This window comes from Chenopodium quinoa, unplaced genomic scaffold, assembly GCF_001683475.1.
Source record: "Chenopodium quinoa cultivar QQ74 unplaced genomic scaffold, ASM168347v1, whole genome shotgun sequence".
NCBI classification, from domain to species: domain Eukaryota; kingdom Viridiplantae; phylum Streptophyta; class Magnoliopsida; order Caryophyllales; family Amaranthaceae; genus Chenopodium; species Chenopodium quinoa.
In genome coordinates, this window is record NW_018742204.1 from 3,840,447 (window position 1) to 3,912,535 (window position 72,089).

General features: G+C 35.0%; 3 protein-coding genes, 1 long non-coding RNA gene and 1 pseudogene across 4 annotated transcripts; 4 read left to right on the top strand and 1 right to left on the bottom strand.

The window, feature by feature from the left end:
* The first annotated feature begins 4,101 nt into the window (after nucleotides 1-4,101).
* LOC110702519 (CBL-interacting serine/threonine-protein kinase 23-like) lies at nucleotides 4,102-12,277 on the top strand. Its single transcript, XM_021880271.1, has 15 exons — nucleotides 4,102-4,816; nucleotides 5,956-6,018; nucleotides 6,272-6,343; nucleotides 6,469-6,576; nucleotides 6,719-6,799; nucleotides 6,917-6,970; nucleotides 7,130-7,255; nucleotides 8,436-8,525; nucleotides 8,612-8,731; nucleotides 8,827-8,961; nucleotides 9,335-9,451; nucleotides 9,702-9,758; nucleotides 10,110-10,184; nucleotides 11,686-11,782; nucleotides 11,949-12,277. Exons 1-14 carry the CDS (start codon nucleotides 4,607-4,609, stop codon nucleotides 11,767-11,769), a joined length of 1,392 nt encoding a protein of 463 aa, XP_021735963.1. The 5' UTR covers nucleotides 4,102-4,606; the 3' UTR covers nucleotides 11,770-11,782; nucleotides 11,949-12,277.
* A 2,734-nt stretch (nucleotides 12,278-15,011) lies between these two features.
* Nucleotides 15,012-16,053, top strand: LOC110702607. Its single transcript, XR_002507514.1, has 2 exons — nucleotides 15,012-15,430; nucleotides 15,832-16,053. It is a non-coding gene; the product is annotated as an uncharacterized LOC110702607 (long non-coding RNA).
* A 1,166-nt stretch (nucleotides 16,054-17,219) lies between these two features.
* LOC110685771 lies at nucleotides 17,220-18,029 on the bottom strand. The gene has a single exon (XM_021862642.1). The coding sequence runs from the start codon at nucleotides 18,027-18,029 to the stop codon at nucleotides 17,220-17,222; it is 810 nt and encodes a 269-aa protein (XP_021718334.1).
* A 2,424-nt stretch (nucleotides 18,030-20,453) lies between these two features.
* Nucleotides 20,454-22,170, top strand: LOC110702656 (transcription termination factor MTEF1, chloroplastic-like). Its single transcript, XM_021880439.1, has one exon. It carries the CDS (start codon nucleotides 20,940-20,942, stop codon nucleotides 21,858-21,860), a length of 921 nt encoding a protein of 306 aa, XP_021736131.1. The 5' UTR covers nucleotides 20,454-20,939; the 3' UTR covers nucleotides 21,861-22,170.
* Nucleotides 22,171-38,726: 16,556 nt separating this feature from the next.
* Nucleotides 38,727-56,231, top strand: LOC110702743 (annotated as a pseudogene).
* Nucleotides 56,232-72,089: the final 15,858 nt, after the last annotated feature.

Here is a 72,089-nt window from a genome sequence, read left to right on the forward strand (position 1 = left end):
AAAAAATCATTAAATCGGGGTCATTTTTTTTTTAGGGGGAAGATTAAAAATCATTAATAATAAGCCATACGGCACTTACATAAGAAATCGTAATCGAACATTAATAAGACAATTGAACCAATTACAAATTTGAAATAAAATAAACTACAATTGCACGCGCAAATCGACTTCTTGAAATACCCTTGTCTCATATAACGTTGTCCTATGCAGCTTCTTGCAAGGGGGTTGGCAATAAGATGTAGTTTCTGACGTGAACCTTAATTGACTCAGAAGCCTGTACTCCTCGACATGAATTCAAATTTGGTGTCGTACAATTTATCATTGACAAAACAATCTCCGATTCAAACACGGCTTTCGGCTTGGAAGCATAACCCTTCAGCCCAAACCAAAAGAAGATCAAACCAAAACCCCATGACCAAAAAACCCGGCTCAAATCCTGCACCAAAAGATCGGCACACCGATCTGCACTCCCCATAGCACACAAACGCACCACACAAAAAGAAAAAATAATAAACCCGAATAAACCACACACACAAACAAAGAAAAAAGAGACCCAAAAACCACACACACCACTAATAGAAAAAACAGAAGGAAACCTAAAGAAGAAAACTAAGAACGTAAACATAACAACCGACCCCGCAGCCCATCCGAGCACCACCACCAATTCTCCGAGACTCACCAACCCAAACCACACACCGCCGGACAGTAAGGCTCGAACCGCAGAGACCCGCCCGAGAGGCCCAAACCCCACAAATCCCTGAACCGCGGTAGCGACGGCTGGAAGCACCAGACTGAGAACGGCCCTACGCGAGAGACTCAGAGGGAGATAATCTCCCTCTCCATTCTCATACAAACTAGGTGTAATACTACGTATATACTTTTAAAATACTTAATTGGCTAATAAAAAGAAAATAATACCCATATATCATTGGATTTTTTAAGCACTTACATAAGCTAAGATATAGTTAATATACTCCCTCGGTTTCATAATGATATTCTTATTTACTTAAACTGATACAAGTTTTTATCCATCATTGTGGAACGGAGGGAGTATTCATTAGTCTAATCGACTCTTTCATTATATTTAATGTTTAATTTCACTATATATGCGAAATAAGAGAAAAAATACAAAATATGTTATGGATGTATTTTGTCCATATTGTATATATTAAAAAAAAAAAAAGTTTAATGTAGTGAAATCATCGTGCCTGAGATAGGACCTAACCTAATTTGGATTGTGTTTCATAATCTGTTACTATTACATAATATAGTATATTTTACATTACTCGAGTTGTTCTTTCTGTTTAAAAAAAGTAGGATCCACCTCCATCCATGATTCATCCATTCCCATTTTCATCTGTGAACCTATGTGACTACCATGATATCCACTTCCATTTTCATTTATGAACCTATGTGCCTACGTTTACCAAAACAAGAAAAAAGTAAACCCTAAAAATTATTCGAGTACGTATTCAGTAATATTTCTTCTATTTTCCCAATATCGTAATATGGGGATATTTCACCAATTTAAGGTGAGAAAAGATATAGAGGGACATAAAAAGACTCGGTGATGAGAGAGTTATTAGAGAGAAAATATGCACATATAAAAAATGTTGTAATATTTGTTAAACTTTCTAAACTAGCATGAGAAATTGTTACAATATTAGAGGAACGAAGAAAGTAATACAAAGTTATTAAAAAAAAAAAAAAAAAAAAAAAAAAAAAAAAAAAAAAAGCGGTCCACAGGTGAGAATTGAACATGGTGGGGACAGAAGAAGGTGAGACCTACGAACTACAACATTGGAAAAAAAATAGCAAGAATAAAAGGGAATATTTTTACAAGTCAACTTCAACTTAGAATGAATAACACCTTCCTCGGACACTACCGGAGCAAAATCTACCAACGTCACTACCGAAAACAGTCATCGACAGGAGAGTTTGGATGTCAAAATTTCCTAAACATATATGTACTTCTTCCTCTGATCTTCAGTTGAGTAATGTTTTTTGAGTTCCCTTTTGGGGCTTTGTTCAAAAAAAAAAAAAAACAGTCATCGATGTCCAAATGTAATAAATTTTAAATTATTAAATTGAATCAAATATGATGACTCTAGAAAAATTACATTTATTTAAAATATATTTTAAAAAATAACACGTAATAAAATAACAGATTATTTGACGGAGTTCCATTACTTATTTATTCCGGTTTTTTAAAATACATAAACCTTTTTTTTTTTGGGTGTGTGTTATAATAAATACTTTTAATTTTGTGGTGTTAAAATCTCTTTTTTTTTTTTTTTGACAGTTTGTGGTGTTATAAGTCAAAAAATCCTTTTTAATATCTCTCTTTCTTTCTTCACATCATTACTATACAATAAGCTATAACCTCACTATCTATTTTTACAATTTTTTTAATACTTCAACTACCCTACTCACCTCTTATTTTATACAAGTATAAGTTAATTAAATTGATTAAAACTATGTGTCGATCAAAGTATTAATGTATTGTTTGGTTGATAAATAAATTCATGAAAAGTTTGATATCTTAGGAAATGAATATATGCATACTTGTTTGGTTGACAATAATGCAGGAATTAAGACTTTTTAGGAGTTTTACATCCCACAAAATGGAGGAATTAATTTACCTAGTCCCCTCTAGGTAAGTAGAACTTTGAAAGAGAAGTAGAAATTCCTACTTCTAGCCAAACAAGTTTTGAAAATTACTAAAAAGTATAATTTCATAAGAATTGAGATTTTATAGAAATTTCTACTTCCTACATCCAACCAAACAATTTATCTTCTAATCTCGGTTTGCCAAACTCCTTTTACCACCAATTAGGCATTAAGCCTTTATCTCACACGATTAGTATTTATGCATTTTTAATTACTCTTTCTTTCTTTCATTTTTTTTTTTTACTTAAATAGTTACATATCTTTTTACACTTTTTTTTTTTTTACTTTATCCACTTCTTTTTTTATTTTATTATTTTTTTTTCACCCAATTATCAAGTCAACATTCTCTTGTCAATGGCCTAATTTATGTGCATATAAAAATTGTTATGAACATTCCAAAAATGGTGATATTATTCTATAATTTAAGTCCACATTAATATAATAAACTGACAAAGTTATACTATAATATACCCACTATTTTCTAAAAAAAATTAACCATTAGAATGGTATATCTCATTTTCAATTCCTACCTTTTTAACAGTATGACTAAACTCTTATGAATAGTGTTGAGACGATTATGCCCCTAAAAATGTTTATTTATATATTTTACCCTTTTTAAAAGTATGACTACACTTTTATGAATAGTATTACACGATTATGCCCCTAAAATATTAATTTACATATTTTCCCTTATTAATGTTAAATATATATTTTTTAATTTTTAAAAACAACGTATAGACATCTATACCCCTAAAAATATTTATTTACATATTTTTGTCTCATTAGCGCTACGAATAATGAGCTAAAACTGTAACATAAAGCCAAACCGAAAAAACTTCCCGAACATAGCTAGTGACGCTCGCATTAGCCAACCTACCCTATTAATATCAAAATATGCTTTCCATCTTTACTTTATTATATGATGATTTTATTTGATGTACTCATTTACTATTTCCATTTTCCATTCTTATTTTTTAGCAACTATATATGTGATGATTTATTGATTTACACTCATCTGATACCATCACTATTATATAAAAACTAAAATGATTCAATTGAGAATACACAGTTTTTTTGTCCTATACATATCAAAATTTTTAATCTCTCAAATCAAACGAGATATCTCAAATAATCTATATCTATATTAATCATTACGGAGTAATTAAATCTTTTATTCTTCAATCGAGATATTTCAAATGCATACTAATCTACATCAATTAATATTAAAATTTTTATCACTAAACCAGAATTTTATACTTGTATATATTTAAATTTAGGTAAAATTTTAATAAATGAAAATATGTTGACCCAGGGCAATGAGCCAATGACTAGCCTAAAAACTACAGTAGTGAATACGTCAAAAGAAAACGTAAGAGAGTATATCCCATTCCTTTCCAAAAACCCAACCAAACAGAAACAAAGAGAGAGTTCTATTATAAAAACCCAGAAAATTGTTGCCATATTCATCAATTTCACAAAAAATAATTTTTATCCAATTTAAGCTAAAATAAAGCTTAGTGAATATTGATCAACTTATTTATAACAATTGCCGACATATCCTGATATTTGTCCTTGTTTAGTGAAATTTTATTTCTTAATTTTAACCCAAATATCAATTACACCAAAAAAAACTCACATGGGTTTTAATTATTTCTTTACTTCATTATTCCATTTCCTTTTCTTTTCCTCTGAATCATAAACTCCATGAAATTATCTCTTGCAAACTTTTAATCATTGTAATCCCAAATTAATAACTTTGTCTTGATTGGAACTTTTTTGGTTAATTTTTGTGGGTAAGATGAGGGTATCAAAGAGTCAGATTTGGCAGCCTTGTAAAAAGAAGAGGTTTTTGCTGTAAAATTTACCTCAATTATAATTATATTGAATAAATAAATAATTAATAATTGTAAGAGAGAGAAAGAAGAAGGTGGTGAAAATGGCGTCGAAAGTGGCAAAGGGATCAGGGAGCGTTGGAGGGAGTAGTAATGGAGGAAGAACAAGAGTTGGGAAATATGAACTTGGAAGAACTTTAGGTGAAGGAACTTTTGCTAAGGTCAAATTTGCTAAAAATATTGAAAGTGGTGAAAATGTTGCAATCAAGATTCTTGACAAGGAGAAGGTTCTGAAGCATAAAATGATCGGTCAGGTAGTTTTTATTGCTTGTCTTTTAATCTATTTTTGATAAATTTATAGAAATAGTTGACTTTGTTGTTGGGTTGATTTGGGTTTTTGATTTATTTCTGGGTTTTTTTGGTTTTGCTGATTTTTTGAAGTATTTAATTGATTGGTTATTTCTGTGTTATTTTATGAAATGGAATTCTGTTTATTCAATCGTAAAAGTATTTGGTATGACTTATGCTTTGTATGACTATCAATTATGATTGACTGATGAATTCTTGTAGCTTCTTTCAAAAAAAAAAAAAAAAAAAGATGAATTCTTGTAGCTAACCATTTTCATGATTGAATGTTTTTTGAGGAATTTTTTTTTTTGTGAAATGACTTATTCTGGTTGAATCTATTTGATATGTAGTTCCTCATTAGTGTTGAACTTTAGTGACTTTTTGGGATTGCAATGTTGCTGAAAAGGCAACTGCTGCATCACTTTCTGGTTTCCAAGTAAAAAAAAAAAGGGGGGGGGGGGGGGGTTGGTTTGGGAGGAGGGGTTATGTTTTTAGGTTGATGGTGCCTGGTGGCGGGTTTTAAACCAGTGTTGAAATTAGCTCTCTTTAGGGTTGTAATGGCTAGGAAAGAAATCTGTTTTAGTGAAAGGGTGTGCGTCTGTTGTGAGGGGTATTGAAAGAGGGGGGGGGGGTCTTGAGTTCATAACTTTCTAGTGCTTTACTAGCATTGAAGTTCTGAGACATTTTGGGGTTGTAATGTCGTTAAAATTGCTCTGTTGTATGACATTCTGGTTTTATGTGAATGTTTTTGTACAAGATTGCTGGAAATTATTGGTTGGAGCAATGATGCTGCTGAGATAGCAACTTTGTATGGGCTGGTTTATTTGATGGCCTAAGCACATCCAAAACTATTTTCTGGAGAACTTGTTTTCCCTTTGAAGCTTTGACCCATTTATTTACAAGCTGAGAGCTTTTATACTTTTACTTGTTATAATTTGCTGGTTATACTTTGCAATTCTTGTTGATATAAGATAACTTCCCCCCTCCCCTGAAGGCTTTGTGGTTGCACCCTTGTTACTGTATTGCATAATTGAACGCTACAGAGTTTGAATCCCTCCTCTTTAGCTTTATATGTTCATGACTCATCATTGAATGTTCTTTGCAGATAAAGCGTGAGATCTCGACCATGAAGTTAATTCATCACCCAAATGTTATCCGTTTGTTTGAGGTTGGAAGCAAATTAATACCATACCATATCGTTGAGTTTTTTTTTTTTCAAATTATCTTTCAAGGGTTTTTGGTCTTATTCGCTGTAGATTCTTCAAAAGTGCTTATTGAAGAACTAGTTAATGATTGTTTAGATGTAGACTGTTTAGATTTTGCCTATAGCTTATCCTAGCTGCGATTCTTGTATACTAATGACCAATTTTTCATTTTTCTTCTCTATTTGCGATCGATTTATTTTCTAGTGGTACTTGTAGGTGATGGCTAGCAGGACAAAGATTTACATTGTTTTGGAATTTATCACTGGTGGAGAACTTTTTGACAAAATTGTAAGATGTCTATGCCTTTTACTTATTTAATGACACACTACTGGCAATTATTGTGCTCTGTCAGTCTGATTATTGAATAACTGCTTCTGTCTTTTGATTTTTAAAATTCTCATTCTTTTAATTAGGCAAGCAAGGGAAGATTGAAAGAGGATGAAGCAAGAAAATATTTCCAACAGCTGATAAATGCTGTTGATTATTGCCATAGCAGAGGCGTCTTCCACAGAGACTTGAAGGTGAGTAAATTATCTGTAATGGTGGTAGGATGCAGAGCTGTTAGCAGCTATTACTCTGTATGTGGGAACTTAGTTACAATAGTGACAACTCTACTATGTAACAACTTTGAATTTATTCTATTATTGTTCCACTTGTAAACAGCCAGAGAACCTGCTGCTGGATACAATGGGCAGTCTTAAAGTCTCGGATTTTGGTTTGAGTGCTTTAGCTCAGCAAGTTCGTGTAAGTGTGTAGTCTATTACTGTCTCCATTAGGATTATGAGAAGTGTTCCCTGCTTGTGCTTCTATATGCTTTATCAGAAGTGGACTTATGTGACTCTTTCACCATGCTTCTTTTAGGAAGATGGATTACTTCACACAACTTGTGGTACGCCAAATTATGTAGCTCCTGAGGTATGATGCTTTCTCGCAATACATATATTTTGCTAATTCTCCTCAGTCTGCAAACCAGTTCTGTCAGGATTGGTTGTAGTGTCATTATTAATGTAACTATTTGTTCCGGACTGAGGGAATATTATTTTACTGCTATTTTTATGTCTTAATCTTTTGTAGGTTATCAACAACAAAGGCTACGATGGAGCTAAGGCTGATTTGTGGTCGTGTGGAGTCATTCTCTTTGTTCTTATGGCAGGTTATCTGCCTTTTGAAGATGCTAACCTCATGGCATTGTATAAAAAGGTATGCTTTTGATGGACAATTTTTCAACTTTACTTTTTTATTTGATGCTCAAATAATTTAATTTCTGAATCCAGTATACTGCACGACAAAAAAAACGTTTCTTGTCCTGAAGTGATTAGAATACAACTCCCTCCAATTTTCAAGTTTTCCCATATTGAATCGGCATGTTTGCCATTGTGCAATTTTGAGTCTTAACATTTTTTATCGTGTAATTGTAAAATTATAGAATAAAAAAAAAAATTATTTTGAAAAATATAGTGAGACTGATGTAATGGGATCCTACATAACTGTGTTTTTATCATTTATAAATAGCAAATAATGCTCAAAATGAAGATAAATAGTATCAAAAGTCAAAATCAAAATGGAATAATTTTTTTTAAAAAAAAATTATTATTATTTTTTTAATAATAAAGTATTAAAGTGTCCTACTAATTGCTATAAAACGTGCTTATTTTAACCTATTTTAAATCATTGTTAATGCTACAAACCCTACAATAATTTTAATTATCAAATTTATACAACTTATATTGCTGGAAAATCATATGAAAATTGGGTTCCTATTAATTAGTGTGCCTGGTGTCAAATAAATGTGTAGTAGCTATCATATTTACTGATCAATTTACAGATTTGGGAGATATGCAGTAAATAAAGGAGCATATGGATGCTGATTATTTCTGATTGAGCTATATGTCTCAATGTTTTTGTATATAAATTGGTTTATATTTATTTTTAATCTGAATTTTTTATCATGGAACTTATTTTGGTTATATAATTTTAAATGTTTTGGTTAATTGCAACTAGTCTACATTAATACGTAGTATTGTCTGTTGAAAAAAAAAAAGATTTGTTTTTTGGTCAAGGTTTGGTTATTGTTTTCATATTTCATGTTTTAGAGTAAAGCTGGATTTGGTTTTGAAGTAGTTTTTTTCTGTAGATTTTTACAAGTGTTTCTGTGAAATTTATTTTTGTTCATATGAATTAGTGGTGAAAAATACCTCGGTAATCATTTTAGGTCTGTAGACTGTAATAGTTCATACTCTTCTTAAGTTCTTAACCATGTCAGTACATCTTGGATGTTTAACGAATTCGCTGAGAAAAATTCTCTCTTCTGTTTTCATTTTATTTATTTATGGGTTTTTCAGCTTATGCCTGTTCTATGTGCTATGTCTCATGTTTGCAGATATACAAAGCTGACTTTGCCTGTCCACCTTGGTTTTCCTCGAGTGTGAAGAAATTGATCCAACGAATTCTAGATCCTAATCCTTCAACGGTTAGTTTAACTAATTATTTTTGCTTTTATTTACTTGCTACATCTGTTGCTATTCTGATTCTTTGGTGTTTGATGGTGTCAACCAGCGAATTACAATTGCTGAAGTGATTGAACATGAGTGGTTTAAGAAAGGTTACAAACCCCCTGTTTTCGAGGAGCCTGATATTTCAGTTGATGATATTGATGCTATTTTTGACCAGTCGATGGTTAGCCTCTTGTTTCTTTCATGTTGCTCTTTAATCTTTTTGACTTTTGTATGGCTCTTCTTATGTACCTATCATTCCATGGGCTCTGTCTGCAGCTCTCTGGAAACCTTGTGGTTGAGAGACGGGAGGAACGAACTGTGGTCCCTCAACCTCCTACTGCCATGAATGCATTTGAGCTCATCTCCACATCTCAAGGTCTAAACCTAGGCTCACTCTTTGAAAAACAGATGGTAAGTCTTCCTTTTTTTAAATATATATATATATATATATATATATATATATATACATATATATATATATATATATATATATATAGAGAGAGAGAGAGAGAGAGAGAGAGAGAGCAGCTGTTGCGATACTGAGAAAATGAGGAACATATACTCGTAACAAGTGTGCATAACTTTATGTATTTGGGTGTTGATTCTTCAATAATATCCTGGTTGATGCTTTTCGTTGACTTCCCATTGCATATTGCCACCCTTAGCACTCACTTTCATTCTATATATCTTATGGAAAATGATGTTGTAGTAAGCAGTAACTTGCTGAATGGTATACTGAGTAGTAAATAAAGTTGATCTTAAATATATATGTTTTTGGTTGTAGGGGCTCGTGAAACGTGAAACAAGATTTACATCTAAAATGCCAGCTAGTGAGATTATCTCAAAGATTGAGGAGACAGCTGTGCCTTTGGGTTTCGGTGTGAAAAAGAATAACTACAAGGTAGAATGGCTTCCTCTCTCATTTTCACTCTGCAATCTGAATACACTGTTTTAATTTCCTGAATATTTGTGTACTGCCATTAGTTGCTACGTTTATTTTCTCTCGCTGTTTAATCCTTTACTTCATAGAAGCTTAGGAGTTCATCTAATGCTTAGTTCACAGTTTATTTGAGCTGTAGCTTTGACTCTTTATATCCCTCTTGTTGATTCCAAGTCACTTATGACAAAACCCCCCTTATGATGATTCTCAGATGAAACTTCAAGGAGAGAAAAGTGGACGCAAGGGTCAGCTAGCTGTTGCGACTGAGGTATCACTCTGATAGTCTCTTTGTTTTGGAAATTATAAATATTAATGTCCTTATTTTATAAATGGCATGTTCCATGCTAAATTGCTAATAAAAAAAAATTAAGTGGTTTTTAGTCCTTTGAGGAACATTTTAATTTGTTTAAAATAACACGCTTGTTCTTTGGAATATTTAATTATCCATTAAGCATTTTTAATTTAACAATTTTCCTTAATCGTTATGCTTTATGGGAACTGTTATTCAGAGTTTTAATGTTGGAACAGTAGAAGTGCCATGTTTTTTTAGAGTTATAGAACATTAATATCTAGCTATGTGTTATCACTGCATCTTAGCACTTTTATTGTCTTTGTTCAGATTTTGGAAGTGGCTCCTTCTCTATATATGGTGGAACTTCGTAAGTCTCGTGGGGACACGCTGGAGTTTCACAAGGTATGTCTGTTAAAGTATTTTTACTTTTAACTGTACTGTTAAATTGTAAGAAATTTAAATCTTTGGAAATATGAGCCTTTTTTCCCCTGATAATAAGCATGAGTCTTTTCTTATACCAACACAAATAGCAGCAACTCATAGGCGATAGCTCTATGTTCTTGGGCAGATCTCAAGTAATTGTGCACTTTTGTTGTTGACTTAGAGCAATTCTAGCAAATTGTGTGAATTGTAAGTGCTTGTTTGATAGCATTGGTAATTAATAATAATGTTTGAGTTTACATTGGAAAATGTTTGAGTGACCCTAAGGGTTGCCAACCCTTAATAATAATATATGTGCAATAAATTAGAATGAGAATTAGCGTAATATTAACGTTTCAATGTATTCTTGACCAATGAAAAATCAGCTGATCAATAGCATCACTGTATGATCAAATAGTACCATTGAACATTCAACTTGTACTATGTATGTATGTAGTGATACTATATATTCATTAAGTGGTACTTAGGGCATGTTCTCGTCAGCTTAATTTCATTTCAGCTCAGCTTAGCTGCAATCAATTCAGTTCAATTAGTTTTTAATTTTCTAATCTCATAAAATATTCATTTAAGCTCTATTCAGTTTACTTTAGTTTAGTTCAACTCCAATCTGTTTAAATTGTATCACTACATAGTCAATGGTATTATATAAGCTTTCAGTGGTATATTTAAAAGTGGTCTCACTTAATCATCTCTCTCTTCCTTTTTTTCACCCCCATGTGTTTTTCAATATTTTAGTACTACCTCTGTTTCATATTATTTGCAACAATTAAACATTTTTACTCTCTACTTTATGTTAAATCGTTGCAAATAATATGAAACAGATGCAGTATTTGTTATGCATTTGCAAATGCATATCAAACCTACTTTAGTATTTCCTCATGTAGCCTTTACCCATATATTATTATTATTTTTTTCTATTGTGTCTAGGAGGGTTTGCAACCCTTAGGGTCGCCCAAACATTTTCCGTTTACATTTATAGGAATTAACATCTTATATTACCTAGGAATTTGTTATACTTGTTTGGTTGACATAAGGGAAAGGGAATTTGCATTTCGTGTGAATTTATGTAACCAAGGGAGAGTTAGGTAATTAACTGCTCATAATATATGGAAACTCAAAATTCTTAGGAGTTAGGAAGTTGCAATTCTTCCATTTTGCAATTATCATGTTAACCAAACAAGGGATGTAGGTAATTCTTATAAATTTTATTGCCTATGTCAAAGAAGAGCAACAAAACTAGCACTAAGAATCCATATGGCACTACTATGAAAAGGACTTGACCTTATCTTCAGCATTATTAACCAACTCACAGTAGTTGCAACCATTTTTTGTTTGCTACAGTTATGTGTTTCTTCATAGTTGTGTGTGTGTGTGTGTGTGTTTTCTTTGTTTTTTTTTTTGTTTTTGGGTTTGATTTCATGCCTCGGTATCATTTGCATTGACTCTAATCTAATAATTCTAGTTTTACAAGAGCCTTTCTACTGGGCTGAAAGACATTATCTGGAAGACGGGAGAACAGATCAAGGAGGAGGAGGAAAAAAGCTAATTCCTACTTCGTGGTATTATTTTAATTATAATTATTATTTAATGTATATTAGAGTAATTTGTAGCCCTGTAGGGAATGTTAAGTCAGGGAAAACATAATTTAGCCGTTTTCCATCTTCCACAATATACTGTGGCCTTGCTTTGTCCAAATTCTGATGCCTTTTTCTTATTTTTTGACAGGCGCCGACCGCCATTCTAAATTTCATACTAAGTGAAAAGGATTATGATGTTGATGCTGGTATGAGCACAGATGATCTCATTGCTTCATTGCCTTGTAGACATAAGGGGGTAGGCTTTCTTGGGATTTTTTTTTTTTTTTTTTTTAATATATATATATATATTTTTCTGGTGTGTGGGTGGGCTAAAGTGAGTGAAGGTTGTTGTACAACAATAGAGTTGTGGAACTTGAATGTTTGAGATTGCTAACATTGCCTATAGGATCTGTATAATTTGCACATTCTCTCTTACCATAGAAAAATGAGGCCTCACAATCAAGGCATTTGACATCATTGAGTGTACATCATCCTTTCCTACTAAATTCTCTCTGCTCCTAAAAAGAATGCCTTACTTCCATTTTTCACTTGGGTTGGGTTAATGTAGAAAACAGATACTTCGTATTTCGTAAGGACATTATTATATTACTCAACATTTTTACAATGCACACGAACTAGCTCATATGAGTCCGTGATCTGTAGGTAGACGTCTTTGGGTGTCGGATTTTTCAGCTTGCATTCTACCTCTTCTGAATTTTGATAGTCCTATGAATGAACGGTAGTTGCCCTGTGGGAGTTTGCAAAAAAAAAAATAAATAAATAAATAAATAAATTACCTTTGAAGTTATGCATGGACAAATGTAAAAAATAGTGAGAGTGAAGGATAGCTCAAGTAGTTAGAGCTTCCCTCCCGGTTCCATGATATCCTAGGATCAATTCTCACCCCCCGTCCTTGTGGATCTCTAAACATAAAAAAATAAAAAATAAATAAAAAATTGTAAAAAACAGTTCGAATTAAAAAAAAATGGATGAAGTATGTACTATATATTACGGACCTTAGGGTCTTGGTGAATGTGTATAGTGTATGTGTATAATCGTCTATGAGTATAATAATTTTGTATATGAATTTTTAATCATACAACATGTCATTAATGATTAATGGACGTTAACACTGCTAGTCATTAAGGCTAATAAGGTTACGTGGCAATAGGGGTGAGCAAGATCGGGTACCCAGTCAAATATCTCGGACCTGGAACTGGATCCAATCACAACCGGGTCCTGAAATTTGGAACTGGTCCCGGTTCCAATTATATCAAGTCCTATTTTTCTAGAACTGGTGGGTAACAATTCCTAACCAGATACTCGATTTCAGCGAAAATAAATTAGGAAAAAAAATTGCACCGAACACTTGTCTGAGTTGTCTCATCGCACTACCCACCACCACTTCTTCCCCCCGATTCAACTTCACCATGCCAGGCTACATCATAATGAATCCATACCAAATGAAAAAATACCCCAAAATTCTCAAAATTTCAAATCAACTCAAGTTTATCAGTGACTCATAAAAAACTCTCGCTCCCTAACCACCGACGCATAAACCGCGATGCCCAAACCCCTCCCTCGTGCCGGCAAACCCAATTTGCCCCTCACCCTATCATCTCCACCCTCTTTCCCCCTAGAACCACCATCTTAAAACCCTAAAACCCCAAAATCAAAATATTTGATTTTGGGGTTTTAAGTTTTCGATTTTCAGGTTGTTGGTGTGGGAATTCGTGGTTGTTTTCGACAATTTGGGGGGCAGTGATGAGGTTTTGGGGTGGTGCCTAGGTTCTTGGGTAAGGTGGAAAGGCAAGGAGGGGTTTTTGGGTTCGAGGCGGAGGGAGGAGGGAATTCGGCTAAGGTGGTGATGGGGGAATTTGGCTATGGTGGTGGTTGGGTTTTCGGTAAGGTGGTTGTTGGTCGGGGTTGCCGCAAGAAGGGGAGGGGTGTATGGTCGCTAGCTAGCCGAGAAGTAGACTAGGCACTGGCAGCCAAGGTGGGGGTTGGGGTTGGGCTGGCGGTGGCTAAGTTGGTGGTGTTATTTTTAAAATAATTTTTCTAAAGTTAATTAATTAAATAAATAATATTAATAAGAACTAATTACAAGTTGCCATGTGGCACAATTAACGTTAATGACTATCTCAGTTAACAAAAATGGCATGTTGTGACATTTTCATAAAACTGAATGGTATTCCATCTATAATATATTACTTCCTCTACTTTCCTTTGTATTGTACTTCCTCCGTTTTATTAATATTGCAACAATGAACTTTTTGCATTATTCATCACTCTTGTTTGACCATATAATATGAGTTATACGTTAAGCAAAATATAGTCAAGTGGGATCTTGTTGGATTCGTCTCATAAAATACTTTCACAATATCAACTTTTTATAATTTTTACTCTTACACAATTATAGATATTTAGCATATAAAAGGTGTTTCGGGATGAGTAATTTCCTCCTTGTTGCAATATTAATAGAACGGAGGAAGTATTACTTGTTCTATTTTTTTAAGAAAATTTTAACAATATTTTACTATTTTAGTATTTTCCCCATTAATTTAACTCTTATATTATATTTTAATATATTTATTTTTTTATATTCTCTTTTCTCCCCTTGTACTCACCTTTACTTTTTAAGATTTTTTTTTATTCTTCAACCGAACTCACTTCCATCATAAAATTATACTTTTTCCTATTATCTTAAAACTTCGTGTTCGGGGAAATGGAACAAGTAATAACATATTTAGCTAGTTTAGGTCTCATGCCATGTGTGCACTATAATTTTCATAATTATCCTCGTTACTAAATTTTATGAAGTATATAGTGACAAAATTGCATTACAAATTCAACAATAATCGTACACCATTATTTTTATACTTATACCAATGGCAAGGTTAAAATGATAATAATATTTTAGGTAAGAGTATTAATTCAGTATTTACTAATCTTTGTTCATTTTTGCAAAGAAAATAAATAAAATAAAATATTTGAAGATGTGTAAAAATATTCCAGTTTGTTAAGTGTATATGGAAAAAAAATATTACTGTCCAATTGGAAAGAATATATTATATGTTCTAAATTATTTTCTTCATATTTTACAAAAAAGATAATGGAGAAAAACTTTTTAATCATAAAATGACACATGTAAATCCTAGTTTCACTTTTAATACACTAGGTGAATAAAGAAGAATGACACCGCCTTAAGGCCACCAATTCTTTAAAACCGGTGGGGAAAATATGGGGAAAAATGGGCGGGTTTTTAAGGAGAGGTTTTTTCCACCGGTTCAAACTGAACCGGTGGAGAAAACCATTATTCCCACCGGTTTGAACCGAATCGGTGACATTTCCTATTTAAAAAAAAAACCCTCATATACTCCTAATCTCCTCTCCTCTCTCTCCTTCTCTCTCTAGATCTACTGCCCTTTCATCTCACCACCACCAAGTCTACCACCGCCGTCTCTGTCCTCTCTCCCCTCGCTTTGCTCTTCTCTCTCTTTCTCTTTTGTCTTCCCGATTCTCGTCCCCCTCCCTTTCGTTTCCACCACTTCGAACACCACCGAAGATCACCACCAAGACCAACATCCAAGACCACCATGAAGACCACGAACAACACCGACTTTAATCGAGGTGGGTTTAATTTTTCTGGGTTTGATTTTGGGTTTAATTAATTGATTTTTCTGGGTACATGCATGTGTTTTTTGGGGGTTATTTTATTTTGAGTTTTCAGGGTTTTTTTCTGGGTTTAGTTAACCAAGTTTTGGGTTTAATTAATTGATTTAAATCGGTTTTTGGATTTTAATTTAATTTTTCTGGGTTTCATTAATCGATTTAAATTGATTTTCGGATTTTAATTTGATTTTTCTGGGTTAATTTTCGGTTAAAATAATCGTTTTTTTTTTTCGGTTAATGCATGCGTTTTTGGGGTTTCTTTTAAAAAAATTTATTTTCATTTTTCTGGTTTTTTAGGTTTTTTTTTGGGGATTTCTAGGTTCGTCAGTTTTATTAATTTTTTGTTTTAATTGATGCAGGTATATTTCAAGAACAGGAATATGAATCGAAGAATCAAGATGTTGTATGGGGTTTTTTCATTTTGATATTGTAATTTTTTTTTTTGATTTATATTGTATTTTTTTTTATTATACCGTTGTAATTGTTCGATTATATTGATTTGTAATGTAATTTTATTTTTGATTAATGTTGTAATTAATCGATTATAATGATTGAAATAGTTTGATTTATATTTTGATGTTGAAATTTTTTTTTGGTTAATTGCATGGTCGATTATATTTAAAGTGAAAAGACAAAACAAAAAAAAAAAATTGTATACATGTTATTGCCACCGGTTAACCGGTGGCATTTATGTTACATATTTTTAAAAAAATTGGCGGTTTGCAACATTGCCACCGGTTAACCGGTGACAATACTTGTTTTTGCCACCGGTTTTAAACTGATGGCTTTTTTAGTGGAGTATTGTCCCCCCCCCCCCAAACTCAGCGGTTCAAAACCGGTGGGTTATGGGGAGTTTGAACCGATGCCTATTAATAAAAGGGTATTTAATTGTGAAACATAAAAATTTCTTAGTCATAACTAAAAAGACACGGAGGCAATATAATAATTATTGATTTGAAAATATAATATAGAAAAAATTATGTTAAGGAATAATATTTTGGTGATATATTTAGATATTTGCTATAATATAAATGGCGTGAATCATTTTTATTGTTTGAAAAATATATGGCGTTCAAATAGGAAGATTTAATTATAATTATACATGGTAAATATATTTTGAAGGAGATTTGATGAATAGAAAAAAAAAAAAAAAAAAAAAAAAAAAAAAAAAAAGGGTGATTTTGGAGGGAAAACACAAAACCAGGAAGTGACACGTGTCACTCTTAATGTTTGTTTTAGTATTAGAGCATAAGCATTGGTGAGGTTACTCACCATTATCCACCTCACTTTCAACTATCTTTTTTATATATTTTTTTTCCAAATCATCTTCCACCTCACCTTCCACTATCATAAGCTACTAGTGTGAGTCACCTTATTTATTTATCTACAATGGTGAGGTTACTCACCATTCTCTCTCCTAACTACCCCATCATTTTCTCTTTCTCACTCTTGTTTTATTTTATATTTTTTAAAACATGTTTTAATCTCTATTATTTATTTGTAATTTTTGAACTTACATAATTAATTAAAAAAAGTTAGACATTCTTTAGTGCAATATTAATAGTCATTATAAATAGTACAATATTAATAATCACTTATGTATGTAAATTGAAACAATTTTTTTTTCTAATTTTTGAAATAAAAAGTACAAAAATAATACAATATATAAATAACATAGTTTATTTAGCAAAGACATCCATTAAAATTTAAAATACAATATTCATTAACAGCGACTTTTGTCATCTCTTCATTCGTTGCCGAAACGTCCCCATATATGTTCAACCAAGTCATTCTTTAGTGCAATATGGGTCTCCCTATCACGAACATTATTTCTATTTTCCATATAACCATTTAGATTGAGCCTATCCAATCGTCCACTTCTCACAGTAAATGGTTGGTTGTTGTTACTAGTTGATGATTCAGCTACATTTTGGGGTTGGTCATTGATAAATTCAGTTGCATCATAATGCAAATATCCATCTCGCTCATCTTCAACAATCATATTGTGCATGATAATACAAGCCATTACAATTTTCCATAAAATTTCGGTCGACCATGCTAGACTTGGTTGACATATTATTGCAAATCGAGCTTGTAACACTCCAAAGGCACGTTCAACGTCCTTTCGATAACTCTCTTGCTTCTTGGTAAATAATTTGTGCTTACCAGTTTGTGGATGTTTGATTGCTGGGATAAATGTTGCCCATTTCGGATAGATACCGTCTGTAAGATAGTAACCCATATTGTATGTATTTCCGTTGACATTGAAGGTAACCTCTGGAGCTTTTCCCTCACATATATCAGAGAACACCGGTGACCGTTGGAGGACATTTATATCATTACAAGAACCCGGGGTTCCAAAAAAAGCGTGCCATATCCACAAGTCTTGCGAAGCAACAACCTCCAAGATCACCGTTGCTATTTTACTTCTACCTTGATACATTCCTTTCCATGCACGCGGACAATTTTTCCACTCCCAATGCATGCAATCAATGCTGCCCATCATACCAGGAAATCCACGAGCATAACTTTCACGGAGGAGCCGTTCAGTATCCATAATTAGGATTATTTTTGGATTATTTTGAGAGGAACCACTTCCGTAATTAGGATTATTAAGATCCATAATCACAGATTATTTTTATAATGAAAAAAAGAAGAGTGAAATTTTAAGGGTGAGAAACTATATCAATATTAGGCTCTATTTATAGATAAAATTATAATTATACCGTTGGTGAAATTATTTTTTGGAAATATGTTTAAATGAAGTGAGAAACTACCGTTGGAGCATTATAGCAATACTAACTGTTAAAAATAAAAATAGTCGTTGCATTCTATAGCAAACATCAAACACAAATAGCAAACATCAAACACAACTTGCAATATTCATGACAAGTGTCATGTGATAATTGGACCTAAAAAAAATCAGATTCTTTGGTTTAGAAAGTCAGCAACTCACGCTCATACTCAGTGCCGCTTCAGATGTTGCTACCTCATACTGTGAGTAAGTAATGAGTCAGATATTTCAATGGTAAGCTAACTCAAAAAAAGTGAGAGATAGTTCTGAGGAGGGTACTGACTCACCGTTGTACATGTTCTTATGTTATTAATGATTAGTTTATAATTTTTTTAGGAAAAATTGATTCTAATAATCCCACCTTTTGCTAGTTGACTATTAATAATCTTACCTTTGGATTATTATTTAATAATCCCACCTTTGTAGGGGATCTTCTTCTATTGGTCCCTTATTACATTAGGTAAAAAAGAAATTAAAAAAAATTCAGTAACACATGTCACTAAATAATTGGTAAAAAAATAAAAAAAACATTTTAAATAAAATTCTAATCAAAATGATTAAAAAAAAGAAAAAAGAATGTTCAGCCAAACCCCAACGACTACCTTGACCACCAAACTCCGACAGCCCCTCCTCCCCATCCCCATCGCTGGAACACCCAACCCCACCGCCGGAACCCACAACCCCACCGCCTGAACACCGGAACCCCTATTCCCACCCCCACGTAGCAAACCTAACCCTTAATTTCAATGAATTAAGAAAATTAAAAAAAAAAAAAATCTTCAAGATCGAGCAGAAGGGATGGCTTAGGTAGGAGTTTCGGCGGTTAGTCTCGACGGTTTTTGGCGGTGTTAGAGGACGTATTCGGCGGCTTTTGGCGTTTTTCAAGGTGGTGGTTATAGTGGTTTCGGGGTTGGGATTTAATTTGGATTGGGGTGATTTCGGAGGTGCCTTATAGCCGACTGGATGGGATTGAGGGGTTCTGGCCGGCCGTTTTCAAGGGTTTAGGGTGGCGGCTAGGGTGAGAGTTGGGGTTTCACGGTGGGTGGGGTGGCTGGTGGGTATTTTTCTTTTTTTTTTTTTTAGTTTTTTTATTTTTTTTTTATTTTCAACCAATTATAAAATGACACGTGGCATGGGATTATTAAATAATAAACCAAAGGTAGGATTATTAAATAATAAACCAAATGTGGGATTATTAGATAATAAACCGTCAAAAGGTGAGAATATTAGAATCAATTTTTGCTTTTTTTTAAAGAAAAACTTTTGTATATACCTGTTTTACACAAATATTAGTGTACATCGAGTAGTATAAAGGTAACTTTTAGCTAATTTTAGGATAATTTTTTGCCTTTTTTTGGGTAACTTTAAACATAAAACAATTTTTATATACATAGACAACAAGAAAAGTTTATAAAGATAATTTAATTACGTTCAACCACTAATAATTGATTTTTAATCATTTAAAATGTGATTCTTTACTAATAAAGCGTAGATAAATTTTATTTGTATTGAGTTACTTTTATGCATATTGAGGTAACTTTTATTCATTTCGGGGGTAACGTTTGCTCATTTTAGGGTAACTTTATAACGGATGTACAATATATTATTGTACATCTGATTTTTTAAAGTTTGTCATATTTAAATATAAAAATATACATCTAATTACAAAATAAGATGAAAGTATTGCATAGTTTTAAATAGAAGAATAATATTTTTGTTGAATATGTAAAAATGAAATATAATGACCAAATAGAAAGTGAAATGCTATGCATAATATTTAATATTCACTAAAAAGCTTATAAAAAAAACTTTCGGCATTAATATTTTTAATCAGAAGATGACATGTGATTAATTTATCCATTTATAATTTTTAATCACTGTATATGTGTCATGAGACTTTGTTGCAACTCTTGCAAGTAAAAGAAATAGAGAGAAAGTAGTAAACCAAAAAAAAAAAAAAAAGAGAAGACAAATATTATAAAACTTTATATTAAAAGCTACTTTGTGTCTAATAACAGTTTGCTAATACATTACAACACATGGTTTCAATAATTCACTTAAATTTACTGTCGAACTTCTTATGTTTCGAAATAATCGCATCGCTTTTCTTTTAGACATCCGTTTAAGGACTCACTATTCTTTTTTTTTTCTACTTTCGTTTCAACCCCACTTACCATACTTTTTTTTTTATTATAATTATTATTTATCTTTTCTATAAATAATCAAATATCCCTATTAACTATACTTCATATTATGAAATTTTCTCTTTGGTCCATATGCTATAAATCCTAAAACTGTAACAACCAGTTACAATTATTATAAATTAAAAAGAGTATATAAAAAGTGAAAAAAGTTAAATGATGTCAATTTCTATGAAACAAAGGAGAGAATAAAAAAAATAATAATAATAAAAAAAAAAAAACCGAACTAAATGGTTTACTAAAATGCAAAGTTTATAAATATGCCCCACTTAGCCACATACACTTGATCTTAAAATGATCTTCCACCAACCAATAACACATCCACAAAAAAGCCATGTCACCATTTCTAAATGAAACTCAAAGATAAGAAACAACAACCACCAATGACCACCATTGTTTATTTTACATCCATTTCTTCATTCTTCGCTCCATTTTTCATCCAACCAACTTTCTTCTTCCAAATTCTATCATAATGAAAGCAATTGCATCTGCCCTTCATTCTTCTCTTTGTTTATCACCTCCATTGATCCCACCTTCAAATCCAAATTTTGATCAATTAACCCCAAAATCCAAAAGCATTCTTGTTAATAACCCACTTTACACCCAAACTCATCCCAATATCTCCCTCCAATTCAAAGAAAAAATCCTCTGCCTTGAAATCCTCGGTATCGATTCCGGTAAGGCGCTCGCTCTTAACCCGTCCCTCCACTCGACTTCTCTCGACTCGATTCATGCCATTATATTATACCTTCAATCTAAAGGGATCCAACAAAAGGACTTGCCCAAAATTTTTGGGATGTGCCCTTTGATTCTTACCTCCAACATAAAAACAGATCTCAACCCTGTTTTCAATTTTCTATCTTTTGATCTTGGAGTTCCTGATCATAACTTTCGAAAAGTGATCAATAAATGTCCAAGACTATTAGTTTCAAGTGTTAATGATCAACTGAAACCTGCTCTTTCTTATCTTAGAAGACTTGGGTTTAAAAATTTTGAGGGGTTAGCTTATAATGATCCAATCTTGTTGGTATCAAATGTTGAGAATACATTGATACCGAAACTCGAGTATTTGATTGAGTTGGGTTTTAGTAGAAAAGAAGCTGTTAGTATGGTTTTAAGGTGTCCTGCTTTGTTTACTTTTAGTATTGAGAATAATTATAATCCTAAGATTGAGTATTTTCTTGAAGAAATGAAGGATAATTTGGAGGAATTGAAGGAATTTCCGCAATATTTTGCTTTTAGTTTGGAGAAGAGGATTAAGCCGAGACATTTGGAGGTTTTAGAGAGTGGATTAAAGATTCCTTTATCAACTATGCTCAAGGCTACTGATGAAGAATTCAATGAGTTGATAGCACATGGAAAAAAGACAGAATTTTGCTCGATAGTTGGTTAAGGATTTGGGGTGGTGCTAAAGACTTCCGATTAAAACCCGTCTTTATCACAACCCTTTATGGTTCCCATACGGCCATACATCAAAAGCCTATATTTGTCACGATTTTTTTTCTTGATGTGCAAACTAGGTTAATTCTTCTTGGCCTTCCTAAATTCAAAGACCAGTGTTCGGATATTGTTATAGTTGTAATTTATTCCTTAGAAATTTACAATGTAACTTTAGATGATTGTACATAGATCATAATCCTATCTCCATTAGAAAAAAGCAACACTTAATGTTTCACCTTGTTCTTTTGTCGTTTGGGCGAAAAGTATTTTAGTTGGCAACTTGGCATGTAACATATACTACATCCGTTTCATATTATTTGCAAGAATTTAACATAAAATAGAGGGGAAAAAATATCTAATCGTTGCAAATAATATGAAATGGAGATGTGTCTACCTGACTACGACCTACCCATATGGTTTGCATTTTTTTTTTGTTTTTTAGAAAAATATGGTTTGCATTCTTTGCAACCACATTCATTTCACTAATCTCCAGGCGAGAATCTTCCCATTTCTCGTCTCATTCAATTCCCTACATAGAGAGAGCATAGTTTATAAACCTTTTAGCCAAACACCTAATAAATCATGCTAAACACTAGCAAGCAGCATAAGATTAATTTTGGTCTATTTTAAATATTTCTGAAGTTTCTGATTTGACTTAACATTCACCGAATTTTCACTTTTTTAGGGAAATTCTCTTTGGTGAACTCCAAGTTTATAAATTTTTAAGTGGTAAACATTCTTAAAATTTATTATCAATGGTAAACCCTAGTTATCTTTAATAAATCATTGGTAACACTAATGATATAATTAATTGATTCCTTAACCATGGTTAGCTCAAATAAGTTATTATTTTTTTAAAAAAAATAAAAACCCAAGCTCCTCCCAGACCCCCTAACCACCGGCGACAGCCCACTCCTTGACCGGCGTCCAGGCGCCCACCTCCCGGTCGGAGACGCCCTCCCTTCCCCACCCCGACTAACGACATAGCCTCCCCCTCCCCTACCTAAAACCACCAGAAAACCCAAACCAAAACCCCACAAATCCCCAACCCGAAACCCGTAAAAAAAACCCTCCCCCAACCACTTTGAACTTCGAATCAGGCCCTCCCCCACCCTCAAAACTTCGTCGCCTAGGGTTTTGAGGGTGGGAAAGGGGTCGGATTTGGGTTTTAACCACCAGAAACCCACCCAATTCCACCAGAAAATCGAAACCCGTTTGGGTCTGGTTTCGAAACCCAAACGGGTTTGGGTATATCTTGGTGTTTTGGGGTGGTTTTAAGGGATTGCAAACTAGGGAAGAGGGTCGACGGGGAGGTTCGCTGGTTTTTCGGGGTGGTTTGGGGTGGGTTCGTGGTCGGTAGTGGGGCGGTGAGGGAAATTGGATGTGGTGGGGTTCAATATTGAGAGTAAGAGAGGAGGTGGAGGATCGAAGGCCGGTGCACCGACGAAGGTGGAGCGGGCACTAGCGTTGGTGGGGGAGAAGTGGCTGGTGGCCACTAGCAGGAGGGGCTGGTGGTCGCCGGAGGGGCTGTTGGGCTGGTGGTAAGTTGGGTGGGGGAGGAGTTTGGTTTTTTTTTTTTTAATAAAAATATTTTTATAATAATTTAATTATTAAAAAATAAAAAAAAAACTAACTATAGTTAAGGATTTTTTTTAGTGAAATCACACTTATCCATGGTTATCGAAACGTGAGGTTTACCATTGATATTAAAATTTAAAAATGTTGACCACTTAGAAAAGTAGAAAGTTGGAGTTCACCAAAGAGAATTTCCCTTTTTATTTTTATGTTTTTTTGAACAAACACCGAATTTATACTTTGTTTAGTGGGATATTGTTAAATTTGTCTGATAAATGTGTATTTTAAAACATCAAATTTTCTTGCCTTCAAAAAAAAAATGTCTTCAAAAAATAATAGTACATCATATTTTCATACTGTATGGTCTTGAATTCACAACACTTGACTATGTGGTTGTTATTAGCGGGACTTTATTTTACTGGTATTATATTTAGTGGACCATCTGGTTTTTTGTGGGGGGCATGAGAAAGGTTTTTTTTTTTGGTAAAATAATTAAACTGATCCCTAAATACTCAAATTCGTTGATTATTATGTACAACTTTGGAGCATTATTTGTGAAATATAAAAAATTCAAAATTATATATAATAATTAACGGAGGTAATAATTAAAAAAATATACAAAATATATTTTGAAGAAGATATACGATATTGTCGATATATATACAATATAATATTATAGCGTACTTAGAATGACTTTATAACATAAATGATACGAGTAATTTAGGCAAGATGAAATAATATTTAGTGGTTTTCTTTGGGAGGGTTTTTTGGTTCCCTCTATGGTTTTCCTTTAGGAGGGTTTTTCTAGCCCCCATTGTTTTATATATATATATATAATGACAGGCAAGGGGGCCTTTCCCTTTTGATCCTTACCGACCCCAGGACTGCGACTTTCAGATGGAGCGGGTCGGGGGTTCTCACTAGGTTCGGCAATCACTATGCCTATCCTAGGTCGAGCCGATCTAGGAGCTTGAGAAAAAGGGGGAGCAAGAGGAAGACATGCGGCCGTAGAAGGGCCAGCGACCGTGTAAGATGGTGGCCGACTTCGGCCAAATTGAGCAACAGTCGCAAGAGGAGACTGTAGCTGACATTGCAAAGACGGAGATGTCCTTGCTCCAGAGGAAGGCGGGGGCAGTGAAGAAGGGAGCTCGTCCGCTCCAAGGACCGAGCTAGTAAAAAGGGCTCGGGTCACGTTCGGCTCCCGTCTAGAAGTAGAGGTGCCCCTCTGGTTTTGGCGCTCCTCAAAAGAAGTGGTCACCTCGACCACAGAACAAGCACTGCCACTTTCTGTGGCCAAGGTATTAATGGTGGTGTTTATGGCGGTGTTTGTGGTAGGGTTCTCAAGATCCGTGCTGTTCGGATCATAGGGGACCAAAGGAGTCACCAAACTGCCGTCTGGGTTACGCAGTATGTTTGTCATGCGTTTGCCTCGTACGCGCCATGTCCGCCTGGAAAGACAAAGAAGGATACACTAGTAGAAAATATCAAAAAGGCACCCCCTAATTGGCACCGGTTTAGTCCGAACCGGTGCAGAAAATGGCCTACAAAATTGGTGGGAAGGTAAACCGGAGTAAAAGGCACCGGTTCACTTCAAACCGGTGCCAAAATCATAAAGGCCACCGGTTTGAACCGGTGCCTTTGTGAACCGACCTTTTATTATTAAAAAAAACCGGCCTTATCTCTCCTTAAAACCCTAACAGCTTACCTTGCTCCTTCTCTCTCCTCTCAGTCCGCCTCTTTCACTCTCTCCTCTGCTCTCCCTTCTCGATCTCTCCTCTGCTCTCCCTTAATCTCTTCTCTTTCTCTTCGAACACCACCGCAACAACACCTTCTCGATCTCTCTGAAAGGAATAGTGTCCTTCGAACAAGTGTATTATTCAGATAGCGGGTTCAGAATTATTAGAAAGCTAATATATTCAGTAAGGTCAAGTGATCAGAATGCCTGGGTGGAGGCCGCTTCCGATCAGTAATATTAATATAATTAATATTACAGCTTAATCTTGACTGAACCCTTCGGGTCACACCCAAGCAAAATATACGAACCAACTCGACGAATTAATTCGGAAGAAATTAATTCGTCGCCCGAGTGTTAAACATTTAGACGTCGGAAATTCGAGCTTGGAGCGTCGAAACCGAGCGTATGAGAATCTCAAATGTCGAGCTAAAATTTAGGATTTGGCGAGACGGAAAAATGCATCAAGTAACAAGTAAGGCTAGGAATGCATGCCCAATAGGAGCATGCCACGTGGCAGCACACATGGCAAAATGCCACATGGCAGCACACGTTGGCAGCCGCCAAGTGGCAGCAGCCACGTTGGCAGTCGCCACATTGGCAGCCACCTAGTGGCAGCCACCAAGTGGAAGCGTGCCACGTGGCAGCGCCACGGTGGCGGCGCGCCACGGTGGCGACACATGTGGAAATGGCCGTGGACCTGGGTTGATGGGTCATGGACACGGGCCAAAATAAAATGGGCCAACCGAACCCAACTTGGGGCTCAAGGTTGGGTGACACATGGTTATTTCACATTGCATGTGAAATGCCTTGGGGACCAAGTGAGAAAGTGGTCCACACCTAACCATGTGACACTTGTTACTTGTTCCTTTGTTTATTTAACTAAGGGTTGAATTCACCAATCTTTCCATGTGAGATCCTTTTGTGAAAAGTCCCACATTGAAAGATGAGTGAAATTCACAACGCATACTTCCTTATAAATAGTCATGGAATGGCTTGAGAATTCTTTGCTTGAGTGGGAGTTAAAAAGAGCATTCCATAATTTTTGGGAAAACTCTTAAACTCATATAACACTCGGGTTTTGGTCGAACCTTGCTAACCCCAAGGTAGCGGACCTTAAAGTTGTGTTCGCCTTTTGTGGGTGGATACCGTCGGAGGCGCGACGCTTGACGTGCTCGTAGCTTTCAAATAAGAGCCCCGGCTTTTGGGCGAAGCTCGCTTCGAGGGTAAGATTCGTTATCTTTTCTTTGTGATTATTTATTTATGCTTTATGATTTTAATTATTGCGAGTGGTTCCACAGGTCGGGGTTTGTTTCCGCGGTGAGTCGGACTCACCAAACCCCAACAGCGGTATCGGAGCCCCGCTCGTTTATTTTTATAATCATGTTTTTCAAGGTTTATTTTGGCTTAATTTTCTGGTTTAAGTTGCTAATTAGATTAGTAGCTCGATTTTATTATTTTAATCCCGTTTTAATGTCGATTTTGGCCCAAAACCCAGATTTTCACCCAAGACTAGTGAATTTTGGGTGGAAAACGTGTTCTAGAAAGGTTTTTATCCCCAAGGGGTCTGTGATTTTAGCCAAATTCTGACCAGAAATGCCTTTTTCGAGGGGTTTTTCATTTTTTGACGAAAATTTTTAAGTCTTTTCTAACCTTGAAATTAATGGCATAAATTGTTGAATATATGGTTGATTATTTGCATTATTGTCTGCATTTTTATGTCCCCTTAAAGCACACTTACTTGGTAGTATTTGATGCTTAAAGGTTGATTTATTTTCACATAATTGCAAACTAATTGCTTTTTAGTGTGAAAGTTTTATTTTTGAGGCTTCCTAAGTGTTAAAGATTCAATCTTTATTTGTGATAAGTGATTGAAACTTTAAAAACCACTAAATTCCATGTTATTTTGTGTTAAACTTTGATGTTTTAATCATTTTGAGTTGATTGGAAACATAAAGTTTTGATTTTGTGATAGAAATTTGGTTATCTTCATGTTGGAAGATATAATTTTCAAGGATTCACAAAATTTAGATGTTGGAATTTTCATTTGAACATTAAATTTCATATTTTTCCAACTTCCCTTTACTTTGTCAAATTCTCAAGTTTAATTTAAATTGATTAAATTGAAAGTGAGAAATTGACTCAATTTTATGTTGCATCAAGCTAAACCAATTTAATTAAGAATGGTTCTTGGAATTATTTTGGTTATTTGCACTTTGAAAATTTTATTAAGTTAGACTTGTTTAAAATTTTATTTTGCTCTCTAAATTAGTTCTAAAATTAATTTAGAATTAATTATTGTTGTCTCGCGAAAAGGGATCAAATCCCGAGGCCGTGGCACGCAAAATGAGGCATTGCATCACCTTGGCGAGCCGGGCTGCATAGCAGCCCATATGTGGCTGCCAAGGTGGCAGCGCCGCCTTGCTTGCGGCCACACGCGCGGCAACAGCCACGCACAGCAGCAGCACACGGGCTGCAGCAGCCACGTGCGGCTGTGCCGTGGCAGCAGCTCGCGGGCGTGTGTCGTGGGTCGTGTGTTCGTGTTTTTTGGCATGTGCGTATGCTTGGTGCGGTGTGGTGACTAGCCGTAATATTGCTTTTTTTGCCGTTTTATTTATTTTAATTAATTTTGTTTATTTTTAATTAAAATTTTGGGAGGCTAGGCCTCGGTTTTGAGCGGCATTGGCAAAATTTCATTTTGACAAGTTTGGGTGCTACCGACTTAATTAATTAGATTAATTAAGGAAATGCGGAATTTAGTGGGAGCTTCAATTATTAATGACGTAAATTATATAATCGGTTAAACAACTTTGAATAGTTTTAATTAGGCGTGTTAATCGGATTAACCACCTAGATTAGTTACTAGTGCGCGCGTTGTTTAAATGCATTTTATTTTGTTGGAGTAAGATCAACATAATAAAAGGGCTTTGAAAGCGCCTTAAAACTCAGTGTTTGATGCCCCGTATAGGTATAGAATTCACCAAAGGCTTGGATTGAATCCTATAAATTTTCTATTAAGTTAGAAACAAACCTAAGACTTACAAGCATACTATTTACTATTAGATAGTAAAGGAATAATGTCTTGTAAGATAGCTACGACAAATCCAAATTCCGAATAATGGTTAAAAGCCATGAAAATCCGAAATAGACTCCATGTTTGAAAATCATGTTTGAAACTTGATTAATTTGCATGAAAGGTGAAAGACCATCGATTGCAAATAAGTTTTCAAGGAGAAAACTAACAAATGTGGAAATGTATATGCATACATAGCTAGATTGGTTGTAAAGGATATAATTAATTTCAAGGAGTTGATTTTAATAAAATCCCATTCACCAATCGGAATGCTCAAGTCTTTTCGTGATTGATCTAGCAAAATTGCGCATATTAAATATGGAAAAATAGATACCAAAACCACCTTCCCAAAATGGAATTTTGGGAGTGACTATGGAATAGTCTAAGGGTTTTGAAAATCTAAATAATGCTAGATTTGAAAGCAAGCACATGGAATCCGTCATGGGATTAAAGGAAGCATTGCATGAAGGAATTGGAACGTGTTTTCTCATAAAGTTAATAAGAGGATTGACTTATGGAGAAACATAAAAAATTCTGATGAACAAGAAGTTTAGTGGGAGCAAAAGTAATGGTCCAACAAGAAGCTTACGAACTCTATTGTGAAACAACCATCAAATGCTTAGATTTGAAAGTATTTTCGACAATGGACCGAGCTAAAGACGATACTTAGTACATGTTGGGAATTAAGTTCTATGGTATAGACTTAATTAAATGTTTAAATGAGTAAAAGAAATTACCATGTTAAACATGAAAGACTTTGAAAGGCTTTCGACCCATATGTATGAAGCTAAGTAAATGTTTGAACTAAGTATAAGCTAGGCTAAGTACTAAATCAAACAAGAAAGACTCTAGTAAGAGACTTTCAATCACATCATACAGCGAACAATTTGGCAAGACTCAGTGTAACTGTATGAGCTAAATGTCACATGGATGGAATAAAATTGAGAATCATTCTAGAATTAAATCCATCATGTAAGGCTATGATATGGAATCGTCAGATGACTTACATGTTTAGAGCATGTGAAGTACGTATATAATACCAATCGACATTAATCTAAGTATTAGATCATTAGATTATAGTCAAGAACATCCAAAGAACTTAGATAAGTAGTTGGATGAGTTCTTGACGCATGGAAACAAATATAATTTGAGTTTTGATTTTGCAAGCACAAACCTTAACAAGGATTAGATCCTTAGCAAGGAAGCCATTTATAAGCACGAGACAAGAAGTGTCGTGGCTTGAGAATGGTAACATGGATGTGCATTCATGTATAATGTGCGGGAATTTAAGGAAAATTTCCATGATCACAAGTGATTAGGGTATCCCAAATCGTTGTGAGTCGCTTGGAGTAAAACCCAAGTAAGGCATCATCGGGGAGTCTACTAAAATATATGTTGAGAATATTGTTGCCTTAAAGGCAATAATAAGATAGATGTTAAATGGAAAGGTTCGTTGTTGAACATTAATGATTGTAGGTTGTCAAGTAGAAGGTCTCAAATCATGGAAATGAGTGGGAGCCATTGCTTGGACAATAAATCCTGAATCACATGTAATCCATTAACACTCTCAAAATTTTATCATCTTATTATGGAAATGGTGGATAATGAAGATGCTAAGGTTTGCAAAGTAATTTTAACTAAACCTTTGCAAAAAGTGAACGACAACATTCATAATTGCATGAAAGAAATCAAGCATATCAAATATGGGTGTGATTTCTATGAATGTTTTATGAAGAGTATTACTCTTTAAACATTTGGGAAAAACCATTTATCATAAGATGAAACATTGTGAAGTTTCATAGTGGAATAAAATATTTCTAAATATTCCACAAAACTATTTAATTGTGGTTTAGAATTAAATAATGAGTCCATTCGATTTTAATAAATATTCAAAATAGGGTATCAAGTCAATGGCTTGGATAAAGAAACACCTATTAAGTGAACATTGAATATTTTAATCGAAAATTATCCCTAATCAATGTCATATTTTGTGGACGATTGATGACCATCAGAGATTAGTGTGTAGTATGATTTGTAGCACCGTTTCTTGTGCTATGAGGATATAAATCATTTGCACAGGTATTGGTTTAGAACCATACTGGATCGACCTATGAGGATACTTTAAGAGATTTAAAAATCGTCATAAGTATTTTCTCATTATTACTATCGAAACTATTTCCTTTGACCATGAGTAGTGGGAGATCTCTTGTTTGAGTACTGGTCCGCTTTGGTATCCGCCAAACGTCTGCCGTAACTGGGGATTATAAAGACAGATATCGGGCGGGTGAGTCCTCTTAGTAAGAGAAGCTACATTACAAGACTGGAAATGTCCCCCTTCTAACAATAGGGAACATGTCTTGTTGTTTACAAGGCCTCTCGAAGAGCGAGACTGTGAAAAATGCATGGCCGTGCTCAGATGGATTTTAGAAATCATCTGCTTATTGACAGTCAAACTCGAATTTCGAGAAACACTTCTGGACGTAACAAAGATGACTAGTAATCTTACTCTGTAGTTCATGAAGAGACATGAAGAGACATAGGATAAGGGGTATACACTAAATGCACACTTGTCTGGAAGGACAAGTGGGAGATTGAAAGGAATAGTGTCCTTCGAACAAGTGTATTATTCAGATAGCGGGTTCAGAATTATTAGAAAGCTAATATATTCAGTAAGGTCAAGTGATCAGAATGCCTGGGTGGAGGCCGCTTCCGATCAGTAATATTAATATAATTAATATTACAGCTTAATCTTGACTGAACCCTTCGGGTCACACCCAAGCAAAATATACGAACCAACTCGACGAATTAATTCGGAAGAAATTAATTCGTCGCCCGAGTGTTAAACATTTAGACGTCGGAAATTCGAGCTTGGAGCGTCGAAACCGAGCGTCTGAGAATCTCAAATGTCGAGCCAAAATTTAGGATTTGGCGAGACGGGAAAATGCATCAAGTAACAAGTAAAATCCTAGCCACGCAAAAGGCTAGGAATGCATTCCCAATAGGAGCATGCCACGTGGCAGCACACATGGCAAAACGCCATGTGGCAGCAACCACGTTGGCAGCCGCCACATTGGCAGCCACCTAGTGGAAGCCACCAAGTGGCAGCGTGCCACGTGGCAGCGCCATGGTGGCGGCGCACCACGGTGGCGACACATGTGGCAATGGCCGTGGACCCGGGTTGATGGGTCATGGACACGGGCCAAAATAAAATGGGCCAACCGAACCTAACTTGGGGCTCAAGGTTGGGTGACACATGGTTAGTTCACATTGCATGTGAAATGCCTTGGGGACCAAGTGAGAAAGTGGTCCACACCTAACCATGTGACACTTGTTATTTGTTCCTTTGTTTATTTAACTAAGGGTTGAATTCACCAATCTTTCCATGTGGGATCTTTTTGTGAAAAGTCCTACATTGAAAGATGAGTGAAATTCACAAGGCATACTTCCTTATAAATAGTCATGGAATGGCTTGAGAATTCTTTGCTTGAGTGGGAGTTAAAAAGAGCATTCCATAATTTTTGGGAAAACTCTTAAACTCATATAACACTCGGGTTTTGGTCGGACCTTGCTAACCCCAAGGTAGCGGAACTTAAAGTTGTGTTCGCCTTTTGTGGGTGGATACCGTCGGAGGCGCGGCGCTTGACGTGCTCGTAGCTTTCAAGTAAGAGCCCCGGTTTTGGGCGAAGCTCGCTTCGAGGGTAAGATTTGATATCTTTTCTTTGTGATTATTTATTTATGCTTTATGATTTTAATTATTGCGAGTGGTTCCTCGGGTCAGGGTTTGTTTCCGCGGTGAGTCGGACTCACTAAACCCCAACACTCTCCTCTGCTCTCCCTTAAACCGCAACAACAACAACATGCAATGATAAACCGCAACAACAACAACATGAAATAACAACACCGCAAAGTCGCCGCCACCACCGTAACATCAAGTTGATTTGGGTTTGTTCGAAGTTGATTTTGGGTTTAATTAATTGATTTGATGAGTGTCTTCGAAATTTTTTATGGGTTTCTTTAAAAAAAATTTGTTTAATCCACCACGAATTAAATTTGTTTTATTGATTTATTTTTTATTTTAATCGATTTAAATTTGTTTTTTTAAAGTGATTTTCGATTTTCTAGTTTGGTTAATCAATTTTTAAACTTATTTTAATTCGAATTTTTTTTTAATTTCTGGGTTTTTTTGTCGAATTTTTTTATTTTTTATTTTCTGGGTTTTAATTGATGTTCTGGGTTTTAATTGATTTTCGAGGTTTTATTTTCTGGGTTGTAATTGATGTTCTGCGTTTTTGAACTGATTTTTTTTTTCCGATTTTCTGGGTTTTTTTTGGATTTTTGAACTGTTTTTTTTTTTCGATTTTCTGGGGTTTTTTTTTTTTTTTTTTTCGATTCATTTTCTTTTTTGAACTGATTTTCATTTTCATTTTCATTTTCTGGGTTATTCTTTTCTTTTTTTCGATTTTCTTTTTTTTTCGATTTTCTGGGTTTTTGAATTGATTCATGTTAATCGATTCATTTTGGTTGTTTTAATTGGTGTAGGTATATGGATTTAGTTCTTAAATTGAAGAATCAACATGCAAGTATATTGATTTTAAATCGAAGAATCAACTGATTTATTTTTTTGTATTGTAATTTTTTTTATTTATATGTTGTAATTTTTTTATTTTGATTTAGCTGTTGTAATTTATTTTTCTCTATACTGTAATTTTTTTTATTATATATATAATGAACAGATTTGATTATATTAATATTTTGGCACTTTTGGTTATTATTAAGATTTGATTATACTATAATTTATAATCAACAGATTTGATTATATTAATATTAATACAGATTTAATTTTTAAGTAAAAAAAAAAAATTAATTAATATGTTGGCACTTTTGGCACCGGTTAACCGGTGCCAAAAAATGAATCATAAAATTTTTTGGTACTTTTTGGCACCGGTTAACCGGTGCCAATTTCAAGTTTTGGCACCGGTTTGAACCAGTGCCTTTTTAAACCCCTTTTTGCACCCCCCACATTGGCACCGGTTCAAACCGGTGCCTTAGGCCGGGTTTGAATCGGTGCCAAATTTGTTTTTTCACGTAATGATAGGTGGGGGTGAGATGTTACGCACTAGAAATGGAACCACTCCACAAAGACGAAGACTCGTCCCCGTGCACTCTAGATTCCTCAGTCCTAGGCGAACGTACGCCCTCATGAGGAGAAACGGACGAGTCTGAGTGCTGAGCCAGTGTGTTCGAAAAAGAAAATAAATCAAGAATGAAGAGGAGAGTATTCGGTTACCTGTGTACGAGTAGAAGGTTGAAAAACTTCAAAGATCTTGGATGAAGAAGGGCCGGAAAACTCTACAACCTTGATCGGAAACTTCCACTGACGACGGAGTTCTTGAAGAATTAGGGCGGCAGTAACTTTCTCTCTCTGGAAGCTCTGACTTCTCTCTAGAACGGTGAAAATGTAAAGTGAAATTGTGAAGTCAAATGCCTTCTATTTATGGGAAAAGGATGGGGGGTTAAAATGGTAAAAAACCTATTCCCGCCTAAAGAAGAAGAAACGATTAGTCTTCAAAAATGAGCCTAACCGTAAATTCGAACGGTTTTTACCCGTTCCGCCTCTTTTGACGGAACTCGTGCCAACGTTCAAGCATTTATGACGGAAGTCAAACGGGCGTCATAATTATCCATCAAGTTCGAGATTAACCTCGAAAATTGAACCATTTCCTTGAGAAATGGAAAACAGCTAGTTACCAACCAAAGGCCTCTCGGCCCAATTCGTCCAATCAATCAGGCTAAAAATACCCTGAAGATATCGGACGAATCAGTAAAGGCTCTTAGCCCAATTGTAAAGCCATTCGGCCAAAGCACGTCCGACTGATGATACGGCTGATGTTCGCCAACAAGCATCAGGACATTCGGACGAGGCGCCTAGCCCAATACAACAGTCGGACGATCCTGTCGGAACATGCCAGCAATACAGAAATGCTCCAAATAAGCCCAGGCTGCTCGATTGAGTAAAGATTAGAGGAGGCGGCCCAGTTGGGACGAGCCACTCCCTTTGAGGGGCAAATGTTTAGGGTAAAAATTACCCCTAATACGTGGTCCAATCCCGTGATGACACGTGGCCCAATAAAGGGGCGACACGTGTCACCACAGGAAGATGACACGTAGAATGAGCAAGAGAGCACCTGAAAATGTGGGTTATGTCATAAAGGCCTCCTTACATCAGGAGGCCCAAACTCCTAGGAAAGCCGCAAAATGGCGCCCCTTAAGGACACCTGTCCTAATCTGATTGCGCAGCCAATCAGAGCCCAAATTCATAGGTCACTTACCCTAAGAGGCACAAATTCCAACCCCTATATATACCCCAATCATTGATGATGGGAAGGGGGATAGAGACATATCATTACACAAGAGCACTAAAAGCTCCAACTTCTCTCTACTTTCTCTCTCTAAATTTATTCCGTTTCCGGTCACTAACTTGATCGTCGGAGGCGAATCTCCGATCACCGGAGATTCGTTGTTTTGCAGGTGTCCGAGTTCCGTTGCCAAGTAGAGCGTGACCAGTATCCCGTGGGATTCCAACCCGACATGTCATACTTCCAAATCGGGTCTGGGGGGCAAGTTGTTTGGGTCCAATTTAGCCTAATTGGGCCTAGTCCATAAATGATTCAATTCTAAGCCTAAGGTCAAAGGTTCAACTCTCCAATCCATGCCAAGTCAAAGTCAAGTCAAGGTCAGTCAACATGGCAAGCCCATTTGGCTTTAGGCCCACTTCTCCATTTATGCAAAGGTATAAAAGCCATCAATTGTACCATTTTACATTCATTCACATATAGCCTCAAGCAATTAGTTCTCTTGCATAGCTATTTCTCTCTACACATTGTATTGACTTCGACATTGGAGGGGCCTTCCTCGGCACAATCCCCGAGGCTATTTTACGTGTGTTGCTCTGCAGGAAATCCTCGGCCCAACATCACTTGGACCGAGCCCAGTCTTCACCCACTTCACAGGACCTTCGGCAAGGTCCCATTGTTTTATCCAAAACAATTATTATATATCATAACAATTTTGAGATTTCTTCAATTATTGAAGTTTTGATGAAAGAGAAAATGTAGAGAGAAAATGAAAAAGGCAAATAATAATGTACATTTGTTTTTTTTTTTTTGTAGGGTAATTGTAGTAAATGTGGTTAGTAGGAAAAGTAAAGGGCTATATGGTAATTTCGCACGGAGGGGGGAGGGGGTGTAGGTAGTTCTGGCTAAAAGGGGGTGTAGCCATTAATAATTACTTCCTACGTTCTTTATTACTTGACCTGTATTCCTTTTTGGGAAATTTCTTTTTACTTGACCTGTTTCTTTTTATGGCAAATATAACAATACACTTTTACTTATTTACCCTCATTTCTATTTCAATATAACACTATACTATACCCTTTAATCTTTCCCTCTTCCTCACCTTAGTCAGACCCATAGTTTATTGTTTGCCAGCAACCACCACATCCTCCCTCTTTCCTCCACTTCAACCATGGCAGCCACCACATCCAACACCTCACTTTTTTTTTAAACATCATCACCACCCTATCTCTCCTCTTCACTGACAATGGCCTCCACCCTTCTCCCACCACACTCTCTCTCATCACCTCCGACCGTTTTCACCACCGTCGAAGTACTCCAAGAGTCCAAGTTTACCAAACGCACGATCTACAACACCCACTACCAAATTCAAGCTTCAATTTTTCAATTTCTATAAAAATGCTCATGTATGCGACAAAAAAAATTCACCAAAATCGAGGCTATGGTGGTCGAATTTGGCCTACTATTTTAGATCTAAAACACCATAGCCAAATTCGACCACTATATGCTTAGGGACGGTGGTTAGTGGAGTGTGGGTATTTAATTCAGCGGTGGTATGAGACTATGGACGGTGGTCATGGGTATTGAATAAGGTGATAAAATTATGATTGCATATAGGAGTAGTAGTTTTGATGTGATTGTTGTTGACGATATTTATGGGGTGGTCGAATTTGGTGATGAAATATTGTTTGAGGGGGTCGGTTATCGCCGTAGAGGAGAGATCAGACAAGAGTTAGCCGGTGGTAAAGGGGTTGTATTTGTGGTGGAGGTTGTAGAGTTGCAGGTGGTTGTAGTGGTGAGGAGGGTCACAGTGATGGAGAAGGGTATGGGGTTTGGAACTTTGGGTCAGTGAGCAGGGGGAGGTAGTGGGTAAGGACAATATGGTCTTTTAATTTTCTTTGTAGCTTTTTCTTAATATTTGTGCCTAAAAGAAGTAGCTTTTAATAGGGCTCAAGGCCTCCAACCTAACGAGGCATGATGGACCATTACCAGGTATGGACTCCTTTGGTCCATACCTAGGGGCAAAAATGTACTTTCAAGTAGATATTTAGACAATAATTATTTTGTTACCCGCTGTAAAAAAATACTCTCTCTCCTCTTTCCCTTTCTCTCTCCTCTTTCCCCCCCTCTCTCCTTTTTCTCCACCGAAATTCTCACTGGAAACCTTTTTTTTCTTAAAAAAAAATCTCTCCTCTTTTCCTTTGTAATTCTAAGACCTCAAGGCTAGTTTGTTAACCAAAATTTTCACCGGAAAATCAATTATCTTCGTCTTCATCAACAATCTTTAAGTGAGAGGAGAGAATAATCACCATCATCATCTTCGTCTTCATCAACAACAATGTCGGTGGGTTACTACATCGTCCTCACCACCACCACTATCGAATATGTAATAATAATATCCAGAGCTACAATAACTGTATAAAATCATATGATAACAGTATATAAATCAACCATAGTAGTTTAAAAATCAATAACAACAATATAGTCAAACCCACAATAATCATATACCCAAAAAGTATACAAAAAAATTTAACAATAACGGTATACAAATAAAAATTAATAGTATACAAAATAAAATAACAGTATACACGTTAATGATAATGGAGCGCAGACAAACAATTAATGTCGTCATTTTCAACTCCTTCACATCCAAATTGTTTCGAACTTCGACAACACCAAACAAAGAACTCACCGTTTTTCATGGAGAAAGTCGTAAATTTGCACACCGGTGGTGAATTCATCGTCTCTCGTGACCAAATTAATAAGATGTTTGAAGACCTTGAAAATCCTTTGCCGCCCTCCAATTATACTACCTTTTATCAACCACAAAATTTGCTGCTCCGATTCGCCGTCGGCCATTTTTTCATGGAAAACAACAGCAAAGAGGGGAAAGTAACTTCTCTCTCCTCCTTTTTCTTTTTTACCCACCCCTTGTTCTCATTTTACCCCCTATTTTATTTTGCCTTTTTTTAATTCACAAATATTATTTTTTTATTCAGGTATTGGATAGGGGGTCCAATACCGGGTAACGGACAATACTTTCTCCCAACCCAACCTCACCCAAAGGGCCAAATTAAAGTATTTCCGGGTTGCCTCAAAAAAAAAAAAAAAAAAAAAAACCCTCACTCTCAGTTATATATTGAAGCGCAGTTCACTCCTCCATTGAAGCGCAGTTCACGTTCTCCGTTGAATCTAACACTTGTATCCCCCATTGAAACAGCTACTGAGGTAACTTGTTTGTTTTTGTTATCATCATATCAATTTCACAATCTAGGGTTTATCTTTGATCTAATCGACTTGAATTGTCTGTGCATTAAGTGTAGGGTTCGAAAATCTGAACTGTTGGTTCTAAATTCTAAGATTATGAAACTTCATAACCAGCAAATTTACCAGAAAAGAAAATTATGAGCCTAATTTGATTATTGAATCAAATATCCCTAAAATTTTGTAATTTTTGGAATCAAATTTGGTTGCTAATGTATTGCACAACCCTTTAGTGTTAGGATTGTATTTGGTTATAAATTAGATAGAACTCAATGTGAATAACTGTAATGCTTTACATGTAAATTAGATTTCATTTAGAACTTTCATGACTTTTCGAATTCAATATTATATTAATTTATTATTATTACTTTTTAAAATTTATTTATTTATTTATATATTTTTTTTTTTTTTTGTGTTCAAACCCCTTTTTCCCCCTCCAAAATTCTGGACTCGTCACCGTGGCCCCCCTCAATTTACTAGGGATAATTTAATTATATTAGTGTGGTTTTGCACTTATTCATATTCAGGGTTTGAATTAATGTTTCGGAGCGTGTCATACTTGTCACGATATGCGCGTGGCCCGCGTGCAAGGTAATCATTATCTATTACCCTGTCAAGCATTTGTAAATACTAGTTCTTTGATATTCACAGGAAAAAAAAATTATATTTGTTAATTATTATAAGTTTGTATTTGTTTATAGATTGTGTATATATTTAATATTTTATTTATTTAAATTTGTTGTTATTGTTCTATTATTTAGGCTATATATTCATTTTTTTTTTGAAAAAAGGTTGTTTATTTTAATTTTTTTTCATCAATTATCTTCTTATTTTCTAAGGAAAATAATTAAAATAAATAAAAAGTTTTTGGAGGAAATTTTTTTAATGTAAACGTGACACGTGTAATTCTAGATTATTCCCGGTGATTACTTTAGTATATAGTATTGATTGATTGTGGCATACATGTTAAATTATGTTGTATTTGATGGTGTTGTGGTTTGGTCTGATTTTTTATTTAAATATATTGCCATGCTGATGAAATAAATAGTATACTTGGTGATTGCAATCAGGCAAATCGAATTTGTGAATGGCAGCTAGAAATCCATGCCATGAATGGTTATTCAAACATTATGAATTATCTCACTAGCATGCAGTCGAATAGCCTAAAGTAGATGCACTTAGGTCTGAAAAAAGCAGTATTTTTCAACTTATTACGGTGATATTCAAAGTTTCAAATCCTAGAGAGGGAATTGTTTTTATTTGTCCTACATGTGGACATTGTGTTTAGGAAAGTGTTTGGTTGGGTGAAAAACAATGGTTATATTTGAACCCTATTAGTGAATTGCTAACTAGTTTTCCTTTGTTTGTGTTTGTAAAGGGTGTAAAACACTATACTAAATGGTGATAAATAGATCATACCCAGTACTGTTTATTTGGGTTTTCATAATATAACCCGACTATGAGTGTAGAATGGAAACAAGAGATGCTTGATAGTTTTGATGTTCATTAGCTTAAGATGGGTGAATTTGAATTCTTAAGTTGTTTCTTGCATAAATTTGTGGTTGATGTTTATTATATACTTAGTTATTCAATGGATGCTTGTAACCGCTGACTGATGTATGTTATGTGTTTCGTGTTCTTGTTTTTCTTTCTTTGGGGCTCAACCTATGACACTCTAATGGGAACTAATCTCAACAAGGAGCAGTGGGTGTCATTTACTTGCAGAAAAGGTATGGCGTTCTAAGAACTTGATTTCAGTTTTGCATTTGGAAGTATAGTTATTTTTGAAGAAACAGATCATTACTCATTAGTTGCTTTTTACATGGGAATTATTAGGATAGTTGTTGTAACCGCTGTCTAGTGTGGGAGTAATATTTCTAATGTGATATTGTATTTAGCTTCTGCCGCATTTTCTAAAAGGATTTAGCAGGCTGTAAAATCAGGGATGTCTAGCATATAGCACAAATTGAAAAGAGCCACTGTCTTGTTTTACACATGGTTGTCACAAAACTTAATGCACCTCAAATAATTTAAACTTACCTATAATTAATGTAGGCTAATAAGTTGGGATTTGTTTTGTAAATGTAAGTAGGGTTTTCGGTCTTTTTCACATGAAAATGATAAGGCCTTGTAAATTGTTATCTTGATACTCTAATGAAGTATTTTACTTTCATTGTTATGCTGGACTATCTAGTGTCTAGTTGCCTACTGTGGTGGTTTCTCTGTCCTTAAATTCTTTGTGCAGAATTTCTCTGATAGTGTAGAAGTTATTCATTTACCAGTTCTATTCTTTATCACTGAAGTGGTACCCTTGTCATAGATGTAGCTTACTGGCTTTAGATTAGGGGAAAAAAAAAATCAAACAACAAAAACTTTATTCATTAGTAAAGCTCTCAAATTGGGAGACACTAAAGCAACCATCAACCCGCTGTAAAAAAGCATGGCTCTAAGGTCTAAGACTCTAAGGTGATCGAGTCAAGTTCTTTTCTTTTTTTTTTCTATCTTTTTTTTTTTTTTTTTTTGGGGGAACAGGTGAGGTGAAAGAGGCGCACTTAAGGCGCAAAAGTGTAGATGCACACAATTTTTTTAGAAGAAACTCTTGAGTTGCGGTGCACTAAGGCCCTATTGCTTCAAATCCTCACATATGAAGTGTACTATTCGTATAAGAAATATAATGGGAATGAGAGCAATATATTTTAAAGTACTGTAAATTATAATGGAAAACTGAAGGTTATTGGAGAATGGAGATTATCTTTGACTAAAAGCTGATGGGAAAATAGTCTACTCTTTACCTTCAGTTATGGAGGATATGGGTTTGGGGAAATAGAAAGTTGTTAGAATTTCATGGTCATATTACTATACTGTGTGGGGCTGTGACCAATGTACAAAAAAGCTCAAGGCGTGCTGAGGCGATAAGGGCTATGCAGCGCCTAGGTGCGCTTAAGGCGCGCCTCCTTGAAGTGAGGCGCACTACATAAACAGTTGGCAGAATTTTGCTTCAGGTGCGCCTCAAGTGCGCCTTGGGTGCGCCTCGGGCGCCTCAAGTGCGCCTTATTAAAATCGCCTCGTCTAGACCCAAAAAGGCGCTTACCCCCTATTGCCTTGCGCCTCAGCGCCTAAGGCGCGCTTTTTTAAACACTGGCTGGGATTTTAGTTTTTTGTATTGAAAATTTTAGACTATTTGCAAGAAAATACATATTTGGATAACTAGGCATGTACCTAAATGCAACCCCATGTCGTGCTTAGGTGCGTCAACTCCTGTAAAAACCAAGTTTGTCATACGATTTCACTTAAAAAAGGTTAGCCGTACTACTCGAGGACACTTCAATCAAGGGAAGGTGTGGGTGTTAACTGTTAAAGACTATAGAGCTATTCAATTTAGTTAAGAATTTGCCAAGAAATCTTAAATCAACAATCAAAGTGGCTAACCCTTGCTTTTATGAATTCGTTTTTTTTATTTAAGAAACAAAAAAATAAATTTTTATAGGGTCACTGCCATAGTGCCATTTATAGTTGTATCGCTAAGAGAAAGACCCTAATGATCTCCCAGCTCGACTACAAGTCTACAAGTGCTAATAAGGGAATACAAGTTTGGCTGAAAAGTTACTTTTCCCTTCCATAAGACGAGCATATTTCTGCTATAGCAATGGGTTTAGTTAGCCGGTTATCCATAGCCAGGTTACCCATTAGCTCCTTGAAGTCGTGGCTTAATTTCTTAATGATGCACACTTATCATCTCCTTCACTAACTTTAGAAATTAATATATGCATATGAGTGTTTGCAAGCAGATTGATATTCTTTATTGTATACTTAGGTGTGATTGATGAATGTCTACTGTCTTTGGTGCAAGATAATTGATGACTAGTTTTTTTAGATATAAAATTTAACTTTTTTTTTTTTACTAGGAAGTTTTGTTTTTTCCAGCCTTGAGGCCTCTCTACGAGCCATTAGCTAAGACAGTGAAAGGTACCAAAATGATTTCATTACTTGTATTGTGTTCCCTCATTCCTATTTTCTAGATGACTCTTTTTTTTTATTTGTTTGCTTATTTTATTTATTTATTATTAATATTGTTATTGTTATTATTGTTGTTATTGTATATAATTTGTTTGCTATGAGGTCCCATGTCACAGTATTGTATCATGTTCAAAATGGAGGTAAAATACTAGATGTTACTGCGTTGTGCTCAAAATGGGATTCCATTCTTTTCTATTCCTTTCTCTTTCTAACTAAATTAATCCTGAGAAATCTGGTTTCAGTTCTTAATTTAAAGATATTCTTCTAACTAATAATCTTGGAAGTTTGGCTGAATGCAACTATGCTTACAGACTTTGACATGCATCTTAAGACAGTTCAAATCTCATAGAACTAAAATTATAAAATATTAGATTTCTGTGCTTTTCTTCTGGATGCATTTACAAAGAAAATCATAAAATCTAAAAATAAGTGAGGTTAATGCGATAATGTACTGTCAAATTGCTTGTAGTTGTAGCATATTACCTATCACATAGAGATACTAGTTAATATTTAATCGGTGATGGAAAATTCTTTGTTAATTACTCAATACTCCATTATTTTGAATTGAAAAGATGAGCTTCAAACTTAGGATCTCTATGTTGAAGAGCCAATTCTGTAGACCGGTAATTGGAATCAAATTAACTATGTCCCATTCAATAAATTTTGATGAATTTTATTAGCATTTGGAGGTTAATTGGCCTTTTGTCCAACCCAAATAATTGTAAGTTTTATGTGAATTTCCTTTTCACTTTTATTTAAAAGTTGCAGAATGCCAATTTAAAGGAGCTTGTCCTACAAGCCTTTTGTTTTAGCTATGAAGTGTTATTTTGTTAGGAAATGATAGCTCTTTCCATACATTAGTGCAAGTTACAAATGATACCATTATTAAATACTCCCATCAGTTGTTCATGTTTTGCATATTTTAATGACCAATGACTACTTTAGCTTCTCATATGCTTGCAATTGGAAGTCACTTGATAGTTAATATTAGGGTTGAGCAAGAAAATCGGGTGCCGGGTCCAATTCCAATAATAAGAACCCTTTTTGAACTGGTTCTTGTTTCGGGTCCTATATCAACCAAGTACTCGGTTGATAGCATTTTTTTTAATTTTTTTTCCCGACCATGCTAGTTGTCTTGATGCCTTTATGGAAAGTTGCTATGTCACCTTTATTTATGGGAAGTTCTTCCGTAGCTTTTTTTATCAATTTACCAGCCACACAACACTCTTTTTTTATGGACAGTTGAATTAACTCTATTCATTTTACTCCCTAGAAACTTCTGCCCAACTCCTAACTTTTTTTTTTTTTTATTTTTTTTTTATTTTTTTTTTTACTACCACACAATTCTCCATATATCATGGGAAGTTAAAATATCCATTCATTTCTCCCTAAAACATTCGCCAAAACCTCCTCCTTCATTTTTTGTAAATTTTTTTTTGATATTCCTATTTACCCATTAATTACTTCTTTATAAAATATTCAAATTGAACCCTTCTCCATTTTACAGTTTAATATTACTCTTACTAATTTTATCAAAGATGAGATAAGCAAAGTCAAGCTGTGATCCATGTTCATCGTCGTTGTTGAGATTAAAGTGAAGAATTGTAATATTTAGAAGAGATTATCAGGGAGTTTGAAGGGGGTAAAGGGAAAAATGTTTGAGAGGGAAATTTTATAAAAATTAAAGGTTTAATTTGATTAATTGAGATTTTTATTTTTCCTTTTTTACTGCATAATTTTTGTTTTAATGTTTGTGTTGCAATGTTTTTTTTTTTCTTTGTTTTTTGCATAAAATAAATACGAGTAAATAAAATTCTTCCACAGATGACCCGGTTTCAGGACAAGTTCCAAATCTCCAAACCCGATTTTGGTGTATTTGACCCTATGAAAACTTCTTGCCAAATAAGATCATAAGGACTTGGAATTCGAACTTTACAAGGGGGAGTCTTTAAGCATCAAAATTTAATAGGCGTGTTGCATACCTAATAAAAATAACCAAAATAATTCTACTATGTAGCTGTGGAAGCAAAGTTTAAAAAAGCCCAAGGCGCATTGAAGCTTGCAGCGCCTAAGTTGCGCCTTAGTGTGCCTCTTTGAAGTGAGCGCGCACTGTGTGGCCAGTTAAAAAAATTGGCTTAAGTTTGGTTCAGGTGCGCCTAAACAAAATTGCCTCACCTAGATCATATTAAGCGCATACCCCTCATTGTCACACACTGTGAGGAAGTAAAGGTTGAATCCCAAGAGACTAATGGATTAACTAATTAAAACGACCCAAATTAATATTAAGCATTAACAAAAAAAGTGCAGAAATCTGTACTAAAATTATTAGAGAATTGAAATAGTTATATCATGCATTAATCATATTCGAATTTTGTTGAATCTCGTTTTGGGGAACTAAGAAATTAAGGAGATGAGAAATATATAAAATCTTGAAGAGAAATTAAGGATAATCAAAAGCATATAATCAGGCCAGCCCGGTCCTTAGCCGGTGCAGTGCACCTGCCAACCCAAAAGCTGAAAGGGGCCCAATCTATGCAATATATTTATAATGTTGCAGCAATAGGTGAGAATGTTAGATATGTTTGAGTGGCTCAATAAATTAGTGCATTAATTAGTGATAAGCCAGTGTAGCCGTGCAGGGTTCGAATTTTGTCACCGACATTCTTCATTTTTTTTTCTATACATGGTAAGGAGGGCATTACACACTTTTTGTATTCATATTATTGTATTATGTATTTTTTTTAATAACCTTATTTTCTTATAAACCATAACAGTAATTATTGTCACCAACATTCTTCAATTTTTTTTCTATACTTGGTAAGGAGGGCATTACACTCTTTTTGTAATCATGTTATTGTATTACATTTTTTTTTAATAACCTTATTTTCTCATAACCCATAACACTATTTATTGTCAACATTATATATTCTCATTATGACAACATAAAAGAGTTTTAAGTATTCTGATTTTTTTATGAACATGAAGTATACAAAACTAATTTCTGGTTTTTATATCATTGATGATTGTTGGTTTGCGTTTACTTTTAAAAATACATACTTCCTCCGTTTTATTAATATTGCAACAATGTACTTTTTGCACTGTTCATCACTCTTGTTTGACCATATAATATGATTTATACGTTAAGCAAAATATAGTCATGTGGGATCTTGTTAGATTTGTCTCATAAAATACTTTCACAATATCAACTTTTTATAATTTTTACTCTTACACAATTATAGATATTTAACGTATAAAATGTGCTTTGGGATGCGTAGTTTCATCCTTGTTGCAATATTATTGGAACGGAGGAAGTATAATAAAGGGCCTAATTTTATCTTAGTTGCACACCTCCATAATGATTGTGTCGGCCCTGCATATAATCTAAAAGGCAAAATCAAAACTAAGTGGAAAAATGTAACTAGGGTCTAATGCTGAATAAATAAATTAAGGATGCAAAAGAGTCTTTATAGTAGTTCTAAAAGATAAGGTTAATTAAGGAAACATGACTGCTGAAACTAGTGTCATGCAGTGCCTTCTTCAAAGACTCTTTTTGAGGCACTAGTTTCAGCTTGTAATTACTTCAGCAAGGTTGTCATCTCCTGTTCGCTATGGCACGTACGTGCCAATACAGCGAGCCAATATACCACCTTGCCTTCACCTTATTAGGCAGCCAGGCAGGTTTGTTATAGGTAAATGAGCAATGGATCAAGGCTAGGATATGGGATATGTAGTTGTTGCTACTAGCTTCGATGTTGATTTTTTGTGCTAAATGAATGGATAATGTTGATTTATGCAGTGAAGGATGACAAATGTGCACTGAACAAGCCTTGGTTTAAACGTCCCTATCCTTCTTCCCGAAGTCATTCTTTGCCGTCCTCCATGCATTCATCTTTTCGTATCGTGGTTGTTGGGGACATTGTAAGCTCTCTTATACCTATTATCATAATCTATGCACAATCTCTCACTTTCTCATCTCATATTTTGTAAATTTTTTAGTCCAGGAGTCCTTTTATCAAAGCTTTCTCTCGTAGTGCTTTATTTATTTTTTATGTTTTGGTGAAGTCATGTCCTCTTTCTTTTTTAACACCTTTCTCACACACTACCCCCTGTATTCTTATATGAAGCATGAGGATTGGGAACTAGAGCATGATTATAAGGCGCTCAAATGTTAGCAGGTAAAAACACCCCGTCTATCTATTCATCAATGTCTCACCTTCTCTCTCTCTCTCTCTCTCTCTCTCTCTCTCTCTCTCTCTCTCTCTCTTTCTCTCTCTCTTTTCTTTTTTTGTGTGTGTAGGTGTTGGAGAGGAAGAAGAGAGGGGGGGGGGGGGGTTGGGCTTAATTACAACATATGGTTTTTGTAGTGGTGGGAATCCAGACAAGTATAAACTATAAAAAAAACACAAATTCAATGAATCCATATGCTTGTTTCATCTTGATTACATTATTTAGCAGCTTTTTAGGCTCATGAATTCAAATGAGATTGACTTAGTTTTAAAAAGCGCACCTAAGGCATGCTTAGGCTCATGGCATAGTATGAGCTGGCACCTTAGCTCTACAAGGCTCAAAGACCTACAAAAGGCGCGTGCCTTTGCATTTTTTTCTAGGCTGTTTCTTGCGCTTCATTTTGCGCCTTATGTTGTAAAGCATCAATAGCTATTAGTCTATTATATAAGTTGTTTTTTTTGCTAAAAAACACCATGGGACTTTGTGATGGGCAGGTTTAAATTAATTCTAGAGGAGAGAAAAATCCCCTTTCCCCCAATTTGATTTGAAGAATCCTAGCTATTGATCACATGGCCCTTTCACCTTTTCTCATGATTCCAATTTTACACTTATTATTTTTTTTTTCTATATGAATAAAGTACGCCTCACATACAAAAGGCGCGCGCCTTCGCCTTGTGCCTTACGCCTAAGCTCCAAGGACTTTTGCACCTTGCACACTTTAAAACTAGAGGGATGAAGTAGAGAACAAAGGGAAGAGCTGCAGTAAGTGAGATTAGCTTTCAATTGTATAGTGACGTCAAAGGATTGGGGAGGACGTGGAAGGCCTGTAGACTGGATTTATTTATTTTTTCTTGAAAATTTAAATGTGGACCTTTAAACATAAAGGAAGAACATAGGTTGGAGTGGAGAGGCTGCAAAGATGCAAAAACTCCCTTTTCCAAACCCTTTTATTTTTATTTTTTTGGGGAACAAAGGTTTTTGCAAAGGTATAGGCATGGTTGGGCCGGCAAATCGCGATCTAGTTTGTGTACACTGGAGTGCGGAACTGACGCGACTCATATCGCTGGAGGTTGCGATCTAGATTGTGAATATGGTGACCCAATTTCAAAGCTCGAGTTTATGCTTTTGTGATTTTAGGGTTAAAGATTGTTGGCCGCTTCAAGCCCTTGAAGCTTTAAAAATGGTGAAGAAGAAGGGTTGAAGATGGGTCAAACCTTCAAAGGCTGATGAACAATCTAGAGGAGAGAGAAATCAAAAAATTGAGTGGCTGTTGGACACTTGGACCCCACCTCAATTACTTTCGTTTCCTTTTTTAATTGTGTATTTTGGACCCACACTCCATTATCTGTTTTTTCTTTGTAAATTTTTAATGTATAATAGTAAGGTTTTTTTTTTTTTTTTCCCCTTATTTTTTTCCATCATTAGATTAGGTAGTACTGTAGTACATCTTCTACTCCTATTATATTAGACCGGATTCACCCAAGGCAGCGTTCCATGGTTTTTGTACCGCGTTTTGAACTGAGCACCATACCTTTTAACTATAGGCTGGATCCCTCCCTCCCTCTTGTTTCTAGGTGTTAATTTAGTTTGCATTGTTTATCCATCTTGATAAATGATAATCATCTAGCGTATCATAACCATTAGAAATGGATGAATGGAAGTAGGAGCTGTGTTGCTTGGATATGTAAGAAGAATCTAATATGAATATGAGGTCTGTCTGAATTTTAAAACTTAAAAAATGCCTGGACAAAGTCATTTTTTTTTTTTAAAAAAATTTTGGACTCAATTGAACAAAATCTCCCTTTGAATGGGATATTATTAAGTGGATAATTTTCCAATAGCCACCTTGCCACAGCAGATTTTAGCCACTAAAATTATTTTCCATGGGCATTGATTCTTGGTATTAAATCAAAACCATTCATTTGATTGACTACATAATTAAAATAAGAAATCAGTTACCATTTAAAAAAAAAAACTGTTTTAAATTAAAAATGAGTAATCAGTTACCATTCCCCCCCCCCCCCCCCAAAAAAAAAAAAAATCAGGTTTTTTCATCCCCTACCTGACTACCCTTTTAACTCAGATGGATGTGGAAAAACAGTTGGATGATTTCAAATTGATCTTTTTGCCTTTGAAGATGATGATAATACGATTATTAGATTGTTAAAAGATGTGATCTGATAACAAATTGTTCAATAACTTAGAAATTTGTTAATAACACAACTATGTGCTTGTTGAATTTACAAAAGTATCATTCAATTCGATATCAAGTATGCGTAAATTAATGAAGATTGTTTGAGTTTTAATGTGGAAGAAATGCATGATATATACTATAAGTTTTCTAATAAAATTTAAAAAAAAACATTTTTTTTTATTTACTTGTGAATTAATTTTCTAATTTTATTTACTTTATAAAATTTTGTAGTCAAACACATGAATGGGCAAGATTGGTCCTCAAAAAATAAAGGGTAGAGATTGAAAACAATTACAATAGCTACATTTTTTATGTAGCCATTGAATAGTCATCCATTATTAAGTTTAGGCTCAGTACTTTTCAACTTTTTATATAGCCGAACTAAACTTGTTGTGTTATGTATGTGGTGCAAGTCTAACAACTAATTATGTTTACTGCAGCCAGAGTTGGTGCTTTTTACAGGCAAGACTTTGTTCTTTACTTGCTATTTTATTTAAATCTATAATAACTATCCTTCGTTGTCCTTGAGGTATAGTCTCTTCTATCTCGTGTGATGGCTGGTAAGATATGTTTGCGATTCCAGGTTTTAGTTTGTTGTCAATGTATTTGTCTTTTTGTCTACCCATCTAAAGGGGGATCCTCCTTCATGTTGATTATTAGGCGACTTTGGCAATGAGAATGTTGAACTTGTTAGGAGCATTGCAAATGTAGACATGCCTAAAGCAGCAATACTTGGAAATCATGATTCCTGGTCTACTTATAATTTCTCCAAGAAGTAAGTTCAGCTTCCGCACTGACTATGACAACCGATATTTTTGATGGTATGATTAGGCCTCAGATAAATATCATATTAGATTACTTGTATGGAAGTTAATAATAATCCCTATTAATTTTGACTTCCCTTCTCCATCTGTTAATACTCTTTGGTGATACATAATGTATTAATCATTTTACGAGTAGTCATATTTTTACCAACTATTGACTTTCTTTTTACATGCTAGGACGAAAGATGGAGTTCAACTACAGCTGGAATCGTAAGTTTATGCGCTGTTTGAAACTTTCTACCTTCAATATTTTGTCTTGTATTCCTGCCTGAAAATTGAAACCCACCACCTACGACCCTAGAAAGAATTCAATGTTTGATCTCTATGTTTCTACAGAAAGATGTTATGGTAACCGGCCACTATTTTAAAATCTTCTGTAATGGTTTTTAAGTGCTTCCTTATCTTCTATTACCATAAATGATGGGAGAATCAAAGAGGACAGAAAAGGCTACCATAGTATCCTTCAGTCTGTAATCAAGCATTAAATTGGTGTCTTGTTTGTGAGTTTTTCTACTTTTATCCTGAATTGGAAGATCACATCGTCCCCTCTACTGCCATTATAATGACTGTTGTCTTAGGGAGGTTCATTCTTTATAGTTTACAATATGAACCTTAGAAGATGAATGTAAATACAGAAGGACATAGATGAGTGAAATAAAAATTTGGTAACCTTATAATTTTCCAATGTAGAGTTTGGAAAATTGGATGGTTTAAAATTTCTTCTTATGATGTATTGTGAAAAACAAATGGAAAAGTAAAATGGATATACAGCAAGGTGGAATGTATTGTTGGGGAAAGGAAGAAAATTCTTCTAGCTAAGGCTCTTTGTTGAGTTGGTCTAAAGGTTTAAAATGCATTTTGTAACTGTTAATCTGCCCATGTGCTGCATTGGTTGATCACCTTGATTTTATGGAAAGAGATCGCTTATTGAGGCGATAGATGTTGTCGTCTATGAAGTATCTCACACACTCATTATTATTTTTTAATTAGCTATTTTTCAATAAAATAGATGTTTGGAGCAATTTTTTTGATTAGGTGAAATGATTTCTTTTACCCTTTGTCAACATTTAGATTAGGTGAAGAGCATGTTGGATATGGACGCTTGGACTTCCCCAAATTAAAGCTTAGTGTTGTAGGTGGGAGACCATTTTCTTTAGGAGGTGATAAGTTATTCAGAAAACAGCTTCTAAAAGCAAGGTATGATATGAAAGCAAGTTCTAGATTGGCCGTCCTATATTTTGATGCATTTCATGCTGGTTGTGGTATTGCTATATGTTGTTATATGGTTAATTATTATGCAGAAATTCTGATTTTTATTTATTTATTTATTTATTTTCAATCTTGCAGTTGGTTGGTAGTTGTATAAGCTACATCTATGAGTTTTCTCAATAAATTTTATCTTTCATGAGCAATTTTGTTTTAGTTTAGAGAATAAGAACAGACTATCGGACCCTTTTTGCTGGACAATCTGTCACGTTTGATTATGGAGATGCATTAATTGGCTATTTAAACTTTCTCTTGAACTCACTCCATAAGATTTCAGGCTCAGATGCAATTCAGTACACCCTTGGCTTAGTAATGGACAATTTTGCTGGACTATTTAGGTGCTAGAGACATTTATTATTTGCATTGTGATGTCAGACCATAGGGTGTGTGTGCAAGTTTCTGTGAATACTTAGACCATTTGGTGACAAAATGTTATGGACTGACTTCCGGTCACCGGAGATTAATAATTTATTGTAATAATTTAATAGAAGGAAGGCTTAATTCTTGATTAATTGATGATAGAGAAACGATTACAAGTGATAGTGGTAGTAACTTGAGGTTACAAGTCTCCAAGCAACTTGAGGTTGCAACTCTCTTGTGTTTGCCTTACAATTTTCTGGATAATCTCTCTCTTACTACTACTACCATACTTAAACTAAGATGGTCAAGCTGACCTTAGGGATACATGTGATGCTTAAGCTAAATTAAGAAAAACATAGATAAAGAACAAAGGAACTAGTTGCCTTCCTTTCCTTCTCTGATCTTTAATTGCTTTTGTCATCTTCTCAATTGGAGTTGTCAAGGCATGGGAGTGTCCCCTGTTGCAGCCCTTGGTTGCTCTTGATTGACTTTCCTTCTTCTTGCATAGACCTTAATCGGAGGTTGACCCGCCTTGAGACTAGGATTGCTTGGATCCATGACACAAAACAGTACCCATGTTTTGTTATGGAGTGCAGTGGAGCATCATCATTCTTATCATCGTTTGCTTCCTGCATTTCTCTTTTGCGGCATGTGGGTTTTTGTACTCCTTGTAACTTCCTTCTTTATGTTCTCCTTTCTCTTTTGCTACCTTGCAATTGTTACTCCCTCTATCCCTAAATATTTCTCAATTTTCTTTTTAGTATGTCCCGTTTAAGTTTGCCCTGTACTATTTTTAGTAGGTGGGGACCATAACTTTACTTTCACAACCACTAAATTTACCCCACCACTTTTCTCTCTTGTTAATCCTTTCAACCAAAAATTTAAAAAATTACTCTACCGGGAGGTTGGTGTTCTTGTAGCTTACCATCATAATGGAAAATTTTAATGAAAGCAATGTTACATGGCCTCATTCCATTGTTCCAGACTTTTTGGACACTTTAGTTTAGGGGATTTGCAGAAATTTCCTTTCTGAACTGTTGACACCAAAGCATTGTTTTGAGGGAACCAAATCAAAGGGATTATATTATTATGTCTGATCATCACACAATTTTTGATTTCATGTATATAGCTTACATATGATTGCATTCGCTGATTGGGGTTTTTTCTCTTTAAAATTGCAAGACCTGTTTAGCTTTTTAATGTTTGCTTTTGATTAATAATTTAAGGTCAGATATGGAGTCCAAAACATGGAAGAAAGTGCACATAAAATTCATATGGCTGCTAGTGGAACTCCAGAAGACCACTCAATTATATTTCTCTCACATAATGGGCCAACTGGTAGTCGAGCTTAAATACAATTGCTGGAGATTGTAGAAATTTTGTTGAACTTTTGGATATTGTTTGTACAGGTCTTGGTTCGGGTGTGGATGACATGTGTGGCAAGGATTGGGAAGGCGGTGGAGACAATGGGGATCTAGGTAAAATGATCCCAGTTTAAATGTTTCATTTGCACTCAGTTATTTATGTGGCCATTTTGCATTTTTCTCAATGGGATGGAGATGACTAATTGTGGACGATAAAGTTATTCACTTATTCATGTAAGGCCCCGTTCACTTCACCTTATTTTTTGCTGAACTAGAAATTATTTTTACTGAAACAAAATTATATTTGCCGAACTTAATTTTTTTTTACTGAACAAAAATTATTTTTACTGATTTTCTATTATAATTCTTCTTTGATAACTGAATTTTATTGTATTGAACTTATTTTTACTGAACTGAACTTATTTCTACTAAACTGAACTTATTTTTACTGAACAGAAACTATTTTTACTTAATATTATTTTTTTTAAGGTGAAGTGAACAGGGCCTAAGTCAATTCAGTCAGGTTGTCCGAGTCGTTTATGTTTGGGTTTGTTTTATGTCCCGTTTTTTTCGGGTCGAGATGAAAATGCTTAACTTGTTCCCGAACTTTCAGGTTTAGATAAATCTGATATGTTAGCTCACTTTCCTAGTTTGGATATACCATCTTCTTTTTACATATCCTTGTTGTAGATGTGTGTTGATTTTGCATTCAGTATATTGAATGTCATAATCAAGATTGACTTGTGTAAATAACTATCAACATAAAAAAAAAAAATCCACTTTTAAAGAAGGGTCAGACTCAGTATAATACGAGTCAGCTCTATTTTATATCAAGTTGAAAATGATACCATGTGAGTACACCTTTCACACGGCTCGGTAAACATGAGTTGAGAATTTACATTTCGGTGGGTATAGGACCTGGGCCAGGTCAAGGTGTATTTAAGTTAACAGCAACATTTTTATTCATCCTTTATAAAAGATGAATAAAATGGGTTTTGCCCTTATAAAGGACGAATGAAAAAGAAAAAAAAGGACAAATGAAATGGTTTTTGCTTATATAATAACATTGAACCTTTCGTGTTACATAACTATCAAATTGTTGTATTCTACTGTAGTATTTCAAGATTTTAAACGAATAGATTAATGTAACGGACATGACAGTGAACACATGATCCTAGTTATCCGATGAATAACTGGTACAATGAATTTCACAAACCAGTTTTCTTATTTTGTTTTGTATAGTTCAAAAGAATTTATATAATATAGGAAACTTTGAATCTAGTTTGTCAGTTTTACTGAACTGGTTCCTGCTATTTTTGACTCGTTCTTGACCCTTTTTTTTTATTTTTTTTTATTTTTTATTTGGCTGTTATAGGAAGTAAAATTTCATACACTGGCGGATCGACGTAGTGACCTACCCCCCACCCCCCAAAAAAAAATAAAAAAATAAAAAAACTGTTTACAAAAAGGCCTCCTTTAAAATAAGATATAAAGATTAAACAATGCTAACTTTACAAGGTGATTGAAGGTGTTTCAGTGGTAACTAAGCAGGTGAATGAAACTTTCTAGTATAGTTGGGGTATTAGGTTCGAATCCCCCCCCCCCCCCTACCTATATTTTTTTACTTTTTTCGGTTCATTTCTACATCTTTGTTTATTTTTATTTTTGAAAACTATCAATGCTTTATTATTTTTAAATATCCAAATTACTTTCCTATTTCTTGACATTTATATTCAAATTTTCAAATACTTAGTAGAGTAGATAAAATAAATATGACTTCCATCATTAATTAATTTTTCCCCAAATCACTTTTTACTTTTTTGACATTTATAATTAGCTAAAATAACTCTCATCAAAATATGGTTAAGAACAATTCATAGTATGGAATAAAATTGTCCGTGAACAAAATTAGTAATTTTTTTATTAATTTGACTAATTTATACGATTGTAATGCGAAGTATTTCAATATATATTGTACATAATTTTATTTGTAAAAATAACTCAAATTTATAGATATTTAAAATTTTGGTGGTAACTTTTTATACAAAAATAAAAAATTCCATTACATTATGCAAAAAAATTTAACTTGATGTGTTATTACCGGCTTAAATTTAGCTTCTTTTTTTATGTCTCAAGTTAGTACTCCAGTGTATATTTTTTTCCTCTATCATTTACTCGTTTAGTGCTACCTCTACTTTGGAATCCTAGATCCGCCAGTGATTCCATAGGCGTATTTCATTGGAATTAAAATCCCACATCAAATTTTCTAGGAAATAATGAAAACTTGTTTGGTTGTTATGAAGGCATTTGCAAATAAGGGGTCTTTTGAGTTACCAAGGGGGGGCTTATATGTAATTGCCATGGTCTTGTGGGAATTGGAAAATCTCATGAATATGCACTTCTCACATTTTTACTTTTTTATAGCCAACCAAACAAATCCCCTATTTTCAAATTAATATGAATGTTCAAACCCCCCCCCCCCCCAAAAAAAAAAAAAAAAAGTTAATTATACAACCAAACAATACCTTAGTGATTTAAATTGGTGACAGACTGATATATGATTTATCTTCCCCCCAAAAAAAAGTTTTTATACAACCAAACAATACCTTAGTGATTTAAATTGGTGACTGACTGATATATGATTTATTGGTCTGTTCCACTCTGACCTTTCACAACACTAGGAAAATGTAAATATAGTACCTAAGAAATTAACCAAAATGAATGTTATCTGTTTAACAAGGTGAGTCTTGGCTTAAACTTTCTTTTTATTTTTTTGAAGATTAAGCATTAAACTTTCTTGGGTTTAAAAACAACATTTGTTGCGCTGGGTTAGCTTTTGAGATACCTCTGTACTCCCTATGTCTCAAAAGAATCTTCTCACATTTATTTAACTAGATTAACTTCCATTTGCTTTTGAATACCAATTACAGGTCCACATTCTCCGTCAACCTTGAAAATATAGTAAGACAACATGCCATTGTCTTAAAATGCATTGACGTTGGGGTTAGGTGATTTGCTTGACAACTCACTAATTTGTACAGGGTTGATTGGTTGAACATGTGAAATGACATAATTCTTACATGAGATTTTCTTCAATGTGAACTTGTGAAAATCCACTTAATTTTCTTCAATGTGTTTAAGAGATTCACTACCATACAGGGATTATCCTATGTAGTTATGTCGAGAACGTTTAGAATACATAGTAATTAATTGAATGTTTGCTTTATGAAGTGATACATGAGATGCCTGATGCCTTCTTGGTAACTTTTCTCTTAGTTTTCTAGTGTTGAAATCCATTTTTGGTACATGGATTTTCTCTTGTTGCATCGGCTCTGTTTTTATCTTTTTATGTTTCTCTTAAAATACTGTGTATTCCCTACGGTGCAACTAATAAAATTATGTACATAAACATGGATATTGATGTAGACATGGCTTGGATGAGCTGAAAAGTTGAGTTTATCTTGCAGATTTGGCTCAAGCGATATCTCTTGTAAAAGAGACTAGTACTAATTCCATCCCTTTGGTTGTGTTCGGGCACATGCATAAAGAAATGCTGGATGGGGGCTCTCGTAAGATGGTTTTTGTTGCTAGTGATAATACTATTACTTGAATGGAGCCATTGTACCCAGGGTGAAACCTCTAGACTTGGGAGGTTCAGTTCGTGCATTTACCGTGGTCGATTTAATGGACGGTAGAATATCAAAGGTGGTAGAAACTTGGGTATCAGTCGATGGAGACAAAACATTGTTAAAAGAGCAACATATATTGTTTTGCTCCAGTATTAAAGGCAATAAAAGGGACTCATTTAGAGACCCATCAGCTGGGTTAAGTTTGGTCGAGTCGGTTTGAGTTATCTACAAATTTTCCTCCAAAATTAGCATCACAGCAACAGTGAAGTCGTTAATAATTGAGGGTGTTTGCGGTCTGGTTTGGTGCAGTTTGGTACTCGAGCCAAATTAAACCGCAAAAGTACACTTGGGTATTTTTCCAGACCAACACTAAATATGGTTTGTTGCAGTTTGCGATTTAACAACACTTTATGAAATCAATAAAATCAATAATTTATAATGTCTCTTAAATATTTATGATGTCTCTTAAATATTTTATGATTAACACAAATTTATAATGTAAAAGTTAATTTAGTACTACTCACTCCGTCCCTAAATTACGTTTCTCTTTGGAAATTTACACGGGAATTAAGGAGGGAAGAATAAGACAAATAACAATAATTAGATAATGCAATTGGAAGTACAAAGATAGATTAGTTATTACACATCACATGTCATCAATCCTTTGCAAAAAAAAAAGGACCAATCACATGCTCCTAATTGAAAAATTTTAACCTATCATATTCATTGTAATTTGGCACAAGGATTATGAGTGAGATTAGGTAAGGATGAGTGAGAAAGCATTAAATATAAAACAGAAAAAAGACTTGATTTACTAAAAAAAACTTACCAAAAATAGAAAGGAGATGTAATTTTGGAATACCAAAAATAGAAAGGGGGAATGTAATTTAGGGACGAAGGCAGTACCTAATTACATACTCTGTAATATTCTTATGAAGGTATGGTACCAAAAATAAATAAAACTTATGAAGGTATGGTACCAAAAATAAATAAAACTATTTATTTATTTTTTTTATTTTTTTATTTTGTTTTGAGAGAGAACTTTTAAAAAAATAAAAATTAAAAAAAGCCCAAAAACAACTAGAATGTAAAACAAAGTAAAGACCCTTTTAAAGGAAGAGAAGAGAAATTGAATGATGCATCCTCCCTTGTTTAGATATCTAATGTAAGGAGGGAAGGGGAGGAAATTGGAGGGATCCATTTTCCTTCCACTTTTAATAAATCAAATCCCTCCATTGTTGGAGAGATTTGGAAGGAAATTGGAAGGTCTCATTCTCCCTTCTCTCACCTCCCTTTCCCTTCCCTCTTTTTCCTTCCTTTTCCTTTCCCTTCACTATATTGTTATCCAAACATAGTGTAACAGTAGGCCGAGGAACCTTCAAAATATTGCACGCACAAAAGGAAGGAGCCAGAACATATATATCATCCGAGGTTTGATCCTAAAGAGCAATCGGTTTTGAACTACAATCAGTAAGAATCTGGAGACGGGTAAACAAGCCTGCAATTCAGACTGTAGAGCGGAATTACCAAAACAAGCCTGAGCCTCTCCCTCAATCCGAAATTGACAACTCATAATTATCTAATAGCAAAATAAGATGAAAAACTCATAATTACAAATTAAAAATAAAAAATAAATTATATCATGCTTAAGAAAATAGTGGGAGTATTACATGCACAACTAATTAGAAATGGATTACGTTACAAAGTTATATGTAGGGAAATATTATTGCATAGTGTTAAATATTCTCTAAAAGCTTTGGCAAAATAAAAAAATTATTGTTTTGGCATGAAATTTTTAAAAAAGGACATGACACTAGTTATTCCCGGTTTCACCTTTAATAGTTATTGTTATAGATTGTTGTATTAAAGTCAATCTGATGCACTGTAACGTGATATTTTTTTTTTCCTATTTCGTACTATAAAATATGAATTAAATCTACTTGATTGTAATAAAGCAATTAAAAAAATAATTTTGAGCAAATAATATCAATATTAGTAATAAGAAATAAATTTTGAGTTTTGCTACCACTAAAATACACCATTTTGACTACAATTCAAAAAAAAAAAAGCCATTTTGACTTTTGCTATCCATCTAATTTTTTTAAAATTTTTACTACCTCATATAAGAAAAAAACATATGTTTTGCTACCACTCAACAGAATTGGTTACTGTTTCGTTAGTGGGGCCAACCACGTTCTAGGTACCCCTCCCCCTTCCAACCACCCCTACTCCATGCTCACACCAACAATCAATCACCAACAACCTCCTAATCACACGCACAACAGCTTCTGTCTCACCATCAGCACAACACCTCTCTGCACCGTCACTTTCATCACCTCTAGCAATCAACTCAAATTTCCCCTGCTCCATTATCCGCCAACAACATCACCCAAAAAAAGCAAATCACAATCGACCACCATCCCTGCCAATAACACTGTTGCACAATCATCCGATACTCCCATCACCGCTCACCCAACGCACTAGTAACCGCGACAGTAGCGGTATCAAGCAACCAATCGCAACCAATAGTAGCGACATCAAGCAACCAATTTCGGTCAATCTAGACAGCAGCAACCAGTTGCAATCCCTACCAATAACACCAGCATAGGCATTAGGCAACACCATTAGGCCCCATCCCTCCCTGAAACCACCCTAAACGGGTAAAAATGAAACACTAAAATTCGTTTAGAGTGGTTTTAAGAGTGGTGTTTGGCGTTAGGGGTGTCGATTTTTGGGTGAGGAAAATGGGGTCACCGGGGCTAGGGGATCGTATGGGCGTCGACATGCGGCACGAAGAGGGAAGGGGTGGCTGACGGGCTAGAGTGGGTGAGATTTTTTTTTTATTATTTATTTCTCTCTGTTTTTTTATGGGTTTTTTCTACCTGGTACCCTTGAGTTTTTGAGTTTTCTATCTTGTACCCTTCCAAATTCAAATTTCTACAAGATAACCTTGAGTTATTAGTTTGTTTTACATTGTACCCTTAAGTTTTTGGACTTTTCTATATGGTACCCTTGAGTTATAAAATAAATGACTCTAAATTAATTTGACTCAAGCCAACACCATCCAAACGACTTATTTAGCACCTTCAAAGACAAAACTAGCATGTTTATTGCAAAAAAAGGACTAACAACTCTAAAACAAGCTCTTTTAGTTAAGTAGGAGCAAAAAAAAATTCTTATCTTCCATCTCAAACAATCATACAAAACTTCCATTAAATAGCAAATAATGAAAATCGATGGTTCCTCCATCGAATATAGGTACACAAGTGGTAAATAGATCATTTAGATGATGTCAATTTGAGTCAAATTAAGTTAGAGTTATTTATTTTACAACTCAAGGGTACTATGTAGAAAAACCCAAAAACTCAAGGGCACATTGTGAAAGGAATGGTGTCCTTCGAACAAGTGTATTATTCTGATAGCGGGTTCAGAATTATTAGAAAGCTAATATATTCAGTAAGGTCAAGTGATCGGAATGCCTGGGTGGAGGCCGCTTCCGATCAGTAATATTAATATAATTAATATTACAGCTTAATCTTGACTGAACCCTTCGGGTCACACCCAAGCAAAATATACGAACCAACTCGACGAATTAATTCGGAAGAAATTAATTCGTCGCCCGAGTGTTAAACATTTAGAAGTCGGAAATTCGAGCTTGGAGCGTCGAAACCGAGCGTCGGAGAATCTCAAATGTCGAGCCAAAAATTTAGGATTTGGCGAGACGGGAAAATGCATCAAGTAACAAGTAAAATCCTAGCCACGCAAAAGGCTAGGAATGCATGCCCAATAGGAGCATGCCACGTGGCAGCACACATGGCAAAACGCCATGTGGCAGCACACGTGGCCGCCACGTTGGCAGCCGCCACATTGGCAGTCACCTAGTGGCAACCACCAAGTGGCAGCGTGCCACATTGGCAGCGCCATGGTGGCGGCGCGCCACGGTGGCGACACATGTGGCAATGGCCGTGGGCCCGGGTTGATGGGTCATGGACACGGGCCAAAATAAAATGGGCCAATCGAACCCAACTTGGGGCTCAAGGTTGGGTGACACATGGTTAGTTCACATTGCATGTGAAATGTCTTGGGGACCAAGTGAGAAAGTGGTCCACACCTAACCATGTGACACTTAAACTCATATAACACTCGGGTTTTGGTCGGACCTTGCTAACCCCAAGGTAGCGGACCTTAAAGTTGTGTTCGCCTTTTGTGGGTGGATACCGTTGGAGGCACGACGCTTGCGGTGCTCGAAGCTTTCAAGTAAGAGCCCGTTTTTTGTAAGGGCGAAGCTCGCTTCGAGGGTAAGATTCGTTCTTCCTTTCTTGTGATTATTTATTTATGCTTTATGGTTTTATTAATTGCGAGTGGTTCCTTGGGTCGGGGTTGTTTCCGCGGTGAGTCGGACTCACCAAACCCCAACACCTTGTAGAACTTTGGATTTTGAAGGGTACAATGTAGAAAACCCAATAACTCAGGGGTACCACGTATAAAAACCTTTTTTTAAAAAAAAAAAAAAAGTTTTTATTTGTTTTTTAATAAATTAAATCATTATTTAATAAAATAATGGGCCTCACTTAACGAAACCTCACGATTTCTGGTAGCTTAAGCTATATGTTTTAACTTTTGGTGGTATAAAAATAAAACAGAATTTTAGATGAGTAGCAAAAGTTAAAATAAAGTGTTTTTTGTTTTTTTTTTTATTTTGACTATAGCAAAGGAAACTACAAATAATTAAAGAGGTTAGTCCGACATTTTTTCATAATGTCATTCTCCCTTTGAACCTGATCCCTATGAGCTTTTAAAATTGTGCACCTTTGGAACGAAGCCCCTACCTCCCTTAATTCTTTTAGTATCCAAGATATCGAAATCTCCTTGCCTAGCTTATCTTGTAAATTATTCAGAAGGGAGATGGAGTCTAATAAAATGAGGATTACTTGCCTTCTTTTAGCTCAAGCCCATTTCATGACATCAAGGCAAGCCCAAGCCTCACAATGAAGGGCAGAAGAAGCTGCCCCATGTCTCCCCCCTTCCTCCATGTCATAACCTTGGAGATTAGGCTTAACTGCCCAACCAATCCCGGCTCTTGTAGTTTTCTTATCCCATGAACCATCAGATTCCACGATGAACTTGTGAAAGCCCAACTTCTCCTTCCCTAATTGCTCATAATTGAAACCCGGTGAAAGGATTGGGATATCCCTACTCGTAGCCTCCATATCATTAGTTGAGTTTCTTTGGAGTTGAAAAACCTCATAGTCTTTCATTGCTAGATTTATAAACTCCACTATTGATCTTGTTGTCACTTTAGCCCCTTTGAACATCTTTCATTCCTGGACTTCCATAGCCCCCATAATTTTGCAATAAACAACGCACACCGATTACTATGTTTACCATCCTCGCTACAAAAAAGCAGGATATAGTGCTGAATCCATCTGTTCAAAGAATTGGACCCAGGAGAGTCAGGGCAAATAGTTAAGGAGCCATTCTCCCAAACCTCCTATGCCAAATTACAAAACCTAAAGAGGTGTTGGCTATCTTCCAAGTCCACCCTACAGTGATCACAAGCTTCATCAACTTGTATTCCCCTTCTAGCCAATTAACCTTGACTGCAATACCATCGTGAAAGAGTCTCCACAGAAAAAGCTTCCACTTCGGCTGAATATCTAATTTCCAATTTATCTTTACAAATTCCTGATCCCTAGCCAAGAAGGTGGCTTTTTCTAACCCCAAGTCCATAGACAGAAAGTAATAACCAGTCTTAACAGTGTATCTCCTCGACGGATGGTATTTCTAGTAAAGGAAATCATCCTCCATTGACTGCGGAAGCTCCATAGAAAGGATAGACTTTGGACTCTCCCAGTCGAAAATTCCCTATTCTTTCTAGCTTTCCAAGAGCTAGTCTCCCAATCAATGAAATCTCTCATTTTCAAGCTCAAGGAAGCCCTTAGAGTTTGGGAGTTTACTAAGGGGAGTTTCCCCTTCACACAGATCATACTGATAGCCTTGATACTAATACTAGGGGTGAACATGGTTTGGTTTGGTGCGGTTTGAGTCCAAACCAAACCAAACCACTAAATGCGGTTTGGTAAATTTTTCAAACCAAACCAAACCATATTAATATTGAAACCAAACCAAACCAAACCATAATAATACGATTTGGTGCGGTTTGGTTTGCGGTTTATGATGTGATGATATTTTTTCCTCAAATATTGTCAAATAATATTTTATTAATTCATAATAAAGTTTAAATAAGTAGCCCAAACGGATTAAATTGTACTACAAAATTACAATAAAAATAACAATCAACTAATCAAGTGCTAATACATAATAAAAATAATACATAACAATAAAAAATATTCATATGAATTACTATAAAGTTACAGTAAAAATAACAATAAACTAATCAAGTGCTAATACATAATAAAAATAATACATAACAATAAAAAATATTCATACGGAGTACTACATTATAGTCATTAATTATATAGTATTGACTATATAGTTTTTATTTATTTTTCATAGTTTTTTTTATTTATTCTTTAATTTTTTTTAATATATAATAAGTAATTTTTTTATTTAAAAATTATATAAATTTTATAACACGGTTTGGTTTGGTTTATAATTTTTGCAAAACCAAACCAAACCATAAACCATATTTACAAAAAAATCGAGACCAAACCGTAATTTTATAAACCGTAAACCAAACCAAACCGCTAAAATACGGTTTGGTCTAGTTTGGTTACGGTCCAGACCAAACTGTGTACAACCCTAATTAATACCATTCCCAACCTTCCAAGCAAAACCTTCTTTGAACACCTGCGTGACTTTTCGTAAGCTTGATCTTCCCATTAAGGGGTTCCCTTTCCTGACAAAAAGGTTTGTAAGGCTAAAAATGTCACACTATTGGAAGCCCTTGTGTCCTCTAGAGAGAAGAAGTTGTGGATTGAGATGCATCCTTGTAGCTTGTTTGAAGAGGAGGGCATCATTGAGAGCAGATCCTCTAATTCCTAATCCCCCCATACTTTTAGGGAGTTGGGTGACATTCCTACTCACCCAATGTAACCCTTTTTTTCCCATTGTTAGACCACCAAAACCGAGTAATTAGTGAATCTTGCTTGTTTGCAATGCTCAGTGGGAGTTGCATGCACTTCTTGACATGAGCTGACATGCTAACGAGCACTATGTTGTTAAGAATTAACTTGGCCGCTTGAGATAGGTGCAAAGAAGCCAAGGAAATAATCTTTTCCGATACCTTGTCCACTAGGAATTGAAAATGGGAACTCTTCTTCCCTTGTATGTCAATCAAGGCTCCCAAGTGAATCCCCATATTTCCAGTTCCAGTCATAGCAAGGAGCTCCTTCACTGCTAGCCTCTTATCGTTGTCGACCCTAAGAGAGAACTTTATTAAAGAATTCTGAAGATTTAACTGTTAGCCAGAAGCTTTGCCAAACCTATGAAGAATGTCAGAGATGGACAAACAAGACTCCTCATCATTTGCCTTGAATAAGAGAATAGCATCATCTGCAAAGAAGAGATGAGAGATCGAGGGAGACCTTCGACAGACTTTAAACCCTTGTAATTGATTGATTTCCTCTGCTAGAGATAACATTCTCAAGAGGATATCCATACAAAACATGAAAAGATACGGGGAAAGAGGATCCCCTGCCTCAACGCACAATTCGGAGCAAAATGATCAGAAATTTTCCTGTTAATGACAGTTTTGAAACTCACCGTCGAAATACATTGTGAGATCATCCTTATTCAATGGCTGGAAAACCCATAAGCTTGCAAGTTATTTGAAAAGAAAGAGCAAATCCACTATATCACATGCTTTTGACATATCAATCTTGACTGCTGTGAAATTCGAGCCTTTCCTCAAATTTATGAGGTGCAAAAGCTCATGACTCAGGAGAATGTTGTCTTACATATTCCTTCCTGGAATAAAGGCATGCTGGTTTTTCGAAATAAGACTTGGGAGAACCGACTTTAGTCTGTTAATTAGGCATTTTGAGATGCACTTATAAACCATGTTGCATAAACTTATCTGCTTGAATTGGCTAGCGAGCTTCGGGACCTTAACCTTTGGAATTAACACTAGGAGGGATTGGTTCCTGTAGACACCCAATTATGTCTCCCCAAAAACAAACCCAGTGATGAATATATTTCACGTCGAATGATAATCGAATGAAGTGAAAGTGTGAAAATTCTAGTGATGCGGTTGTTTTTAATAAAATCCTTCTTCCTGTTTTTGAAAATCTTCTCTATTTATGAAAATAGCCAGTCCAATTTATTTTGGTCCATGATAAGGGTATAATAATGATGTAGTTGGATGGGGTTTGAAAAGACCTTTCCAACGATATATTATAAGCCCAATTCCGATGAATAATGAGGAAGTTATGGCCAAACTACTAAACTGGGCTCGATTTGGTTCTTACATGCGGCCCAATGATCTAGAGGAGGGCCTATTGTTAACTATCATTCCTAAAGCTATTAGGATTGATTATAGTCTTCTAGAATTATCTAGAAGGTATTTCTCCTTTCGCAAATTCTTGACAAGTAATCGTATCTATCCCTTCTCCCTCCTCTCTCTTCTAGGGTTTTAGTTTTCTTGGTCGTTTAGGCCGAAAATAGTCTAATTTCTTCGGAAACTAGACTATTTCCGACCCTTTTTCCTTATTTCAATTTAGTTTATTTGCTTTGTTTTGTTTTGTTCTCTCCATCTGTGAGAGTTTGTCCCAATTTTCTGGGATTTTGATTCTCATCCATGGATGAGAATTTTATTTTTAGGGTTCTTATAATAATTGGGAAGGTGATTTGGATTCCTATGGGCCTGGGATTTGTCATCAACTGGTCGATCAAAACGTCAGCGCAGATTGCAGAGGTCTCAACTTGGAAAGATGCAAAAACAACGAAAATCATCGCTCGCGTCAAGCTTGAAACGGTGGAGTATGAGCTATGCCAAATATGAAAATTAATTATGATTTTGATTGTAAAAGTTATGATAGTTTCTCTAATTTTGTGGTTTGCAGATCTTTATTATTGTAGATGCCGTATGGCTATTATTTAATGATATTATTACTCCCCGTTCCAAAAAAAGGAATTATCTAGAAGGTTATCTTAAATCCTAATGTAATTAAGGTTGATAAATATGTTTTAAGAGTTTACTCGAAATAAAATAAGTGTTTTTACGAAAATACAATTTCAACCTTGAACACGGATTTTACGACTTAATTATATTGAAAAGTGGATTCTGCATACAGAATGTGTTATTTTCCACGCAGCGCCTGGCGGTGCAGTGCGTCGCATGGCGGTGCAGTGCGTTGTCTGGCGCCAAGCTTGTCGCCTGGCGACTGATGAGTGTCATTTATGGAACTCAATTGGCTTCTTTTAGAATGAATTTCATGCTATTTCATAGCTCTTTTCCTTAGTTTTGTTCCTTATTTCCTTAGTTTGTGCTTTCCTTAGTTAGTTTTCTATCTTTGTGCTTTTCTTAGGGTATTTGGTATTTTTCCCTTTTATTTGCTTGTTTTTGTGTATCAGGTTATGATCGTGTCCCAAGGATTCCCGAGTTTTCCTCTCATATTTATCATCATTTTGGATGCCTCTTGCTTGCCATTTGGAGCTCAAGTTTGAAGGAATGAAGGAGCAAGTTCATGAGTTGGTGCATGCATGCGGTGGGGGCACCATTTTTGGTGTAGAACCCACCATGGAAGCCATTTCAAGACTGCCTACCTTAGTGTTCATCATCATCACCAAGTGGAGCGCACGAGGATGAGCAAGATCGAAGAGAGGAAGGGTTGTCCTGCTCCCAGGTGCGGGCACGCACGACTGTGGTGCGGCCGCACATCCTGGTGGCGCGGGTGCGCCTGCTGCTGGTGCCGGCGCGCCTCCCTGGGTCTCTGTTTCCGTACCCATTTTCTTGCGGCTGCGCTTCCTTTGTTGCGATCGCGCCTTCCCGGGTTTCTTTTGGACGATCTAACTAACTCTTCTTTTGTAATTTTCTTATATATAGTTTTTTCTTCTATTTTTAGAGAGAGAATCATTAGAGTAAGATTAGAGATTAATTAGAAGAATAATTAGAGAGGTTTTTAGAGAGAGAAACTCTAGGTTTTTAGTGAGAGAATTTCGTGGTGGATTGTTGATGATTGAAGCTAGCTACATTTCCTTTGATTTTGATCTAGTTTGTAAGGATTTCCTTTGCTTTAATTCAATCTTTAGTTTGATCTTTAGTTTTATTTCAATTGTTTTGTTGATTGTTCAAGTTTGATTGAAGTTTGATTGATTTGTGATTGATTTTAGCTTGTTTAATATGATCATGATGAATTTGTTGTTTAGCTTTGTTTTGATCTTGATTTCCATGGCTAGTGAGTAGTTTACTTGCTAGGGTGATGGTGAAGCATATATGAGTAATGGATTGATGCTAATTGGGGAAAATTGATGGAGTTGATGATGTGATTAAATTGGTTGATTGATCATGTGCATGTGTGTAACTGATTGAAGAGTAGCTAACTTTGATTGTTGCACTAGATTGCATTATAAGTTCACATTGATACGGACAATTGATTTGTGGCTTGCATTTGTCGATTGAGGTGTCTTGTGACGTTCCTAGCTAGAGTTTCTCATAGTTAACACTAGTTAAACCTCTAGGAAAATAGCTTGATATGCTCTTTTGATTGCATGATTAGTTTTCCCTCGCATCACTCGACTTAGTCATTTTGACCTCCCGATTAGTTGAATCTGTTACGACTATATGTGGATCTTAGCCCTAGTGCTTTATATACTTGATTTCAAACTCGTTTGCTTTAGTTGTCCTTTGTCCTAGCATTACACACCTTTACCCTACTATTTCGGAATAGCTTGACTTTGACAATAGATAATCGCCCCTATTCCTTAGTGGTTCGACCCTCGACTTACCATTATACTTGTATAAGGGTGTGTTGAGAAACTATAAATTTTGTTTGATCTAGGGTAAAGTTAGTTTCAACAACCTAGCTTGACCCCACGTCAGCGAGAGCCTTGTCGCCTGGCGACGAGCCCTATCGCCTGGTGATAGGATGTGTTTTACTCCTTTTAAAACTCGATCTCTTTTTCTATCGGTTTTCGGACTATTTTCCTATAAATAGGGTCCTTGGACCTCCGTTTTCAATCAACAATTCTCATCAACTCTCATAAAGAATTTCTTGATTCTCTCTCTCTCTATCTCTCTCTTTCTAAACCAACCCTTTTGCAAACACAATTCCGCGTTCACAAGATCTAGACACACCTAGTCAAGTTCGAAGTTGCCTTTGCCCTAGACGTGAAAGGTTGATACCTTCTGAGGGTTTGGACCCAAATCACTAAACTCTCTAACTCTTTCTTTTATTATTTGATTTAATTCTTTGATTTAATATTTTATTGAAGTTTACTAACGAGTGTATTTTGTTATTAGAAAGAGGCACGAGGCTTCAAAGTAAGTAATTAGCTTACTCCCTATTATTTCGATCTAGAAAGCATGCTTAGATTTGATTAATTACTAGTATCATGTTAGGATGTTAGTATTGCTTTCTAGTATCATGTTTAGGTTGCCTTTTCCTTCTTTCTAATATCATGTTAGTACCATGTTAGAACTAAAGCTTTAATATTTGATGTTTAGTGACATGTTAGGGTTTGTTATTAATCATGTTAGTATAATGCCTAGGATCTTTCTATTAATATTATCCTCTATAGAGATTATGATTATTATGATGATGATTGTTGTGTCAAATTATATAATTTAACGTAATTTGTTAATTAGCGAATTGTTTCACGTAATTTATTAATTAGTGAATCATTTACGTAATTTATTAATTTACGAATTGTTTTCAGTAATTTGTTAATTTTCGAATTATTTCATGTTATTTGTTAATTGACGAATAATTTACATATAATTTATTGTTATCATGTTGCTTGATATATATTATTGTTATTGATTAATCACGCCTTTTATGTAGGTTTAAAGAGAATTTGTACTATAAATCACGCCTAATAAGATAATTAATAATTTGATTTAGACTAATATGATTTTAATTCAAGTGATTGCCAATAATAGACTTATTTGTGTATTAATATTCAACCAACATAGAATAAACAGGTTTAGGGTTAATCTAATGATTTCATGTTAGTCAGAAAGCGCACATGAATACGAGTAGAACAAAGTAGAGACCTATTTTATAGGGCGAGTTCTTTCTATTTAAGATTGAATTCGTACCCTCATCCCCGAACACCAGTCATGGTTCCAGACCTATTGGAGTTGACGATCTCATGGATCGTTAAGGGGTGTAAACTTAACCCTGTGAACGGTTTACAAGTTCCTAAAAACTGTTGGCGAGTCTTTTGCTCTAACTTCCTTCCCTTTAGAAGCCACCATACTTAAGTGTATGATCACAGTGGGGTTCAAATTTGGGATAATGCTTGAAATATTCTCTAAGGTTTTTGGCGACTCCACAGGGGAGGATTTCTATTTTAATTCCCGAAATTTATTTTGGCAATGATTTAGAATGAGCGGATGAGACACGAAAAGTTCTAAGTATTTCATGTGCGTAATTTTGATTAACAGTATTGTCATATGCTTAAAAAAGGTCCTCATTGGAAAGACCATCCGAAATGAGTAAAAAACATAGGATTTTTTACACATAGGAAATTTGAGAAATATCTTTCACAATCAGAATCGAAATAATACTGCGAAAACCAGAAAATTCTAAGAACACAGAAAGCTGCTGAGGCATGTAGGAACTAGCGCCGAGAAAACAGAGCCAGCGCCTTGCGATGGCGGCGTTGGCTTTGTCGCCTGGCGACAACAATGTTGTCTGGCGACAGGGTCATCTCCTGGCGACAGACTCTGTTGTCTCGCGCCAAGTTCTTCCAATACCGAGCCTGAACTCTGCCTTCTTGTTTTGACTAGTTCTAGCACTGTTTGCTCGATTCTACTTCCTGATTGAGTTTTTCTCTCTTTTCTGAAACCCATATGTGCTCTACATATGGCCATAACCCTCTCGGGGTTCACGCTCCATCTACCCAATCGAACGCTCCTGGCAACAACGGGTACATCCTAGTTTGTGAATCCACCAAACCGTGGAAGCAAGTTTAACTTGCGGGGTCCCATCCATACGAGCCAACCTTTCCAAAGGTAAGGCTTCCGCGCGATGAATCCAGACTCATAACCATGGACCCTCTTTGACTAAACCATATCCTTGAACTTTAGAGAACTAGAGTCATGGTTAGGTTGCAAACTCATTGCATCATATTGTGACTAAACTAACCGTTTGGTTTGACTTGTGATCATAAATATGCTTAAATAAACTAAACAATGACTAAAAGAATTTTAATTAATTGATTAATTAATTTGAACTAATAAATATATCTCAAATCGAGTCATAGTTCCTTTGAGTCAACCCGGATTTTTATTTTCGTATACTGCACAAGCGTCAACTTGTTTTGGTCGTAGCCGGAGTTCTAGGAAGAACTACGAGTCGTAAAACCTGTGGATTTGTAGCCCTGAGATTTATCTTTCATTAGGCGTTGGTTTTGTCCCAATTAGAGTCACAGATCGAAAGATATGACTAAAATACTACAACCTATCCAGTTTAATGCATATACGTGAGGTCTTAACTTAGTCTTTGTTGAGTGACGTAGTCACCTAGTCTAGCCACATGGTCATGAAACAAGTCTTAACATGTCACCTACACTCACTATTCTTAGCACACACTTTGTATATGTCACCATGACCATGTTTTAGGTTCATGCATGAGTCGTTTTTTCCGTCATTTGAGTAGAGGGTCCATTCCATTTCCTATTCTTCCATGATCTCTTCCCATCTATGGATGTTGAAATCGAGTTTGAGTCATATGATTGACAATAACCAAAAAATTGAGTAATGATGAGACAAAACACAAGGCAAGCTTCTCATCAAGATTTCATGCTTTCTTCTTCTTTTTTTCAAACCCTTCCCCAATAAGTCTTGCATAGGCACCTCTTAATTACATATATATATATATATATATATATATATATATATATATATATATATATATATATATATATATATATATATATATATATATATATATATATATAAAGGTTTTCCTTCATTTTTCCCCTTTTTTCCTCATCTCTTCCATCTCTTTTCGATCTCAATTGTAAATTTTTATAGGGGATTTCACCGATGGTTTTACCGGTCGTAAGCAACAAAAAACTTTTTAATTGCTTTCAATAAATGGATCCCTTCTTTATGATGAGGTTTATCCAATTAGGGGTTTTTTTTTTTATTATTTTTGTGTGTGTGTGTTCATGTGCTCAAAATTGAAAATTAGGGTTTTATCGTATCCGAAAGTATCTAAAAGGCCACATGAGTTTCTTCATCCAAACAACTACTCATTCGTGGATCTCAAATCGAATTAGAGCTAACTCATAGATTGTATTGCTTTACATCGAATCTGCAATGTAACTAGTTCTAAGGTAATTTGTTCTTAAATTGGTTTTAGATTTCCTATGAATTGGTTGTAAGTGCCTTTTAACTATTTTTCATTAATGAAATATTTTTCAATTCTTGTCACAAAAAAAAAAAAACAGCTTGGTATGTGCCAAATTAATCTAGATTTAATCTATTCTTAGTTTCTTACCAACCCTCGTGTCTTGTTGGCATAAATCATTTGCTTGGTTGCACAAGGACAAGGGTTGGTAAGAAAGAGAAGGGATGTGGAGGAAAAAAAAAGATTACATCTATTCTTGAACAAAGAAAAATTTAAATGTTTTACACATTATAAACTTAGCTTCACTCTGTACGTGTAATTATTAATTTATAGGGGTGTCCATCGGGTTTTTAGTTCAGTTTTGGGTTCGGTTTATCGGTTTTTGATTTGTAACGGGTCGGTTTTTAACGGGTTAGAATTATTAACAGGTCAGTTCGGGTTGGTTTTAAATAATTTTGGGTCGGTTCGGTTTAGTTAATTTTTATTACAGCTTCTTTTCGGGTCGGGTTATAATTGGTTCGGGTCATAATCGGTTCGGGTTAAATTCGATCGGTTTAAAAACAGGGTGTATCAGTTTAAAGCGGGTTTTGGGTCAACACATATCGGGTCCTAATCAGGTCGGGTTGTAAACAGTTCGGGTTGTAATCGGTTCGAGTTGAACTTAGTCGGTTTGACAACTAGTTTTGCCAGTTTTAAACGGGTTTCGTTAATGTATATCGTCTAGTATATCCTCAATATTCGTTAATTAGTTATTCCAGTAGATCATACGGAGTATTAATTAGTTGTTTAACTTTTTTTTTTTTTTTAATTAGTTGTTTAACTTTATGTCCCTTTTTTGTATAATGATTTTAAGGATCAAATAATAATAACAAATGTAGAGTTAGCTTTTGATTTAGATTTTTAATTTTTTTTTTAATACATTATAGTGTTCCATAAGCCTTTACTCGTTAGAGAACGATAATATTGCAGCATAAAATTCCAAACCTTTTCAATATAAATACTTTATAATTCAAATTAAACCCTTTTGTTTTACTATTGATAAAATGTACCCAAAAAAAAAGAAAAAAAAATTCTACGGTCATAACGGGTTACGGATTTACGAATTATAAACGGTTCGGTTATAACTGATTACGGGTTGTAAACAGTTCAATCCTAACCAATTACAGGTTGTAAACGATTTGGGTTTATCGGGTTTAAACGGTTTTGGTTTACAATGGGTCGGGATGCTATCGGGTTCAAAAGTACTCGGTTCGGGTTGTTCTCGATTTCGAGTTGTATCAGTTTGGCTTGATATCGGGTACGGTTCATTAACGGTTCTCAAACATTCAGATCGGTTCATTTTTAGGTTTTAAAAAAATTGGGTCGGGTCGGTTTACGGTTTTAAAATAACAAGTTCTTAGCGGTTCGGTTTCTTTTCGGAACAGCTCTAAACAGTCCGGATTCACCAATTCGGGTCGGTTTTTGACAGCTCTATTAATTTATTATCCCTTATGCCATGGAATAGGTCATGCTAAGGGAAACAATTCCACAAATCAAACACATTACCTAAATTAAGATCCGCCTTTAATTTCATAACAGGTAAAATAATAGATCATCAAAGTAAACACTTTAAATTATCTTTTGCTCATGTTCTGTTCATTTGTACTGTGTTACGCATATCCTTGTATTTACATAAAGCCAATCGTGCAAGTAACAGAACAGCGTAGGTAATCTTATTACTTTTGCATGGTTATTTAACACCCTCAAAATTGCGAAAGCCTCTTATGTACACCCGGGTTATTTGCTCATTCAATCAACAAATGAGTAAGAATATTTTGTTTGAGT

Coding starts and splice junctions, on each gene's coding strand:
- LOC110685771 (XM_021862642.1), bottom strand. CDS start 18,029: ATGGATACTGAACGGCTCCTCCGTGAAAGTTATGCTCGTGGATTTCCT.
- LOC110702656 (XM_021880439.1), top strand. CDS start 20,940: ATGAAAGCAATTGCATCTGCCCTTCATTCTTCTCTTTGTTTATCACCT.
- LOC110702519 (XM_021880271.1), top strand. CDS start 4,607: ATGGCGTCGAAAGTGGCAAAGGGATCAGGGAGCGTTGGAGGGAGTAGT. Junction 8,732..8,826: donor CTATTTTTGACCAGTCGATG/GTTAGCCTCTTG, acceptor CTCTGTCTGCAG/CTCTCTGGAAACCTTGTGGT. Junction 9,452..9,701: donor TGAAAAAGAATAACTACAAG/GTAGAATGGCTT, acceptor GATGATTCTCAG/ATGAAACTTCAAGGAGAGAA.